A 72,089-nucleotide genomic window follows, 5' to 3' on the forward strand; every position below is an offset into this window, starting at 1 on the left:
TCCTGCATGTGATTCACGGTCATCCCACCTACTTTCCTTCCCGTCTTGCCTTCTCGCCTTCCCAGCGTTCCTTGCCCTATGTACTGACATGTGGATTCGCCATTTTGGATGCCCTGGAGCCTTCACCGCAGTAAATGAAGTTTATTGAAGCGATTCTCGCACTAGAATCGCGGTAATATTCTCATTTGTGAAGAATCAAATATTTCATGAAATTCGTGATGGATTTGGTTTCGTCAACTTCGATTCGCTCATCTTTAGTAATGTGATTTAGTCTTCATCAGTTTATACAGTGAAATCTTATAACGTATTTTTGGATAATATTAAAGGGAATGTAAAACAGAGATTATTTCTTTCAAAAACAGCTCAACGTCCTTCCCCAGGTTGGGTGTGGTATTACAATTTGTCTCCATTCATTTCAATGGAACTGAGCTGTAGAACCACACTCAACCTAGAGACAGACGGAAAGCAGTTTTTGAAAGAAATTAGCTATGTTTTCTATTCCTGAATAACCTCTTTAAATGCAGCAAGTGATAATTTTTTCATCAGGTGAAACACAGAAGAAATATGTACTGCCTCCATTGGAAAGTCCTAATTGACATATATCTGTTATACCAAATTGTTCTATTGCATATAATCCTTGGTACAATAAGCAAACAATGCTCTAAAGTTAAGAAAAAATCTGTGCTTCTGCCTTCTATAAACAAATATAACCTAATAAGATCGTCCCGTGTTAACTTCTTTATTATACATTTAACAACATTTCACCCCTAGAACTATTCTTTGACCTAATGAAATTGTATCTAAGAGATATTCTAGTTCAGGTCTTTGTGTTACTGGTAAATTGTATACTACGGTCACATGTTATGTGTAGGCATACACTGCTGAATCATATACAAGTCAATACCACATTTTACACTTGGATCACATATAAAAGTATCAGTTTGTATTTTATGAAAATATGCTCAGAAGGATCTGCTAATATTGCTAAGTAAGAACTTGATAAGATTACTAAATTAGGTATTAAATCTTAATCCTCTTCTTGTTCAATTTGATTTTGGTATGAATGTAAACTGTGCTACCCTGTGTGATAGCTAAGCTTCCTCCTCCTTGTTAAGCATCTAGAATTTTTTATTAAAAATATGCTAATTGAAAGTCATGCTCAGTTTAACAAACTTTGAATAGGATTCATGAAGGCTGAGGGGATTATATTAATAAAATTCAACATTATTAATTGAGTGTGTTATGATTAATGTTGCTATTAAAGGCCAGACAGGGATTATCTCTAATGTCTTGCTTTAAGTATATGAAACATGTCTCATTTGTACAGAATCTTAAAATAGTTATTCTTTACCTCTAGAGGAAAAAAATAAGCTTGAACAATTTTATTTAAAAGGAAAATTGTCAACATAAAATACAGTAATCATATAAATGCCATCTGAAAAAAAATCCTTTAACCCCTTTCCATTATTGGACATATGCATACATCCTATCTGCGTTACATTCCCCCAATAGGATGTAGGCATATTGATCTCCTGCTCTCTGGAATGCGGCACATGAGATCAGTGGTGGGACCTGCTACATCCAGGGTCCTGCCACAAAGCCGAGACCCCACGGCATTCATAGGATTGACAGGGGAAGGGAGCTCCTCCTGTTTCCCATCAGCGACCCAGCAATGATTTTGGGTTGATTTGTAACTCACTCAAGTCAAGTAGCAGAGAAACTACCAGTCAACTTTCACTCTCATAGCTAGAAATGCTCTGTTTTTTTCTACAACCCAGTAAATACAGGTAGCATGGCACATTTTAATCTATCCGCTAGAAAAACATATATATTTTTTGTGAATCCCAGAATAGAAATACTCTATATTTGTTTAAAGGGGTACTCCGGTGAAAACCTTTTTTCTTTTAAATCAACTGGTGGCAGAAAGTTAAACATATATGTAAATGACTTCTATTAAAAGATCTTAATCCTTCCTGTACTTATTAGCTGCTGAATACTACAGAGGAAATTCTTTTCTTTTTGGAATGCTCTCTGATGACATCACAAGCACAGTTCTCTCTGCTGACATTATTATAATAATCATGCTTTATTTATTGTTGCCCTTAGTGGGATTTGAACCCAAGTCCCCAGCACTGCAAGGCAGCAGTGCTAACCACTGAGCCACCATGCTGCCCTTAGCATACATCTGCTATGCATGGTTGCTAAAATGGACAGAGATGTCATCAGAGAGCACTGTGCTCGTGATGTCATCAGTGTTCCAAAAAGAAAGGAATTTCCTCTATAACATTCAGCAGCTAATAAGTACTGGAAGGATTAAGATTTTTTAATAGAAGTTATTTACAAATATGTTTAACTTTCTGCCACCAGTTGATTTAAAAGAAAAAAGGTTTTCACCGGAGTACCCCTTTAAACCCAGAAAATACAAATAATGAGGCATAAAAGGTCCAGTAAATTTTATGGCTGGATTCACACTACGTAATTTCTGATTGGAATTCCACTTAGGAATTTTTGTCGAAAAATTCTGATGCAGCAGAATCCCATTGTTGTTAATGAGTTTCTGGACATTTGGCCTGTGAAATTCCAACATCAAAGAAATTAACTAGTTAATTCTTCAAACTGAATCAGCTCTGGACACCTTGGCATCTATGGGGACGACCAATGTCAGTGCACGGAATATCCAGCTAGATTCTGTTTGGCTGGAAACTCCAAAGTATAAACCAGGCCTTACTCTCACTGTTACAAATGTGTTTTTCTGTTTTTGTTTTTGTTTTATTAACCCCTTAAGGACTCAGCCCATTTTGGCCTTAAGGACTCAGACAATTTAATTTTTACGTTTTCATTTTTTCCTCCTCGCCTTCTAAAAATCATAACTCTTTTATATTTTCATCCACAGACTAGTATGAGGGCTTGTTTTTTGCGCGACCAGTTGTCCTTTGTAATGAAATAACTCATTATATCATAAAATGTATGGCGCAACCAAAAAACACTATTTTTGTGGGGAAATTAAAACGAAAAACGCAATTTTGCTAATTTTGGAAGGTTTTGTTTTCACGCCGTACAATTTATGGTAAAAGTGACGTGTGTTCTTTATTCTGAGGGTCAATACGATTAAAATGATACCCATTATTATATACTTTTATATTATTGTTGCGCTTAAAAAAATCACAAACTTTTTAACCAAATTAGTACGTTTATAATCCCTTTATTTTGATGACCTCTAACTTTTTTATTTTTCCGTATAAGTGGCGATATGGGGGCTCATTTTTTGCGCCATGATCTGTACTTTTTTTTTATACCACATTTGCATATAAAAAACTTTTAATACATTTTTTATAATTTTTTTTTTAATAAAATGTATTAAAAAAGTAGGAATTTTGGACTTTTTTTAATTTTTTTTCATTCACGCCGTTCACCGTACGGGATCATTAACATTTTATTTTAATAGTTCGGACATTTACGCACGCGGCGATACCAAATATGTCTATAAAAAATGTTTTTTACGCTTTTTGGGGGTAAAATAGGAAAAAACGGACGTTTTACTTTTTTATTGGGGGAGGGGATTTTTCACTTTTTTTTTACTTTTACTTTTACATTTTTTTACATTTTTTTTTACACTTGAATAGTCCCCATAGGGGACTATTCATAGCAATACCATGATTGCTAATACTGATCTGTTCTATGTATAGGACATAGAACAGATCAGTATTATCGGTCATCTCCTGCTCTGGTCTGCTCGATCACAGACCAGAGCAGGAGACGCCGGGAGCCGCACGGAGGAAGGAGAGGGGACCTCCGTGCGGCGTTATGAATGATCGGATCCCCGCAGCAGCGCTGCGAGCGATCCGATCGTTCATTTAAATCGCGAACCGCCGCAGATGCCGGGATCTGTATTGATCCCGGCACCTGAGGGGTTAATGGCGGACGCCCGCGAGATCGCGGGCGTCGGCCATTGCCGGCGGGTCCCTGGCTGCGATTAGCAGCCGGGATCAGCCGCGCATGACACGGGCATCGCTCCGATGCCCGCGGTTATGCACAGGACGTAAATGTACGTCCTGGTGCGTTAAGTACCACCTCACCAGGACGTACATTTACGTCCTGCGTCCTTAAGGGGTTAAACCCAGCTAGAAATGCTCTGTTTAAACTCAGAAAATGCTGACATTGTGGTGTAACAAGCTCCCTGAACTTTCACTGATAGAAATATATATATTTTTTTGTAGAATCTTTTCACACTGTTGTCATGGCTTCCATTTATAATGCAGATAGGATTTATAATGTTGAATAGGATAGATCAATTTACACTGCTCAAAAAATAAAGGGAACACTTAAACAAAACAATTTAACTCCAAGTCAATCACACTTCTGTAAAATCCCACTGTCCACTCAGGAAGCAACACTGATTGACTTTCAATTTCCCATGCTGTTATGCAAATTGAACAGACAACAGGTGGAAACATAGGCAATTAGCAAGACAACCCCCAATAAAGGAGTGGTTCTGCAGGTGGTGACCACAGACCACTTCTCAGTTCCTATGCTTCCTGGCTGATGTTTTGGTCACTTTTGAATGCTGGCGGTGCTTTCACTCTAGTGGTAGCATGAGACGGAGTCAACAACTCACACAAGTGGCTCAGGTAATACAGCTCATCCAGGATGGCACATCAAAGCGAGCTATGGCAAGAAGGTTTTCTGTGTCTGTCAGCGTAGTGTCCAGAGCATGGAGGCGCTACCAGGAGAGAGGCCAGTACATCAGGAGACATGGAGGAGGCCATAGGAGAGCAACAACCCAGCAGCAGGACCTTTACTTCCGCCAATGTTCAAGGAGGAGCAGGAGGAGCACTGCAAGAGCCCTACAAAATTACCTCCAGCAGGCCACAAATGTGCATGTGTCCACTCAAACGGTCAGAAACAGACTCCATGAGGGAGGTATGAGGGCCAGACGTCCACAGGTGAGGGTTGTGCTTACAGCCCAACACCGTGCAGGATGTTTGGCATTTGCCAGAGAACACCAAGATTGGCAAATTCGCCACTAGCACCCTGTGCTCTTCACAGATGAAAGCAGGTTCACACTGAGCACATGTGACAGACATTACAGAGTCTGGAGATGCTGTGAAGAACATTCTGCTGCCTGCAAAATCCTCAAGCATGACCGGTTTGGCGGTGGGTCAGTAATTGTGTGGGGTGGCATTTCTTTGGGCCACACAGTGCCTCCATGTGCTTGCCAGAGGTAGCCTGACTGCCATTAGGTACCGAGATGAGATCCTCACACCCCTTATGCTGGTGCGGTTAGCCCTGGATTCCTCCTAATGCAAGACAAAGCTAGAGATCATGTGGCTAGACTGTGTCAGCAGTTGCTGGAAGGAAGGCACTGATGCTATGGACTGGCCCTCCCGTTCCCCAGACCTGAATCCGATTGAGCACTTCTGGGACATCATGTCTCGCTCCGTCCATCACCACATTGCACCACAGACTGTCCAGGAGTTGGTGGATGCTTTAGTCCAGGTCTGGGAGGAAATCCCTCAGGAGACCATCCGCCACATCAAGAGCATGCCCAGGTGTTATAGGTTCCACCCAGTTTTCATAGGGTTCTAATATTTTGAGTGCAAGACACCCAAATATAACAAATATTGATGTAATGATATTTTACCTTAGGCTAAACAATTATTATGCTTGATGAAGTTGAAAAAATAGAAATAAATTTGGCATATAGACAATAAATGGACATTTTCAATTTTATCAAGTTTATTGTATCAACATATCAAGTTCATTGTATTGCCAGGTGGAGGGTGCAAATGGGGCACCCTCCACCTGGCAACACAAATCACCTTCTTTTTATTCAAATCACCTTATTTTGAAAGAAGTTATATGCTTTGCAACTTAGGGGCATAGTCTCATCAGGAATGGGTCACAGCTGAAGGAGCAGTGTGCCCACTAGTTGTGCAATCTTGCAAACAGAAAAAAGAAAAAAGGGCAAAGAGCAGGTCTCTGTACTCTCTTACAAACACATTCACATTGCCACAGACTCATATGTAGTTTTACTTGCTTCACAGAGGGGAGTATGGCTTCCACTAATCCCCTCTCACCAGTTTAGCCTCAAACCAGTATCCGTCAGTATCTGCGTTGCTAGTAGCGATCCCATCCTTGGTCTCTTAGTTTCAACCATGAGCAGGCACGACCATTAGAGATGAGCAAACTTACAGTAAATTCGATTCGTCAGGAACTTCTCGGCTCGGCAGTTGATGACTTATCCTGCTTAAATTAGTTCAGCCTTCAGGTGCTCCGGTGGGCTGGAAAAGGTGGATACATTCCTAGGAAAGAGTCTCCTAGGACTGTATCCACCTTTTCCAGCCCACGGGAGCACCTGAAAGCTGAACTAATTTATGCAGGAAAAGTTATCAACTGCCGAGCCGAGAAGTTTGTGACAAATCAAATTTACTGTAAGTTCGCTCATCTCTAACGACCATTCAGGTATTTAAATGAAGACTTTTAATATACATAGCATATAGAAATACAATATCCAGCATTTGTTCGCCCCCCCCCCTTCCTCAAGGATATACTACAGATTCTAAAATTCTCAAACATTTATAGATCATAGCTCCACACCAAGGATCTGAACTTGAGTGACCTCTTGTTGCTGAGAGCCCTTTTCAGCATCTCATTTAACCCCTTAGGCACCAATATATCCAATTAAAAAAAAATTCTCTCTTACAAAGCATATTAAAGTGTTGTAAAGCTTGTAGAGATTATAGAAAAAGGATACAAGAATAAAGTATTAAATAAAGAAGAAAAAGAATAACTGGTTATTGGCAATACAGTCATTCCGTATTTTTATTTTTTACCCAAGCTACAGAAGGATCTAATTCGTCCCCCTGAAAGACCCATCATAGCGGGGATGGATTCCCTCTCTAGTCGTCCAGGGGAATATATTGATAACATCTTTCAAAATGATGTTACATCTCTCCCCTCTTATTTGAGAGATTCGCAATATCGGTTATCTTCATTGAAAGAAATACATTGGCAAGAAGACCATTGGCTAATAACAATGGACATAGTCTCTTTGTACTCGAATATACCTCAGGATGTAGGTGTGGGAGTGGTGATAAAAATTCTACAACCTGACATGTTAATGCCAATACACAGAAACAGTTTTTAATGGATATTTTAAATTTAATTTTATCACATAATTATTTTATATTTGAAGATTCATTTTTTATTCAGCACCATGGCACAGCAATGGGCGTGAAATGTGCACCAGAGGAAAGTAGATTTGCACGGCACATATTTTTTTATAAGATATAAATAGACGATCTGGTCATGATCTGGAGAGGAACAAATTAATCTTTTAATTAATTTTTTTAATGTATTAAACAGCAACAGTTGGGGTGTTAATTTTACTGAAAATAATAGCAAAAAAAAAAAAAAAAGTTTTTTTTAAAGATCTGGAATTGTATATAAAAGAAGGGGCAATACACACCAAAACACACTTTAAACCAGTGGACGCGAATGGATACTTGCACTTTAAAAGTGAGCACCCTAGGAACTAGAAAGTGAATATTCCGTTTGGACAAATGAATAGGATAAAAAGAAAATGTTCAGAGAATAAAAATTATGAAGAGCAAGCCGAAATAATAGAAAAAAAATAGTACAAAAAACTATCCTGCTGCAATAATTAAAGGGGCCAGGAAAAGGGTGGATGCCATTGATGGAAACAAACAGATAGAGGAACAAGGAAAAGGAAAAGAAAGATTAAAAAAAGGGAAATTATAAAAAAAAAAATGGCACAGCGTTTGTGACTCCCTATAGTGCAATATCAAAAAAGATAGAAGTAATTCTCAAAAAACACTGGGAGATACTGAATAATGAATGACCCTTTCCTGAAGGAGGAAATGGAAGTAATTAAAAAAAAAAAAATAAGATTTTTCGGAGGGCTAGAACTATAGGAGAGAAAGTAGCACCATCATACCCTTGTTTGAATAAAAAAAAAATCATGAAAAGGGGAGTGTTTAAATGTGGAGTAGAGAAGTGCGGTACGTGCCAATATATACATAATGGAAAAAGAAAAATTAAAAGTAATATAACAGAAGAAAGTATAGAAATTAAAACTGGCATTGACTGTGTAGTTTTGTTATATCTGCCCATGTGGCCTTCAGTATGTAGGCAGAACTACACAAAATTTGAAGGGGTACAGTTTGTTCCAAATGCTGAGCAGCGGAGTACCCCTTTAAGGAAGTGAATTAATTTGCATTGCTTTAATATCAAGCATCAGTATACAAAGCACAGTGTGTCTCAGCATTTTGTTATTCCATGATTCTAATCCGGACCTATTAAAAGTGACCCCAGTCAAGCAAATAAAAGAAGGTTTTAGAAGAGGAGAGAAAGTTTTTTTTATTTTTAAATTGGATACATTGGTGCCTAAGGGGTTAAACAAAATGCTGGAAAGGGTGTAGGCTCTCGGCAACAAGAGGTCACTCAAGTTCAGATCCTTGGGGTGGAGTGGAATTTTAGAATCTGTAGTATATCCCTGAGAAAGGGCGGGGGGCGGACACGCATTGGATATTGTATTTCTATTTGTTATGTATAATAAAAGTCTTCATTTAAATACCTGAATGATCGTGCCTGCTCGTGGTTGAAACTAAGAGACCAAGGAGGGGATCGCTACTAGCAACGCAGATACTGACGGATACTGGTTTGAGGCTAATCTGGTGAGAGGGGATTGGTGGAACCCATTCTCCCCTCTGTGAAGTAAGTAAAACTACATATGAGTCTGTGGCAATGTGAATGTGTTTGTAAGAGAGTACAGAGACCAGTTCTCTGCCCTTTTTTCTTTTTTCTGTTTGCTGTATGAATATAAGGAGGTCAATCACCATACCCGAAGAGGATAGTAGCAGGTCAAGACGATACCTGGGAGATTTACTGTGCAGCTAGTGTTTGAATGTGAGTGGTACATTGTTACCACTCACAAATTGTAAGTAAAAGAACGTAAGCTTAAAGCATACCCGTCAGATCCAACAAAAAAACATTTTTTAAATATATCACTCAGTACCTAATCCTGACCATGTACATCTAATTTTTATGTGTCTAGCACCTTTATTTATTTTTTTATTACACTTTTAATTCAGCTCACTAGTATGAATCTCTCTCAAAGGGAGGGGGCGTGGCCTCACTGTGCAGGTCTCCGCCCCCTCCCTCAGTTTACTGTCTGCTCACATCTCCCCTAGCATTAGCAAAACTACAACTTCCAGCATGTCCTCACTGACAGTAGCGGGACACAAGCTGACAGTGGGAGGATTTTTCCTCCAGCTGTGAGCCCTTCACTCACAGCTGTCAATCAAGGAAGTGTGTCCATGACATAGGTGATGATGCATGGACACAGCAGGACTAGTATGTGTCCAAGCAGGCAGGGGGGCAGTTGTTTGACTGGCTTTTTCAGTATGAAATACTGAAAATTTTCTAATGAAAGCAATTGCAAAACATATTGGTTTTGCCTGCTTTACAACATATCAAAAGTTTTTGTTTCTGAAAGTGTCCATTTAAGTATATTTGTTTGTTACCGCTGCTTAAGAACAGAGAGAGCTGCTCCCAAAATTATTTTTTGTCATTTTGTCTCCTTCATACATAATTCCCCTCTTGGCATTTCTCAGGAAGTTTCCTCCATCCACCTCAGTCACTGTATGCTGGCTCACCGATATTTGCCCATACATCCTTTGGTCCTCATGCAACGAGAACTCTGTAGTCCCTCCCTTTATGTACAAAGCTTAGAGGTATACAGTCCTCTTCAGTACTTCTGTATGCCTTCTGTTTAAAATGGTGGCAGACACAAGCTTTTTTACCTGCATGTAAAGTCATGATATTGAATCATTTAGTTTTAGTTGTGTTTTTTTTTCTATTTGTTACATGCTTTTATTCTAGCAGTTTCCAGGTCCTATAGAGAAGCTTAGGGAAAAAAAACACCATCAATGAAAAAAATAATCCTTAAGGATGCTGCATTAAAAAAAAACACACAAACCCCTGCCCTTGCCAAAACATTAGGCTTAATTTAACATCTGGACACAATTGTTTTTGGAAAAAGTGTCAGGAAAATTGCCACTAGGGATGTCCCAATACCGATACTGGTATCGGTATCGGGGACAATACTAGCAATTTGCATGGTATCGGGGACTGGTTTAATGTCCCCGATACCATGCCCGATACCTGCTGCTGCTCTGCTGCCCCGTTCTCGCGTCCTCTGGTCCGTATCATGTCGTCCTATGGAGGAGCATGTGACACACACATCACTCCGCCTCCTCCCCTGCGCACAGCGTAATGCTACGGAGGAAGCAGAGTGACGTGTATGTCACATGCTCCTCCATAGGATGCCACAATGCGGACCGGAGGATGGGAGAATGGGGCAGTGGAGCGGCAGCACCCGACAGAGGAGGTGAACTGCCTGCAAGGAGGGGGCTGCTACTAATGTTTAAAGGGGGGGGGACTGCTGGTGTTTACCGGGGGGCCCTTCTGCTGCTATCTAAACGGGGGCCCTGCTGCTGTCTAAACGGGGGGCCCTGCTGCTGTCTAAACAGGGGCCCTGCTGCAGTCTAAAGGGCGGGCCCTGCTGCTGTCTAAAGGGGGGGCCCTGCTGCTGTCTAAAGGGGGGGCCCTGCTGCTGTCTAAAGGGGGGGCCCAGCTGCTGTCTAAAGGGGGGCCCTGCTGTTGTCTAAAGGGGGGCCCTGCTGCTGTCTAAAGGGGGGGCCTTGCTGCTGTTTTAAACGGGGGCCCTGCTGCTTTCTAAAGGGGGGCCCTGCTGCTGTCTAAAGGGGGGGCTGCTGCTGTCTAAAGGGGGGCCCTGCTGCTGTCTAGACAGCAGCAGGGCCGCCCCTTTAGGCAGCAGCAGCCCCCCCCCCCTTAGACAGCAGCAGAGTCCCCCCTTTAGACAGCAGCAGGGACCCCTTTAGACAGCAGCAGGCCCCCCCTTTAGACAGCAGCAGGGCCCCCCCTTTAGACAGCAGCAGGGCCCCCATTTAAGACAGCAGCAGCCCCCCCCTTTAGACAGCAGCAGGGCCCCCCCTTTAAGGGGGGGGCCTTGCTGCTGTCTTAAACGGGGGCCCTGCTGCTGTCTAAAGGGGGGGGGGCTGCTGCTGTCTAAAGGGGGGCCCGGCTGCTGTCTAAAGGGAGGGCCTGCTGCTGTTTAAATTGGGGCCCACTGTCTAAAGGGGGGCTGTGGTCTACAGGGGGGCAGCTACTTATGTCTACAAGGGGTGGGATTGCTGTCTACAGGGGGGACTGCTACTAATGACTGCCGGGGGGCTGCTACTAATGTCTGCAAGGGAATACTACCTACTTGAATTTATATGTAGATAGTGCAGGTGAACCGGTTTCTACCGCTGCTCACCATGTGTACATCGGTCTCACCGCCAATGCAAATTCCCTGCTCTGCCCAATGGAGAAGAGAGAAATCTTGGTTCATACTACAGCAGCCGCCTCCATTGTACACAACAAGGAACCCACATATCATACGGTAAACAGCGCCAGAAACCGCGTCACCCTGGGGTCAGATTCCCTTTAAAATATAAGTACTCGTACTTGGTATCGGCGAGTACTACAATTAAAGTATCAGTACTCGTACTCGGTCTTAAAAAAATTGTATCGGGACATCCCTAATTGCCACAGAGCTGCCAGTGCATAGGCATAGAACTGATGAGTGTTATCTTAAATCTATGTCTATGGTCTGCAGGAAGGCAGAAAATAGACAAGGACTGCCAGAGGAGCTGTGGAGCGATTAAGTGAAGCCCCAACTGCCATCTTGACTCATCTGACTCCTGCTATCATGCCAGGTGTAGTCGAAGGAGTCTCTGTATGCCCTCTTATACTTTAGATGCCGTGATCAGTATTGATCAGGGCATCTGAAGGGTTAATGTTGGCCATCAGCATGATTGCTTATATCCAACATTACAGGTTGGTTGCTGGCTACTAGAAATGAGCGAATTTTAGAAAAATTTGATTCAGCAGATTCGCCGAATTTCCCGAAAAATTATGGTTTGGTCCGAATTTATTTGGGGCACATTTGTATTAAAAATGGCTATTTCTGGCCTACAGAGAGCCTCAATAGGGGTGTAGAAAAATTTGTCTTGCTGTAACACGGATAGGGCATGTGCTGGGTTAGTGAAATAATACTGTTATTCAGTATGACATGCAGATTAGAGGCGTCACTATTAGAATCACTGTCGCAGAGCCGCACAATGACAGAGCCTGGAGTTAGCATCAGTATAAGGAGACCATATAGTGGCTGAATGACATAGCGTGGAGGGGGCGGCAGCATGAGGAGACTATGTAGTTGCTGAATGACACAGCGTGGAGGTGGCGGCAGCAAGAGCATACCATATAGTGGCTGAATGACACAGCCTGGAGTTGGTGGCAGCATGAGTAGACCATATAGTGTTTGAATGACACAGCGTGGAGTTGGCGGCAGCATGAGGAGACAATATAGTGGCTGAATGACACAGCCTGGAGTTGGCAAAAGCATGAGAAGACCATAAAGTGGCTGAATGACAGCCTGGAATTGGCGACAGCATGAGGAGATCATACAGTGGGTGAATGACAAAGCCTGGAGTTGGTGGCAGCATGAGGCGACCATATAGTGGCTGAATGACACAGCCTGGAGTTGGCGGAAGCATGATGAGACCATACAGTGGCTGAATGACAGCCTGGAGTTGGCGGCAGCATGAGTAGACCATATAGTGGCTGAATGACACAGCGTGGAATTGGCGGCAGCATGAGGAGACAATATAGTGGCTGAATGACACAGCATGGAGTTGGCTGCAGCAAGTGCAGACCATATAAAGGCTGAATGACACAGCCTGGAGTTGGCAAAAGCATGAGGAGATCATATAGTGTCTGAATGGCACAGCGTGGAGTTGGCAGCAGCATGAGGAGAACATATAGTGGCTGAATGACAGCCTGGAGTTGGTGGCAGCATGAGGAGACCATAAAGTGGCTGAATGACACAGTCTGGAGTTGGCGGCAGAATGATGAGACCATACAGTGGCTGAATGACACAATCTGGAGTTGGCGGCAGCACGAGGAGACCATATAGTGGCTGAATGACACAGCCTGGAGGTGGCGGAAGCATGAGGAGACCATATAGTTGTGGAATGAGACAGCCTAGAGGTGGCAGCAGCATGAAGAGAATATATGGTGGCAGAATGAGACAGCCTGGAGGTGGCATCAGCAACATCAGGAGTCCTGGTGACATAGTGGGGCAGTGGGTGGCAATACCAGTACCCGTTGAGAAAGATGGGTGAAAAACTGAGAACTTGGTATCAAATGTGTGGCATAAGGCGGGTGGCAGGGTCAGAATAGTAGCTGAGGCAGTTAGGCAGAAGAAAACAGTCTTTTTTCTAAAAATGTTAGTGTGCACAAGTAATATTGAGGATATGCAGCACATAAAACTTAACTTTTAATAATTTTCTTATGATGAAATATATATACCCAAAATTTTTGTGAAATCAAACAAAAGGGAACACCATCTGCAACCTACACCACTAAGTATTGATGTGATGCAAAGACCTCTAAAAGGTGGAAGGGAACAACATATGGTTCATTGTAACCGGTGGGGGTAAAAACTTTCCCTGTAAGGCCCTACTCTCGCATTATTAATTCCCTTCTTGGAAACTGTTCCTCACCCTAAAAAGAGAGGCCCCACAAAGGAACCTCTCCCTATTTCCACCTGCAAACACTGCCATTTCCCAGGGTTTTTAGGTGGAAACAGGGAAAGGTTCCTGTGTGGGGCCGCCCCTTTTAGGGCAAGTAACACTTGTCAAGAAGGGAAATATTAATGCGAGAGTAAGGCCTTACAGGCAAAGTTTTTACCCCCCACAGGTTACAATGGACCATACGTTGTTCCCTTCCACCTTTTAGAGGTCTTTGCATCACATCAATACTTGGTGGTGTAGGTGTCACATTGTGTTTTTTAAACACCATTCCTCTTGTTTAATTTAAAAATAATTTGGGTTACATATATTTTATCCTAAGAAAAGTTAAGTTTTAGCTAATGCATATCCTCAATACTTACTTGTGATCTGATGCCGAAAAATTTCTTTAACTGGGGAGCAGCAAATTAACCCCTTAACCTCTTCAGGACATAGGGCGTATGGATACGCCCTGCATCCCGAGTCCTTAAGGACCGAGGGCGTATCCATACGCCCGTGGGAATTCCGGCCCCCACCGCTAGCCGGTTGGGGACCGGAGCCGGATGCCTGCTGAAATCGTTCAGCAGGCATCCCGGCATATCGCCCAGGGGGGTCATTATGTCCCCCCATGTCGGCGATCGCCGCAGATCGCTGGACAATTCAGTCCAGCGATCTGCGGCGATTCCGGGTCAATCGGGTCTCCAGTGACCCGGTGACCCGGAATTACTGGCTGTTCAGGGCCGTCTCTGACGGCCCCGAACAGCCAGAGCCTGCAGGGGTGAGGTGGCACTGGTGCCACCTCACGATCGCCCTGATTCGTCGGCCGGATTACCGGCCGACCAATCAGGGCGCCTGCTGCGGGTGTCACTCCCGCACCCGCTCCGCCCCTCTTCTGGAGGACGTGAGCGGGTGCGGGACGTGCACCCCGGGTGCTGGGGACCCCGATCCCCGGCGCCCCTGTTGGGATCGGGGCCCCAGGAGCGGCGGCGGAGACGACGAGGGACTGACCTGTGCGGCTGGATCGTTGGAGGTGAGTGACAGCCTCCTGCTGTTGCTTAGCAACAGCTCCCAGCATGCAAAAAGGGCATGCTGGGAGCTGTAGTTATGCAACAGCAGGAGGCAGACCACCACAACTCCCAGCATTCCCTTATGGGCATGCTGGGACTTATGGTTTTGCAACAGCTGGAGGCACATTCTTTCTATGGAAAAGTGTACCTTCAGCTGTTGTATAACTATAACTACAACTCCCAGCTTGCACAAACAGCTAAAGTGCATGCTGGGAGTTGTAGTTGTGCATCTGCTGGTTGCATAACTACAACTCCCAGCATGCCTGTTGGCTGTCGGTGACTGCTGAGAGTTGTAGTTTTGCAACAGCTGAAGGCACACTGGTTGTGAAACTCATTTTATTTTTTTACCTAACTCAGTGTTTCACGACCGGTGTGCCTCCAGCTGTTGCAAACTACAACTCTCAGCAGTCACCGTACACCATGCACCGTACATGCTGGGAGTTGTAGTTTTGCAACAGCTGGAGGCACACTGGTTGTGAAACACTGAGTTAGGTCACAAACTCAGTGATACATAACCAGTGTGCCTACAGCTGTTGCAAAACTGCAACTCTCATCAGTCACCGACAGCCAACGGGCATGCTGGGAGTTGTAGTTATGCAACAGCTGGATGTCCCCCCCAATGTGAATGTACAGGGTACACTCACATGGGCGGAGGATTACAGTAAGTATCTGGCTGCAAGTTTGAGCTGCCGCAAACTTTCTGCTGCAGCTCAAATTGCCAGCGAGAAACTACTGTGAACCCCCGCCCATGCGACTGGACCCTAAAAACACTACACTAACACAAAAAATAAAATAAAAAGTAAAAAAACACTACGTATACACATACCCCTACACAGCCCCCCTCCCCTCCCCAATAAAAATGAAAAACGTCTGGTACGCCACTGTTTCCAGAACGGAGCCTCCAGCTGTTGCAAAACAACTCCCAGTATTGTCGGACAGCCGTTGACTGTCCAGGCATGCTGGGAGTTTTGCAACAGCTGGAGGCACCCTGTTTGGGAATCACTGGCGTAGAATACCCCTATGTCCACCCCTATGCAATCCCTAATTTAGGCCTCAAATGCGCATGGCGCTCTCACTTTGGAGCCCTGTCGTATTTCAAGGCAACAGTTTAGGGCCACATATGGGGTATCGCCGTACTCGGGAGAAATAGTGTTACAAATTTTGGGGGGTATTTTCTGCTTTTACCCTTTTTAAAAATGTTAAATTTTTTGGGAAAACAAGCATTTTAGGTAAAAAAAAAATTTTTTTTTTTTACATATGCAAAAGTCGTGAAACACCTGTGGGGTATAAAGGTTCACTTAACCCCTTGTTACGTTCCCCGAGGGGTCTAGTTTCCAAAATGGTATGCCATGTGGGTTTTTTTTTTGCTGTCCTGGCACCATAGGGGCTTCCTAAATGCGGCATGCCCCCAGAGAAAAATTTGCGTTCAAAAAGCCAAATGTGACTCCTTCTCTTCCGAGACCTGTAGTGCGCCAGCAGAGCACTTTTCACCCCCATATGGGGTGTTTTCTGAATCGGGAGAAATTGGGCTTCAAATTTTTAGGGGTATTTTCTGCTATTACCCTTTTTAAAAATAAAAATTTTTTGGGAAAACAAGCATTTTAGGTAAAACATTTTTTTTTTTTTACATTTGCAAAAGTCGTGAAACACCTGTGGGGTATTAAGGTTCACTTTATCCCATGTTACATTCCACGAGGGGTCTAGTTTCCAAAATGGTATGCCATGTGTTTTTTTTTTGCTGTTCTGGCACCATAAGGGCTTCCTAAAGGTAACATGCCCCCCAAAAACCATTTCAGAAAAACATACTCTCCAAAATCCCCTTGTCGCTCCTTCCCTTCTGAGCCCTCTACTGCGCCCGCCGAACACTTTACATACACATATGAGGTATGTCCTTACTCGAGAGAAATTGGGCTACAAATACAAGTAAAAATTTTGTCCTTTTACCCTTTGTAAAAATTCAAAAATTGGGTCTGCAAGAACATGTGAGTGTAAAAAATGAAGATTGTGAATTTTCTCCTTCACTTTGCTTCTATTCCTGTGAAACACCTAAAGGGTTAAAACGCTGACTGAATGTCATTTTGAATACTTTTGGGGGTGTAGTTTTTATAATGGGGTCATTTATGGGGTATTTCTAATATGAAGACCCTTCAAATCCACTTCAAACCTGAACTGGTCCCAGAAAAATATTGAGTTAGAAAATTTTGCAAAAAATTGGAAAATTGCTGCTGACCGTTGAAGCCCTCTGGTGCCTTCCAAAAGTAAAAGCACGTCAATTTTATGATGCAAACATAAATTAGACATATTGTATATGTGAACCAAAAAAAAATGTATTCGTAATATCCATTTTCCTTACAAGCAGAGAGCTTCAAAGTTAGAAAAATGCAAAATTTTCAAATTTTTCATCAAATTTACGGATTTTTCACCAAGAAATGATGCAAGTATCGACAAAAATTTACCACTATGTTAAAGTAGAATATGTCACGAAAAAACAATCTCGGAATCAGAATGATAACTAAAAGCATTCCAGAGTTATTAATGTTTAAAGTGACAGTGGTCAGATGTGCAAAAAACGCTCCGGTCCTTAAGGCCAAAATGGGCTCCGTCCTGAAGGGGTTAAGGACCCGGGCTTTTTCCGTTTTTTCATTTTCAATTTTTCCTCCTTAACTTTAAAAAATCATAACTCTAAAAAATTTTCACCTAAAATTATATATAATGGCTTAATTTTTGTGTCACTAATTCTACTTTGTAATGACATTAGTCATTTTACCCAAAAATCTACGGTGAAACGGGAAAAAAAATCAATGTGCGACAAAATTGATGAAAAAACACTATTTTGTATGTTTTGGGGGCTTCTGTTTCTACGCAGTACATTTTTTGTCAAAAATGATACCTTATCTTTATTCTGTAGGTCCATACGGTTAAAATGATACCCTACTTGTATAGGTTTGAATTTGTATCACTTCCGAAAAAAATCATGAATACATGCAGGAAAATTTATACGTTTAAAATGGTGATCTTTTGACCCCTATAACTTTTTTATTTTTCTGTGTTCAGGGCGCTTTGAGGACTCATTTTTGTTCTGATCAGGCTTTTTGATCACTTTTTATTCACTTTTTTGTGGTATAAAAAGTGATCAAAAATGCGCTATTTTGGACTTTGGAATTTTTTTGCGCGTACGCCATTGAACAAGCGGTTTAAAAAGCGATATATTTTTATAATTCGGACATTTACGCACGCGGCGATACCACATATGTTTATTTTTATTATTATTTACATAATGTTTTTTTTATTCTTGGAAATGCCGGGTGATTCAAACTTTTATTAGGGGAAGGGATAATTGAAAGGGTTAATGATTTTTTCACACTTTTATTATGCAATATTATAGCTCCTATAGGGGGCTATAACATTGCATGTACTGATCTTTTACACTGATTGATCCATCTCCATAGGAATGGATCAATCAGTGTTTTCGGCGATTGAATGCTCAAGCCTGGATCTCAGGCTTGAAGCATTCATTCGGCGATCGGACAGCACAGGAGAAGGTAAGAAGACCTCCTCCTGTGCTACAGCTGTTCGGGATGCCGCGATTATACCGCGGCGATCCCGAACAGCTCCCTGAGCTAACCGGCACATTTTACTTTTGTTTTTAGCAGCGCGGCTCAGCTTTGAGCGCGCGGCTAAAGGGTTAATAGCGCGCGGCACAGCGATCAGTGCCGCGCGCTATTAGAGGCGGGTCCCGGCTTCACTATGATGCCAGGCCCGCCGCGATATGATGCGGGGTCACCGTGTGACCCCGCGTTATATCGCAGGACCGGGACTCATGACGTACGCATACGTCATGGGTCCTTAAGAGGTTAAATATGTTTTGCACTATCCATATTTGCGAGGCGTTGTTGGGTGGAAATCCTGGCTGATCCATGCCCGATTCATCTTCACAAACGTCAGTCTCTCCACATTTTTCCTAAACAGACGAGTTCTCCTTGGGGTTACTACGGACCCCGCCGCACTAAACACCCGCTCTGATGGCACACTATCGGGCAGGACAGCTTTTCCAGGGCAAACTCTGCTAGTTGCGGCCACAAATCAAGTTTGATGTTCAGCGGATCTTCAAGGTGTGTTGGCATGGGCATGTCAAGGTATGCAACCACCTGCTGGTTCAGGTCCTGCTCCAGGTCTACCTGCTGATGATGAGTTGCTTCACTATGTGAGTGAATAAAGCTACTCATCAGCGACAGTTGATTCAGGCTTCTGCTGATGGAGTTGGTAATGCTCCTGCCACCCCACGGCTCTCCAGCAGCCATGGCAGTGGAAGTTGAGCGCAGAGGACCCTCAGAGCAAGAGGTCATGGTGACACCGAATGGTGACAATGCGGCGGTCACTACGCAAGCAAGTGAACATGCATTGTGCCATTTGTGCAAGTGACTCGGATGGACTCCCTGCATCCATCTCCACTGCACATTGCCATCCGGTGTCTGGGTCCTCTGTCTCGCCTTCCTCATAACCATCTAGCTCATCTAGCTGTTCCTGCTCCTCCTCTCCTGTCAGATGAGTAGAAAAACCACCCATCTGGCAAAACCTAAACCATGCACCACTGTGCCCCTCCCCTCCTCCTCCTCCAGTTCAGCCCTCACAGGGCTCATGTGGCCGTGAGATGTAGGATAAAGATACTCCCCTGTCTCCAGTGCCCCGACCAGCCATCGTTTCCAACACGTGTTGTAGTAAACGAAGCAGTGGAATGATGTAATTCATCCCATAATCCTGGCGACTGACTAATAATGTGTTTTTCTCAAAGGGCCTGAGCAAACGGCAGGTGTCACGTATGAGTTGCCACTGGTTGACATTGAAGTAACACAGGGGAGTACCCCTATCCGCTTGGATCATCAAGAAATCGGTGATGGCTTTTCTCTGCTCATATAGTTGGTCCAACATATGGAGGGTGGAATTCTAATGTGTGGAAACGTCGCAAATCAGACTATGTTGAGAGATACCGCTGCAGCTTAAGGAGGGTGTGCTTTGCGGTGTATAAGTGGCTGAAGTGCATGCAAAATTTCCTTCCCAATGTTAGGATGTCTTGCAGATGGGAGGAACACTTCAGGAACCACTAGATAACCAGACTGAACATGTGTGCCATGCAGTGCGCAAGTCTCAGGCTTCCTTGTTGCAGCACAGACAAAATGTTCTTCCCGTTGTCAGTCACCATGGTGCCCATTTTTAGTGTTCGTGGAGTAAGCCATTATTCGATTTCTTGATGAATTACTTTTAGCAGTTCCTCCCCTGTTTTGACTCAGTGCGCCAAGGCAAACCACAGTGTGAAACCGCCGTGCCCTGCACACATGGTATGCTGGAGGGGCACTGAGACTTGTCAGTGCAGTGGAGGCTGAGGACACGGTGGAGGATGAGGAGGCAAAGTCACACACTGTCACAGGACCACCGGACTGAGAGCGTGGAAGCAGAAATGAACGGCCGGAGAGCGCAGAGGGGGAAACAACGTGACCTGTCCAAGTTGCTGTTGTAGCTATGCAGGAATCACATTTACCCAGTGGGCCGTAAAGGACATGTATTGTCCCTGACTATAGTTATAGCTCCAGACATCGATGCTGCCATGCACTTTGGTACACACCGACAGGCTCAAGAACTGGCCCACCTTCTGTTCCACAAAATTGTGTAGGGCTGGTACTGCCTTCTTCGCAAATAAATGACGGCTTGGGATTCTCAACCTCGGCACAAGTCATCAGTTCTCTGAAAGGTGCAGAGTCCACCACTTGAAAAGAGAGGGACTGCAGCAACAGCAACTTGAACAGGAGCACATTCAGCTTCTGCACCATTGGATGAGTGGGCGCATACTGTTGTCTCTTGGACATGGCTTTAACAATGGATTGCTGGCAGAATGACTGACTCGAAGTAAGAGACGCAGGAGCACCTGGAGCTACAGAAGATGGGTATGACACAAAGCTTCCTTCTGCTGAGGTGGTGGAGCCTTGGCTGGCTGCAACAGGGAGCGGCGTGCCACTGAGTGATGCAGCAAGCTGGACCAATACATCAGAGCCACGGTTCTCCCAGGCCACTTTATGATGACGCTGCATATGTTGACGCAGGACCGTGGTGCCAACATTGGGACCCTGGCCACGCTTCACCTTCTGCAGACAAATGTTGCATGTGGCCAGGTTAATGTCCTCCGGATGCTTGATGAAAAAACACACCACAGAGTTGCTGATTTTCCCTCCAACAGTCCGCACTGATTGACTGCTAATGCCGCCAACTCCAGGAACCCCTGTTCCACTACCTCCTGGGAAGGTAGGCTGCCGCAAAGCAGGGGGGTCTACCCCGGGCACATTTGGCTCCAGACTTTTCACCTCTGCCACCAAGCTGACTGCCAACCATGCTACCACCTGGCTAGCTCAGCTGCTGCCTCACTGGCAACCTGAAACCCTCTTTTTACCTGATGATGATGAAGCCCCTTCTGCACCCGGCTACTAAGTGCGATCGGCTTCATCATCATCGAGTTGTGTCTGCACGACACTGATGTCCTCCTCGGGTTCTTAAACAGTGTCTGCTTCAGGAGCCTGAACGCTCGCAACACCACCTCTCAAGCCACTTTCCTCATCGATACTTGCCCGTGGAGGAAGCGGCGGATGTCTCCTCTACTTCTTGGCTAGGCAGTAGCTGCTGACTGCCCTCTAGTATATCGTCCTCACTAAATAGTGGAGCTGAACTTCTGTCGGGAAAAGAACAGCATGAGACAGAGGCAATGGAAGGACAGGGACTGCTCCCGAGGGATGCCAACTGAGGGTTGTGTCTGAGGAACCCACTGACTGTTGACTGGGGGTGTCAGATGTCACTTGTGATGAAGTGGATGACCGTGTTAACCAATCGATGATGGCAGATGGGTTGCTGGTCGAGACACGACCGCTAGCTGATACCGGGAGCTCAGGCCTCTCACTGCGACTCCTGCTGCCACTCGCCCCTAGTCTGCTGCAACCTCTGCCTGATGAATTGAGGCCTCTGCCACTCCTCTGTGCACATCCTGACACTTCTCTGCCTGACATATTTAGTGTGTACATGAGGGGAGTACAATACGCTCCAGTACGCTTAAAACAGCATTTGTCTACAGCACCAGCAGGTGTGTACTTTTGCTTCACCTTTCGCATTATTAAGGCCCTTAAGACTTTAACAGGAACAAAATGGTACTCCACTTGATGTACGTATGTGATATGCACTTATGAGGGGAGGACAATGCGATCCAGTAAGCTCAAAACAGTATTTGTCTACAACACTAGCAGGTATATACTTTTGCCTGGCCTTTCACTTAAGACTTTAACAGGAACAAAATGTACGCATAGGTTACACTTAATAGAGGACAATACACTTTTAGTGCTCTGCTCACCCTAACTGGCTGGCTACTATTAGCTTTTCAGTTGGTCTCACCAGTGCTGCAGCACACAGTCACTGTGTACTACACCCAAATTTGCACTTTCTCTCTCAATCTCACTCCCATCCATATCAGTGCTATTAGGCTGGATTTGGGCTTATGGTGAATCGCTGCTGTAAAAAAGCTTTTCTGTGCAGCACACCGCTCTCTCTGTCCCTCTCTGCAATAGAACGCTGTTGTGACTGGGAGGTAAATCGCTGCTGGAAAAATGCTTTTCTGTGCAACACACACTGCTGTCTGTCCCTCTCTCTCTGTAATAGAATGCTGATGTGACTGGCCGCAAGAAGGCTGCCAATTATATAGGGCTGTGACATCACAGGGGTAGCTGGCTGCTGATAGGCTGCATGTTGCATGTGATTCAGCATCATCCCGCCAACCCTTGTTCGCACCTTCCCAGGATTACTTGCCCCATGTTCTCACATGTGGATCCGCCATTTTAGATGCCCTGGAGCCTGGACTGCCTTAAATTTAGTTTAATGAAGCAATTTGCACGAATCAATTATTTTCAGAAATTCGTAACGAATTTGGATTCATCAGATTCGATTCACTCATCCCTACTGGCTACTATCAGCTCCTGCACTTGCTTCATAGTCCAGACGGGACTCAGGACTTACTTGTACATCTTGGTGTGCCAAGTTTCAGGCAGCCAGGGCATACAGGCACATCCTAGGGGGTTAAAACAAAATAATCAGAAATCAGTGCCATCATTGGTAATGACCACTTGAATATGATACTGTGTTTTACAGAATGTTATGATTTTATTTTCCAATCCATTGACTGTGCTATATCTACTCTTTTACTATTTCAAATTATATTCAGATAAATGAAAGTTACATAAAAACTCTTTTTACTCGCCCGATCTTTCCCTTTGCATACAATGTTATAAGCATTCTGAGTACATTTCAAATAAATGCGGGCAAGGACCTTAGCCATCTATCACTAGCAGAAAATCTCCTTTCTTGGGCTCACAATTCGCCAACGACCTGCTAACCAGGCAACAGCTAGGCATTTGTTTGAGCCCACAGTTAACCATCTACCAACATCATTAGATCTCTTCCTCCCGGCATCTTCTAACCTCGGCATCTTCTGAGCCTTCATGATAACTGTTAGAGTGCCGCAGGACCATCTGCCAACAGGAGTGATGAGAAGTGCATAGTGCTAAAATTTCCTTTCCACAAGAGCTGATTAATTTATTCCACAAAAATGTACTGTATTTTCCTATGAGGAGATAAGAGAAGGAACCTTCATAGAGGGCCCAATCGCTTTATATTCATTTTCATCATCTAGAGACTGTGATTTATACTACTACAGTGGACAGAAAACAAGATCAAATATATATTCAAGGGCCTGCAGCTGCAAGGGCCTGCAGCTGACTCCATACATTTTTTTATATATTTATTTTATACAATTCTTTTATCAATATAATAAATTGATTAACTTTTAAATATTTCATTTTGTGACTGGATACATTTATGCACAAAGGACCTCATTTACTAAGAGTGTTGGGTTGTTACTACTGTGAAATGTTGTTTCCAACTTTCAGGTTTTCTCTCTTTTTACTATGAGGACTCACTGATTAACAAGTTGGAAACATTTTCTGACCAGCTTTTTCTAAGAGGAAATTTCCAGCCATTTATTCAAAGGATTTTTTGTGAATTTAATAGTAAATAGGTTGGGTTGTGAAACAACCCTTTTTGGGTCCACCCCAAACCCCCCCCCCCTTGTGACAGACCATGTCCCCTTTTTGAATTTTCATAAAAGCAATGTCTGGGTTTTTCGGATTTTCCTGGCACACACTGGCGCAGACATGTTGCAGACACTATGTGCCAAAATGACCCAACAAAAATTAGTTGGCTTTAGCTTAGTAAATGAGGGCCAATATCTTCAAATTATTTCTATACAAATAACATTGGTAATAATTCTAACATAACTATATATGCTACTTTTTGTATACAGCAGAATAATTTATTTAAACAATACCAGACTAGAGTACAGTGCATATCCTTTACATTTTCTATAAGTAATTAGGTATAGAATACACCATTACTTGTCTGGTACTACCCTTATATATTTCTTTTCTCATTCTTATTGAGCTACCTATCTCCCCATTTTCTAGACAGATAGATAGAGAGTAGGACAGTGACGGGATTGGTCTATCTTTCCTCAAGATACCTGGCTATATGTGGATACCAGGTTTCAGGAAGTGCATTTCTCATCCAAATCTCTGGCGAGACTTAGCTTGCAAGGGTATTTAGTAAGCCCTGTTATTGACTTGAATTTGTATGGAATGAAAGGCAGGTTTAGTAGTCGGGTCTTTCATTCCCCTTCCTGGGCCAGTCCAGATTTTAAGTTTAGCCCTAAGTCAACAAAGGTGCTCAAGCCAAATGATATGGGCTTACCAATGATCTTACCAAATCTGCACTGAGATGCTATAAGGAACCTTTGATGGTCTGAGGTAGGCAGCCTCAAAAAGAGAACATTTACCTTGTGTAACACATTATTGTTGACTGTTTTGTTGGATGGCTGGTAGTAAGCCACCTATGCAGAAAGGGAAGATTTTATATGGTTAGTTCTGTAAAAGCAGGATTTCTTTTGTATTTATTTGTTTTGTGTACAAAAAATTTTTTTGTTTTGTTACTGAAAAATAAAACAGGAGAAGCCTGGTTTAAACATTACTTCCATGTCCATGTCTCTCCTATCTTGCCACTATTTCACTAGTATAGAGCTAATCTCCCACTATACATATATAACAAGATATGCACATATGACATGCATCTGTATCTGCTGCATTTTTTAATTAACTGTCCACCAGTTACATAAGAGGTTAACATTTTAGCTCATTTTATCTAGTATTATGAAGTGGTAGCATGCACAAAAAGACTTGTCTTTATTCATGTGGTTTTTAAGATCCTGATCCCGAAATCAGCAGAATGAATAAACATTAAGCACCACAGGTAACTAATCTCCTTTCTGCCAGTTGTGATAACAGTTTGTGATTTTTTTTTAGTTTGTAAAAGAAATCCCATATAAAATACATGGATTTTGTAAATTAAAATGAATTTACCTTAGCACAGAATTTGCAAAGCTGCATTATCCATTTGGAAATTGCTGAAAAAATATTTCATGCTTCCACAAGGTCATCTAACAGTCAAAGTCATTGGAGTTTACATACAGGAGACACTAAGCAGCGAACACTTTCTTGATGGCAGTTTCTCGGTTTGTGGCCTACTTTTTATTATAGAAAAAGTGTTTGATATTCAGAAACCGTTTATGCAAAACAGAATCTATGTAACTTTGTAACTTAGAAGAAAAAATGTTTATTCTAAAGCATTATACTTCACAATGCAGATCTTTATAATTCATAACTACAGAATAAAAATTAAGGGGAATATACATAAATTTGCATCATTGTACAAATCAAACTTTATAGCAAATGTGTGAAATGAAACTATTCTAGAGAGCACTTAGACAACATCCTCCATGTATTATTTGCTTCTGTTAGCACATTTTAGCACATCCTTGTATCTGTTTTGCTGTGGACTATGCAACCAGATATTACAAGCTACTAAAATGGACCTTATCTGTGTAAAGTAGTGAACACAAATCGGGACGGTACACTGTCACAAATATATCTAAATAAATTTGGATGTTTAGGCTGTGAAGTGGTAGATAAGGTTTAACACTAAAAAATGTAATACTCATGGGAAGAGAAAATGTTGTGCCAAAATAAATGTTACACGGGCTATTAATATAGTTTCAGCAGTCCAACATGGATGGAGTGGGTAGGGCGGCATGAAAGGTCTCCTCCGCAGCCTAAAACCAAGAAATCGATTATAAGATTTCAGTTCTATTAAAAAGGACTACCTGTTTCATGTCCTGAGAGGCATGGGATATAGGGGATTTGTTTGTGTCTGCAATTTACTCCTTCTATTAATTCCCAATAGTAAAGCTTTGGATTTACGCCAATGAGTCTGATACAATCTATAGTATGTGCAGTAAAAGGTAGGTTACCCCTTGTTGTCCCTGCTTTTTGTCATTGCTATTGAACCCCTTGCAGTGCATCTAAAACAATTTTTTTCTAAAATATTGGTAAATAACAACATGATGTTTGTCTTACAAGACTGGTTAGAATGCTTTGAGAAAATGTGAAAACAGTTTATTTAACCATGTGGTTAAGGAATCTTAACTCACTGTTAATGTGGGCTAAGCAAGGAAATTTAGTTCCTGGGGGGTTGATTCATATTCTAACCTGGTTTGGTCTTGGCGTAATATGAAAGAGTAAGTCGGCACTGCAGGTAGGTCCGGTGCCTGTGGACAAGTAAATATAATATTGAAGAAGAAAATCCCAGCACTCGTTTGTTTCCATGAAGATGCTTTTTACTTCTCAAAGTGCATGAATAACATCAGAGGCTCACAATTATGATGTCATTGATTGCCCTGGCAACATAACAACAAAAAATGACAAAACAAGCAAAATATAATACATGGAAACAGGTTACTTGGATCACTTGAATGAACGTTGTGGATCACTGTTAACAGATCCCATCCACTCAAGTACTCAAGTGTGTCTCTGTGGATGATAATCATAATAAATGTAAGCATTAGAGTAAATATAATCTTATAGAAAGTGAGCTAAATCATACTCTCGGTTCATTCCCCTCGGTTCCAATGTACCCAATCTATGAATCCAGAATGCCTCTTTTTTAAGTAATAATTTCTTCATGTCTCCCCCTCTCCTTGGTGGGAGTACCTCATCAATCTCCTGGTACTTGAGTTTGGCTATATTATTCCCCTTTTCCTTAAAATGGTAAGGAATGAGGAACATCAGATTGCCACATCTAATGCTAGATTTAGATCTATTGATGCAGTCCCCTACACGCTGGGTGGTCTCCCCAACGTATAGGAGACCCCAAGGACATTTAATTAAATAGACTACATTCTTAGATTGACATGTATAATAACCTTTTATTTAAAACTTTTTTCCAGAATGAGGATGTTCGATTTTATCGCCTCTAATCACATTACTGCGTTGAGCGCAGTTGGAAACGGCATGGAAACATACCACATTTCCTTGCGCTAAGAAATGTTTGTTTGGATTTTTTCATGGAACCTACATCATCCCGTATCAGCTTTTCCTTCAAGTTTGGGGACCGTTTATTACATATCAGTGGGGAATGTTGAAATTCACTGACTGTAGGGTATGTTTTATTGAGGAGAGACCACTTTGTCTATTTTATAGATTAAAGGATGGTAAGTCTTTACAAAGGGAAATTTTTTTTTTCATTTAGTTTTTCCCTCCTTTCTCTCTCTTCAGGAATTGCATCAATAATCCTATCTGGGTAACCCCTCCTGTTAAATTAATTTTTTAGTTCCCCAAGTCTCTCTTGTTGTTTCTCTGGGTCTGTGACCTTTGTTTTTGTGAGAAAGGTATAGATTTTTTAATACTGAGTGGGTGAGCACTTGTATAGTGTAGGATGCTATTCCTATCTGTAGTTTTTCTATAGAGATCAGTGTATAGTCCACCCTAACCGTCTTTTGGGACTGTGGTGTCCAAAAAGTTGATTTGTTTGTCATCAACAGTCATTGTGAATTTCAACTCATCTCATATGCCGTTTATGTATGTAAAAAAAACTTCTAGGGTCGAGCGTGGCCCCTCCCATATGCATATATCATCTATGAAGCGTCTACACTTCTTAACATGTCTCAAAAATAGATGATGATTATACATGTATATTTAGCATATAAGGGGGCCACATTTGCCCCCATCAAAGATCCCCTGCGCTGCATATAAAAACTATCTTCAAATAGAAAATAGTTTTCTCTCAAAACAATATTAAGTATGTCCATGAAAAAAAAAATTCAGTGGTATATTTGTTCTGCTGTAATAGCCAATCTACTGCTTCAATGCCTTTATCATGTACAATAGACGTGTAGAGGCTAACTACACTGACCAATAATGTTTCATCTGTAATTGTGGTGATAGTGGAAATAGTATGTAAGAAATCTGATGTGTCCAATAGAAACGCTGGTGTCTTTTTAACCAATGGTGTCAGTGTCTTCTCCAGGACAATTGAGAGGGGGGAAAGTACTGAATCTACTGATGCCACTATTGGGCGACCAGGTGGGTTGTTAAAACTCTTATATACTCTTATATATCTTGTCAAGCTCCTGTTCAGTGTGGTGAAGTCGTCAGTGTGCAAGACATCTCTCAGCTGTTGCTCTGTGGTGCTGATTTCTTGCTTTAACTCTGTGATGGCTTTTTGTAATTGCTCAACTATGAGTACATTAATGTCCATAAAACACTTATTTAGTGTGTGTTCAAAATGTTTGCAAAATTCTTCATCATCCACGAATAATGTGGGTTGTTAATTAACCCTTAGAACCCACGGGATCCTGTTGGTTCTATGGTACTCAGCTAGTTTCACGCTATGAAGTTCATATGAGAGTATCTGGCAGGAACATGCAGGAAAATGTATACGTTTAAAAATGTCCTCTTCTGACCCCTATAACTTTTTTTGTTTTTCCATGTACAGGGCGGTATGAGGACTCATTTTTTTGCACAGTGATCTGAAGTTTTTATTGGTACCATTTTTGTTTTGATCAGACTTTTTGATCACTTCTTATTCATTTTTTAATGGTATAAAAAGTGACCAAAATACGCTTTTTTGGACTTTGGAATTTTTTTACGTGTACGCCATTGACCGTGTGGTTTAATTAATGATATATTTTTAAAATTCGGACATTTACGCACGCGGCGATACCACATATGTTTATTTTTATTTTTATTTACACAGTTTTATTTTTTTTTTATGGGAAAAGGGGGGTGATTCAAACTTTTATTAGGGGAGGGGTTAAATTACCTTTATTAACACTTTTTTTTTAAACTTTTTTTTCGCAGTGTTATAGGTCCCATAGGGACCTATAACTCTGCACACACTGATCTCTCATGCTGATCACTGGCGTGTATTAACACGCCTGTGATCAGTGTTATCGCCGCTTGACTACTCCTGCCTGGATCTCAGGCACGGAGCAGTCATTCGTCGATCGGACACCGAGGAGGCAGGTAAGGGCCCTCCCGGTGTCCTGTAAGCTGTTCGGGACACTGCGATTTCACCGCTGCAGTCCCGAACAGCCTGACAGAGCAGCCGGGTCACTTTCACTTCAGATGCAGCGGTCAGCTTTGATCGCCGCGTCTGAAGGGTTAATACAGGGCATCACCGCGATCGGTGATGTCCTGTATTAGCAGTGGGTCCCGGCCGTTGATAGCCGATGGGACCGAGCCGATATGCCGCGGGGACACCGCGTGACCCCGCGGCATATCGCGGGAGCCGGCGGAGGACGTAAATATATGTCCTTTGACGTTAAGGGTTAAAAAGACACCAACGTTTCTATTGGACACATCAGATTTCTTACATAATATTTCCACTATCACCACAATTACAGATGAAACATTATTGGTCACAATAGACATAGTTAGCCTCTACACGTCTATTGTACATGATAAAGGCATTGAAGCAGTAGATTGGCTATTACAGCAGAGCGAATATACCACTGAAAAAACGAATTTATTTATGGACCTACTTAATATTGTTTTGAGAGAAAACTATTTTCTATTCGAAGATAGTTTTTACATGCAGCGCAGGAGATCTGCGATGGGGGCGAATGTGGCCCCCTTATCTGCTAATGCGTATATGTCACTGTTTGAAGAAAGATACATCTATAAACATCATCTATTTTTGAGACATGTTAAGAAGTGGAGACACTTCATAGATGATATCATATGCATATGGGAGGGGCCATGCTCGACCGTGGAAGTCTTTTTTACATACATAAATGGCATATGGGATGAGTTGAAATTCACAATGACTGTTCATGACAAACAAATCAACTTTTTGTTCACCACAGTCCTAAAGGACGGTTAGGGTGGACTATACACTGATCTCTATAAAAAAAAAAACTACAGATAGGAACAGCATCCTACACCATACAAGTGCTCACCCACTCAGTATTAAAAAATCTATACCCTTCTCACAAAAACAAAGGATCAAGAGAATAGTCACAGACCCAGAGAAACTTGAGACTTGGGGAACTAAAAAATACATTTAAAAGGAGGGGTTACCCAGATAGGATTATTGATGCAATTCCTGAAGAGAGAGAAAGAAGGGAAAACTAAATAAAAAAAAAAAACATTCCCTTTGTAAGGACTTACCATCCTTTAACCTATAAAATAGACAAAGTGGTACGCACCCATTGGTCCATCCTCAATAAAGCATACGCCACAGTCAGTGAATTTCAACATCCTCCAATGATATGTAATAAATGGTCCCCAAACTTGAGGGACAAACTGATACGGGCTGATGTAGTTTCCATGAAAAAATCCAAACAAACATTTCTTAGCACAAGGAAATGTGGTATGTTTCCATGCCTCAAATGCTCTCAATGCAGTAATGTGATTAGAGGAGATAAAATCGAACATCCTCATTCTGGAAAAAAGTTTAAAATAAAAGGTTATTATACATGTCAATCTAAGAATGTAGTCTATTTAATTAAATGTCCTTGGGGTCACCTCTACGTTGGGGAGACCACCCAGCGTGTAAGGGACAGCATCAATAGACATAAATCTAGCATAAGATGTGGCAATCTGATGTTCCTCATTTCTTACCATTTTAAGGAAAAGGGGCACAATATAGCCAAACTCAAGTACCAGGTGATTTATGAGGTACTCCCACCAAGGAGGGGGGGAGACATAAAGAAATTCTTACTTAAAAAAGAGGCATTCTGGATTCATAAATTGGGTACATTGGAACCGAGGGGAATGAACCGAAAATATGATTTAGCTCACTTATAGAGATGAGCGAATCGAAGCAGATGAACCTGAATTCATTACAAATTTCAGGATTTATTCAATTTGCAACGAATGCGAATATCGCCGCGATTCTATAGCGCAAATCGTTTCATTAAACCCAATTTTTCAGCATTCCAGGTTCCAGGACACCTAAAATGGCAAGGAAGGCAAGGGAGGTAGGTGGGATGACCCTGAATCACATGCAGGATGCAGCCTATCAGCATTCATTCACCCTTGTGATGTCACAGCCCTATATAATCATCAGCCATTTTGCGGCTGCTCATTTAAGGCCTTACAATGCAGAGAGTGGACAACTGCGTGTCTCTGTGTGTTACACAGACACGCTAAATTGATCATACTGCAGCGTTCCACTTCCAGCTGCTAGTCACATTAGCGTTGTGGACAGAGAGCAGTGCAGTGCTTTGCTTGTTCTCACTGAGAAGGATTTTTAACCCCTTAAGGACACAGCCCATTTTCACCTCTAGGACGCAGCCCTTTTTTGCACATCTGACCACTGTCACTTTAAACATTAATAACTCTGGAATGCTTTTACTTATCAATCTGATTCCGAGATTGCTTTTTCGTGACATATTCTACTTTAACATAGTGGTAAATTTTTGTGGTAACTTGCATCCTTTCTTGGTGAAAAATCCCCAAATTTGATGAAAAAAATTGAAAATTTTGCATTTTTCTAACATTGAAGCTCTCTGCTTGTAAGGAAAATGGATATTCCATATACATTTTTTTTTTATTCACATATACAATATGTCTACTTTAACATGTTTTTACTTTTGGAAGACATCAGAGGGCTTCAAAGTTCAGCAGCAATTTTACAATTTTTCACAAAATTTTCAAACTCGCTATTTTTCATGGACCAGTTCAGGTTTGAAGTGGATTTGAAGGGTCTTCATATTAGAAATACCCCATAAATGACCCCATTATAAAAACTGCACCCCCAAAGTATTCAAAATGACATCCAGTAAGTGTTTTAACCCTTCAGGTGTTTCCCAGGAAAAGCAGCAAAGTGAAGGAGAAAATTTAAAATCTTAATTTTTTACACTTGCATGTTCTTGTAGACCCAATTTTTGAATTTTTACAAGGGGTAAAAGGATAAAATATATACTTTAATTTGTAGCCCAATTTCTCTCGTGTAAACACATACCTCATATGTCTATGTATATTGTTCGGCGGGCGCAGTACAGGGCTCAGAAGCGAAGGAGAGACAAGGGGATTTTGGAGAGTACGTTTTTCTGAAATGGCTTTTGGGGGGCGTGTAGCATTTAGGAAGCCCCTATGGTGCCAAAACAGCAAAAATAAATAAAAAAAAACACATGGCATACTCTTTTGGATACTAGACCCCTTGAGGAACGTAACAAGGAATTAAGTGAGCCTTAATACCCCACAGGTGTTTCACGACTTTTGTATATGTAAAAAAAAATTTTTTTCACTAAAATGTGTTTCCCCCCAAATTTCAAGGGTTAATAGCAGAAAATACCCCCCCAAAATGTGCAACCCCATCTCTTCTGCATATGGAGGTACCCCATAAGTTGACCTGTCCGGAAATGCTGGGAGTTTTTGTTTTGCAACAGTTGGAGGCTCCGTTTTGGAAACACTGCTGTAGGATACGTTTTTCATTTTTATTGGGGGGGAGGGGGGTGGTGGGGGCAGTGTACGTGTGTATATGTAGTGTTTTACTCTTTATTTTGTGTTAGCGTAGTGTAGTGTTTTTAGGTTACATTCACACTGATGGCGGATTACACTGAGTCTCCCGCTAGGAGTTTGAGCTGCGGCGGAAAATTTGCTGTAGCTCAAACTTGAAGCGGGGGACTCACTGTAATACGCCGCCAGTGTGAATGTAACCTGTTGATTCACATGGGAGGGGGGGGCAAAACTGAGTTAGGTAATAGACTCCCGGACACTCCGCCGCCAAACTTACCTCCACCGCCGCCATGATCACAGCCGCTACTACACGGTTCCCCCCGCTGTGCCCAGACACCAATGGGTTGGCATAGCAGGGGGAACAGAACTTTAACCCCCCGCCCCCAGTCTGCTATTGGTCAGTCGCTCCGCCGATCAATAGCAGGGATAGGAGGGGTTGGCACCCCTGCCACCTCACTCCTATCTCTTCAGGGGGATCGAGGGTGTTTTGGACACCCTCGATCCCCCTTATTTTATCGCAGCGCCGCCGTTGGTGGGCAGGGGGAGAGCGCTCCCCCTGCAAACACCATAGATGCCATGAGCAGAACTGATCACGGCATCTATGGGGTTAATGCTGCCGGGACGGGTGCGATCGCGGCCCCGGCAGCTGCGGTGGGACTCCGGCTGTGATTGACAGCTGAGTCCCGCCGGCGATCTCCTGCGCTGCCCGCGGCAGAGCAGGAGATCGATTGGATGTATGCATACGTCCATTTGCGCGAACGTGTAGTTCGCCTGGACGTATGCATACGTCCAATAGCGGGAAGGGGTTAAGCCAGCCATTAACCTCCCATTCACTTTGTTCAGCATTTTATCAGAGAGAGGCAGATAGCTTTTCGTTGCCTCATACATATCAACAAGCTTTAAGTCTTAACTTCATGAACCGTATCACAGGAGGCAGGAATGATTTTTCAGCACAATACTGTGTATTTTTTCCACAAGAAATCATCTGCTGCTGATACTAGTCTATAGACTGTATATTTACCAGCAGTTAACACCATTCTTACTACTCTGTGACAGAGTGCAATTTTGTTTTTTGTCTTTTTAGTGGTGCTGCACTGTTGCGTCCTGCTGCTGTGCAAAAATAGTTTTTTTTCAGCAGACTGTAGTGCATTTTTCTGCCCTCATACGTGCATACCACATACCTACTTCTAAGTAGTGCACTTTTTTGTACCTGTTAATCTGTAACAAGCCTACATACAGTGAAAGCCCAGGTAAAACGTATCACTGACTGTTGTTTCATGAAAATACGTTTTCCAAGTATACAGTAGCGCATTTTTTTTGCCCTCATAAGTGCAAACCACATACCTACATCTAAGTAGTGCACTTTTTTTGTACCTGTTAATCTGTAACAAGCCTACATACAATGAAAAGCCAGGGAAAAGTAATCACTCGGTGTTGTTTTATGAAAATATGTTTTCCAAGTGTACTGTAGCGCATTTTTTTGCTCTCATACGTGCATACCACATACCTACATCTACGTAGTGTACTATATTGTACCTGATAATCTGTCAAGGGCCTACATACTGTGAAAGTCCAAGCAATAGTACTCACCGGCTGGTGTTTTACAAAAATAAGTTTTCCAATTGTACAGTAGCACATTTTTTTGCCCTCATACGTGCATACCACATACCTACATCTAAGTAGAGCACTTTTTTGTACCTGTTAATCTGTAACAAGCCTACATACAGTGAAAGGCCAGGGAAAAGTAATCACTGGCTGTTGTTTTATGAAAATATGTTTTCCAAGTGTACTGTAGCTAATTTTTTTGCCCTCATATGTGCAAACCACATACCTACATCCAAGTAGTGTACCATATTGTACCTGTTAATCTGTCAAGGGCCTACATACTGTGAAAGTCCAAGAAATAGTACTCACCGGCTGGTGTGTTACAAAAATACAGAGTTTTTAATGCTGATGCTGCCACCTCCAGGCTCTATAATTGTGCTGCTCTATGGTCTCCTCATGCTGATGCTACCACCTCCAGGCACTCTCATTGTGCTGCCATGGATACTGCAAAACATAATTAAGGTGCTGGTCCCAAGTTTCAGAAATTCCTTGCATTAGGGTCACTTTCATGACTCCTGATGCAACCTCCAGGCTGTGCCATTCAGCCACTATATGGTATCCTCATGCTTCAGCCACCTCCAATACCCATTATCATCTAATGAAGGATACTTTTCTTCAGAGAACGTATCTATCATTTTATTATTTTGAATGTCAGGTGGTATTCTGACAATTTTTGTGAAGATCTGGGGTCTCCTCATGCTTCAGCCAACTCAAGGCTGTGCCATTCAGATACTATATGATCTCCTCCTACTGATGCCACCTCCAGACTCTGTCATTGTTCTGACATGTGACACGGGACTCCTTGTTAGATTAGGTCCTTTGTATCCACATGCCGGGGCAAGGGACACTAAAACTAGGGAGTTAAAAGCTCCGTTTCAAAATCCTCAATTTCAATTTCAAAATCTTAGATTTCTATTTAAAATTCTTGTATTTCAATGGTCTCCTCATGCTTCAGCCTCCTTCAGGCTGTACCATTCAGAAACTAAATGGGCTCCTTATGCTTTCCCCACCTCCAGGCTGTGTAATTCAGCCAATATATCGTTTTCTGATGCTACTGGGACTGGGATATTAACTCCAAATATGTTCTGGTAGCACTAGCTAACATAAATGCTTAATTGAGATTACTGGTGTACTGCTGATGCGTGCTCCTGACTGTGTGTTTCAGGAATTACTTGGCTTATTGATGCTTCTGGGCTTGGGTCTTAAATTTTGTGATGTTTAGAACAAGCTAAATACATGCTTAATAGAAGTTTCAACATTGATCTTTCAATGTAAGTGGTTATGAAAACCTCAGGTGTACTACTGATGCCTTATCCTGACTGCTCCTGTGTCTTTAAGGATTTACTTGGCTTACTGATGCTTCTAGGCTTGGGCCTTAAATGTTTGGATGTTTAGCACTAGCTAAATACATGCTTAATAGGAATTTCAACATTGATCATTCAATGTAAAGGGGTTATGAAACCCTCGGGTGTACTGCGGACTGCTTCTGTGTCTTTCAGGAACTACTTGGCTTACTCATGCTTCTGGGCTTGGGCCTTAAATTTTTGGATGTTTAGCACAAGCTAAATACATGCTTAATAGAAATTTCAACATTGATCTTTCAGTGTAAGGGGTTATGAAACCCTCTTGGGTAGTGATGTCGCAAACATAAAATTTTCAATTCGCAAATGTTCTCGAACCGGCGAACCAGGCAAACCACCATTGACTTCAATGGGCAGGCAAATTTTAAAACCCACAGGGACTTTTTCTGGCCACAATAGTGATTTAAAAGTTGTTTCAAGGGGACTAATACCTGGACTGTGGCGTGCTGTGGGGATCCATGGCAAAACTACCATGGAAAATTACATAATTGATGCAGAGTCTGGTTTTAATCCATAAAGGGCATAAATCACCTATTATTCCTAAATTCTTTGGAATAATATGCTTTAGCCCCCTTTAGGCATCACATAGTCAGATCCCCCCTTTAGGCAGCACATAGATTCCCCCATATTAGGCAGCACATAGTGGGATTTGAACCCAAGGCCCCAGCGCTGCAAGTCAGCAGTGCTAACCTCTGAGCCACCATGCTACCCTTATCATACATCTAATATGCACGGTTGCTAAAATGGACAGAGATGTCAGCAGAGAGTACAAGAAAAATTAGGCATGTACACATGGCTCAAAAATTTGGTATTGTTGCAGCCGCAGCTGTAGCAGCACCCAGAAAAATTGCGGCAGCATAAAAAGTGCAGCACCAGAGGCCAGAAAAATTAGGCATGTACACATGGCTGAAAAATAAGAACAAGCGCATATCCAAGAGTCCAGAAGACTCTATAATGCAGGATGGAGAAACACACAAATAAATTATTTTCTAAATACAATTTTTCATCAAATAAAGAAACAGAGTTCATGCCTCTCTGTATTTTATTTTTGAAAATTTAAGTTTAAAAATCACATGCAACAAGCGTTCCTTGGTGTAATGGTTAGTAATCTGGAAAATTCAAGTTTAAATTATCAGAAAGTCCAGAAGACTCTATGATGCAGGACGGTGAAAATCACAGAGAAATCATTTTCAAAATGAAATTTTTCATCAAATCAAGATGAAAGCAGCGGCCAGAAAAATTGCAGCAGCAGTAAAAGTGCAGCACCAGAGGCCAGAAAAATTAGGCATGTACACATGGCTGAAATATAAGAACAAGCGCATATCCAAGAGTCCAGAAGACTCTATAATGCAGGACGGAGAAACAGACAAAGAAATTATTTTCAAAAACATTTTTTTCATCAAATAAAGAAACAGAGTTCTTCCCTCTCTGTATTTTACTTTTGAAAATTTAAGTTTAAAAATCACACGCAACAAGTGTTCCTTTGTGTAATGGTTAGCACTCATGAAAATTCAAGTTTAAATTATCATAAAGTCTAGAAGACTCTATAATGCAGGATGGTGAAAAACACAAAGAAATCGTTTTCAAAATAAAAGGGTCCCTCAACAGGCACGACAGCATGAAAGACCCCATTTGCACAAGATTGGATGCTGAGCTACTCATGTCCCGTTCCTCGTCCTCAGTGATGTCAGGGAAGGTATAATCTTCTTCCCCCCAGCCACGTACAACACCACAGGAACCAGATAGGTGACAAGGAGCACCCTGGGATGCCTGCTGTGGTTGGTCTTCCACATTCCTCCTCTGACTCCTCTTCCTCACAATCTTCTTCCAGCGTTGCCGCAGGTTCAGCAAGCGATGCTGATAAGGCTGTTTCTGGTGGTGATGGTGTCCACAAGTCTTCCTCTTCAGGCACATATACTGCCTGATCCAGCACTCTTCGCAGGGCACGCTCCAGGTAGAAAACAAATGGTATGATGTCGCTGATGGTGCCTTCGGTGCGACTGACCAGGTTTGTCACCTCCTCAAAAGGACGCATGAGCCTACAGGCATTGCGCATGAGCCTCAAGTAACGTGGCAAAAAAATTCCTAGCTCCGCAGATGATGTCCTAGCACCCCGGTCATACAAATATTCGTTGACGGCTTTTTCTTGTTGGAGCAGGCGGTGGAACAGGCGGTCGAGTGTTGAATTCCAATGTATCGGGCTGTCGCAAATCAAGCGCCTCACTGGCATGTTGTTTCGCCGATGGATATCTAACAAGTGCGCCATGGCCGTGTAGGAACGCCTGAAATGGCCACACACCTTCCTGGACTGCTACAGGACATCCTGTAAGCCTGGGTACTTGAGCACAAAGCGTTGTACAATCAGATTACATACATGTGCCATGCACGGCAAATGTGTCAACTTGCCCAACCTCAATGCCGCCAACAAATTTGTTCCATTGTCACAAACCACCTTGCTGATCTCCAGTTGGTGCAGAGTCAGCTACTGGTCCACCTGTGCGTTCAGGGCCGACAGGAGCGCTGGTGCGGTGTGACTCTCCGCTTTGAGGCAAATCAACCCAAGATGGCGTGACACTGCCATATCCGGGATGTGGAATAGCACCTGGGGAGCTGGGGGGGTGCCGGTGATGTGGAGCAAGATGCAGCAGTGGAAGAGGACTCGGCCGAGGAGGTTATGGAAGAGGATGGAGTAGGAGGAGTAGAAGAGGTGGCAGCAGGCCTGCCTGCAAGTCGTGGCGGTGTCACCAACTCCTCTGCAGAGCCACGCATTCCATGCTTGGCAGCCGTCACCAGGTTTACCCAATGTGCAGTGTAGGTGATATACCTGCCCTGACCATGCTTTGCAGATCAGGTATCAGTGGTCAGATGGACCCTTGCCCCTACACTGTGTGCCAGACATGCCATAATTTCCTTTTGCGCAATGGAGTAAAGGTTAAGGATTGCCTTTTGTGCAAAAAAATTTCGGCCAGGTACCTTCCACTGCGGTGTCCCAATGGCTACAAATGTTTTAAAGTCCTCAGACTCCACCAGCTTGTATGGTAAAAGCTGGTGGGCTAGCAGTTCCGACAAGCCAGCTGTCAGACGCCGGGCTAGGGGGTGACTTTGAGACATTGGCTTCTTGTGCTCAAACATCTCCTTGACAGACACCTGACTGTGGCGAGAGACGGAGAGGCGGATGGTTGAGAGGGGAGGGGGCAAGGAGGGCAGCAGTGGTTGACCTGGCTGAAGATTCTGGACCAGGAGGAGGATGGCGGCTTTGACTTTGTGTGCTGCTTGTACTGACGTGTTGATCCCATAGGCGCTTGTGATGTGACATCATGTGCCTTCACAAAGCAGTTGTGCCTAGGTGGGTGTTGGACTTCCCACGACTGAGTTTCTTCTGGCACAGGTTGCACATTGCCTCGCTGTTGTCAGAGGCAGACACACAAAAAAAAAATGCCACACTGCTGAGATCTGCGATGACGGCATTCTGGTGGTGGCAACAGCATGCATTGATTGGCGTCCTGTCTGGCTGGCCCCGGGTGCCGATGCATGCTGTCTGACTGTGCCACTAGCTCCTTGCGACGACCTCCCCCTGCTTCCATCTCGTCTCCTCCTCCTCTCTGTCTCCCCATCTGAACTCTTTCCGCCTCTTCTTCTCTTCTAGCGGGCACCCACGTGGCATCCACGGACACATCGTCATCATCAACACCTTCACTGCTATCTGACACCTCAAGAAAGGAAGCAGCAGTGGGTACAACATCATCATCACACCGTACGTCCATGTGTGTAATGCTGCCTGACTGAGATATAACCCTGTTAACTACATCCTCTGGCAATAATGATTACGCATCACTCATGTCTTCAAACTGATGTGTAAATAACTCCTCTGACAGATCAAGTAAAGCTGCTGTGGTGCAAGTGTTGGTGGTGGCGGCAGGCGGGCAAGTGGTAGTATGAGAGGTGCCCGAAGCTAAGCTAGAGGAGGAGAAGGATGGTGCGTCAAGGTTCCGAGCGGAAGCTGTAGTAGATTGGGTGTCTTGTGATAGCCAGTCAATTAAGTCCTCAGAACTTTGGGGGTTCAGGGGACGTGGCCTCTGAACACTGGCCATTCTAGGGCCAAAGGGAATCCTGAGGGGTGGCCTTCCTCTGCCTGTCCATTTTTTTGGATAAATTTGTACAATACTGTAGTAGTTAGTTGCTTTAAAGAAAAAAAGCTTGCCAGCGGAGTTCCCCTTTTAAGCAGTGGTCCCCAACCAGGGTGCCTCCAGCTGTTGCAAAACACACAGACTGATATCTTTCAGCCCTTTAAATACTGTAGTGGATAGTTGCTTGAAGGAACTTAAGTTTTATACTGGAGTACCCCCTTTAAACCAGCGGTTCCCTCCCAACCAGGGTGCCTCCAGCTGTTGCAAGACACACGGACTGATATCTTTCAGCCCTTTGAATACTGTAATAGTTAGTTGCTTGAAGGAACTTAAGTTTTATTCTAGAGTACCCCTTTTAACCAGTGGTTCCCTCCCAACCAGGGTGCCTCCAGCTGTTGCAAGACACACGGACTGATATTGGAGCCCTAAAAAGGGCTTTTTTGGGTGCTGTCCTTAAAGCAGATGTTACACTAGTGCTTTAGGAGTAAACTGGACCCTGAATACACCACCTAGCAGCAACCTAGCTATCACTTTCCCTATACAGCAGGAGCAGCTTCTCTGACCCTCCACTTCCTAAGCCTGCAGCATACCGAATGAGGGTAAAATGGTGTCCGTGCAAGAGGTAGGAGGGTCTGGAAGGGAGGGACTGCTGCTGATTGGCTGTAATGTGTCTGCTGTCTCTGAATCACAGGGTCAAAGTTTACCGCAATGTTAAAGTATAGGGGGCGGATCGAACTTCACATATGATCGCCCGGTGAGGCGAACGCGAACATGCTAAATTCGCCGGGAACTGTTCGCCGGCGAACAATTCGCCACATCTCTACTCTTGGGTACTGCTGATGCCTGCTCCTGACTGTGTGTTTCAGGAACTACTTGGCTTATTGATGCTTCTGGGCTTGGGCCTTACATTTTTGGATGTTTAGCACTAGCTAAAGACATGCTTAATAGAAATTTCAACATTGATCTTTCAATCTTAGGGGTTATGAAATCCTCTTTTGTACTGCTGATGCCTTTTCCTGACTGTGTCTTTTTGGGATGGTAGCACTACCTAACATTCATCTTCAATAGAGATTTCAACATTCACATAAAAATTTTAGGGGTTGTGAACCTCTCTTGTGTGCTCATAATGCTTCCTGCTCCACTCTGTCAGCCCGTTGGTCCTGTGACAGTGTGCGACTTCGCCTCCTCATCCTCCACCGTGTCCTTAGCCTCCACTGCCCGGACAAGTTTCAGTGGCCCTTCAGCATACCATGTGTGCAGGGCACGGCGGTGTCATGCTGTTTTTTACATGGTTTGCCTTGGCGAAAAGAGTTGGAAACAATGGCTGGTCAGGGCAATGAAGACGTTGCGCCTACATCTCACGGCCACATGAGCCCTGTGGGGGCTTGTTAGATTTGGCCCTTTGTACCCACACGCCGGGGTCCGGGACACTAAAACTTAAAAGTTAAAAGTTCAATTTCAAAATCATTAACTTAAATTTCAAAATCTTAAATTTAAATAAAAAAAAAAATCTTACATTTCAATGGTCTCCTCATACTTCAGGCAACTCCAGGCTGTGTCATTCAGGCAATATATGGTTTACTGATACTGCTGTTGGGCCTGGGTCTGGGAATAAAAATTTTGTTATGGTAGGTAGCACTAGTTATCCAAAATCCTCATTTGAAATTTCAAAAATTCTTGTTTTTTTTTTTCTTGGGGATTGTGAAGCCCTGGGGTCTCCTCATGCTTCAGCCAACTCCAGGCTGTGTCATTCAGGCAATATATGGTTTACTGATGCTGCTGCTGGGCCTGGTTCTGAGAATAAAAATGTTGTTATGGTAGGTAGCACTAGCTATCCAAAATCTTCATTTTAAATTTAAAAAATGTTTGTTTGTTTTCTTGGGGATTGTGAAGCCCTGGGTTCTCCTCAAGCTTCAGCCAACTCCAGGCTGTGTCATTCAGGCAATATATGGTTTACTGATACTGTTGCTGGGCCTGGATCCGAGAATAAAAATTTTGTTATGGTAGGTAGCACTAGCTATCCAAAATCTTCGGTTTAAATTTCTGAATTCATCTTTTAATCTTAGGGATTGTGAAGACCTAGTGTCTACTCATGCTGCTGCCCACTCCTGGCTGTGCCATTCAGCCACTATATGGTCTCCTCATGCTGCCAACACCTCCACACTGTGTCATTCAATCACTATATGGTCTCCTCATGCTGCCAAAACCTTCACGCTGTGTCATTCAGCCACTATATGGTCTCCTCATACTCATGCCACCTCCAGGCTCTGTGATTGTGCCGCTCTGCGGCAGTGATTTTAAAAGTGAAGCCGGTAATTTGCATGTTATTCTGAATAACAGTATTATTTCACTACCCCAGCACACTCTATATGCATGTTAGAACACAGCAAAGTGTTCTATACCCCTATTAAGGCTCTCTGTTGGCCTGAAATAGCCTTTTTTAATATAGATTTGCTGCAAATAAATTTGGATCAAAACAAATTTGGATTCAAAAGTTCGCTCATCTCTACACACTCACTATAAGATTATATTTACTCTAATGCTTACATTTATTATGATTCTCATCCACAGAGACACACCAGAGTGTATGGGATCTGTGAACAGTGATCCACAACATTCATTCAAGTGATTGCAGTTACCTGTTTCCATGTATTATATTTTGCCTGTTTTGTAATTTTTTGTTGTTATGTTGCCAGGGCAATCAATGACATCATAATTGTGAGCCTTTGACGCCTTTAAATTGTATCACTATTCAGACCAGCACATGCAGTTGAGAAAGGCTTCAGAACCGAAATGCACGCTGCGTCCTTTACATACTGTAATTCATGCACTTTGAGAATCAAAAAGCATCTTTATTGAAACAAACGATTGCCGGGATTTTCTTCTTCACTTTCATTGGCCTATACTGGAATAACAAAGTTGTAACTTCCACTATTCCCCCATTCCCTTTTCGCTCCTGTATGTCACCTTAATTCTTTAGTACATCACAGGATTCATTGATTTGGCATGAGAGACATGCCTACATTTCTGAATCTTTAACCCCTCCAGGATGAAGGGTGTATGGGTATGCCCTTGCATCCTGGTACTTAAGGACCAGGGGTGTACTTGTAGTAATATATATATTTATATATATATTTTATATGTACATATAAAAATGGACATTTTCTACGCCACATAGTTAGTGCCATCTTTTGTTATCATAAGGAGGTATACCATTGGCTTTAGTGGATTGAGTACCACTGGCTTGTGGCAGTAAACACTGGGCAGAGGACTTTGTGGACGCAATACACATGCAGGATATGTGATGTAGCAGTGCCACTGGACACGTTCTTTATTGCTCATTTTATTCAAAAATCCAACAGAACAAACATGATGCAGAACATTACAGAGGGCAGATGCCCGGAAGATGGATGGAGTGACAGCTGTTTCACGCTTCATGTTTCATCAGATTTGGGAGATTGGCCTACCTTGCTCTGTTTCTAATTATGGACATTTGCTGCCCATGCAGACCTGTTAACCTGTCTTTTCATCTATTCAGACTTTGGCTCATACAGTCTTCTCCTGCCCAACCCCTTGCTTTCTCATTGGCACCAAGGCCAGTCTATGAGGGCCACTCCTGGAGGTATGCCAGGTTAAAGGGTGAAAACCAGGGAACCACCTAGACTAGTCCACATCTGCTGGTTGTTGTAAGGCTGAACTGAAAGGATTTATGTGTTTTTCAGTCTTACAAACTATGAAGTATATTTCTGTATATTTTGTTTATATGGGTATGTAAAGGTATATGGATTTCAAAGACTGGTTACAATGCACACACCATGCAGCTTAAAGCAGTGAAATGACAAACACACATCTCTAAAATCTCTTATGGATCAATTAATTAGGTGAAAGTAATTACCCTTTGTTGTGTTACTCTTTGTTTATTATACATTCATTGTTAAGTGTCCTTGGAAAGTAAATCCCAGAAGAAGCAGCTGATGAGGTATATGGTTCATTAAGCTATGTTTATTGTAATTAAATAACAATAAAATGGTAAAAAGGGGTGACTTGATATGGGTATGTTTACCCTCTGAACAGGTAGGATATCCTTGCTGTAACTAACATAAATTACTTCATATCATGATAAAAATATATATTTTTTAAATTTAGCAGTCTTCCTGTTAGTCCGAATCTCATGGAAATTACTTGATATCTCATTTAAGAGCCTAAGTTATACTAATAAAAGATTTAACAATAACTGGTCATTAGGGATTAAGTGAATCTTTAAACATTTTATTTGCAATTTTTCTAAATGGAAATGACTACGATTCACAGAGAATATCAAGACTGCTTGAGCAATTCTTCTTTGCATAGTGGGTAACCCATAAGACAATGTTATTTTTATTTTATCATAGTAAATGCACTAGTAATGAACCATATGCTTCATCAGCTGCTTCCTCCTGGATTTTTAAGAGGATTATCCCTTAAAGGGCACTTATAATGAATGTATATTAAACAAAGGACATTACCTACATATTAATGCTTTTTAAAGAAGCCAAAACACAACAAAGAAAAATATAAAATGTAAGCTGAAAATAAAGATATTGCATAAGTAAATTTAGAAATTGTGTTGGAATCTACACTACTGAATATCAAAGAACAAATACAAGTAGCTAACTATTACTGCTTCTGTAATGTACATCTATGTTATTACCTATATATTTGCACATTATTGTTATTCATTTTCATATATGTTTAATGCAACCTCAATATCTGGGTTATCACATTGAGATCCAGCAATAATTCTTATAACACTAGTCCCACATTTTCATAATACTCCTTCTATATTCCGTTATATATATATATTTCTGCTTTCATCCCAAACTGAATTCTAACCTACATATATTTGCCTAATAGCCCTCAATAGGGCTGTAATGAAAGTGCAACTAAAAGAGCTATTCTACTCTTCTCTGCCCCCCCTCCTAACCTCATGCCGGCTGCTTATAGCACTCCAGCACCTCTTCGGCATCCCATTCAATATTATTTGTAATCTGTCCTGCCTCTTTTGAGCTCTGCTCTAGTCCCTGATATCGCTTAATAGGGCTATGCCAACAGCACAATCACAGGAGCTGCCCGGCTTTCCCCGCCCTCTCTCAACCCCGTGCCGGCTGCTTATAGTGCTCCGACATTTTTTCAGTACTCCACTTACCAGCTCCTGTCAGTAGTCCCTGGGATCATCCCCGCCCCTATTACACTACAGTACAGCTGATTATAGTGCCCCAAGAGACTGGATGTCTCTCAGAGCCAGTACAATCTCCTGAGTTTCAAGAGGAGTTGCGCTAGTTCTCACTACATTATGAATGTTGTAATTACCATATTTACAGTTCTCATACATTGGGGACCTAATATCCTTTTAAGTTGGTCATATACTGTACTTATACATTAAACAATTTTGTAGCCATATAGCCCTTTGTAAGTCCCTTATCTTTTAGTGCGTACTATGTCAGAGCATTAAGTACTGTCTGAGAATACCATTATTAACTTAACCTTTGTGATGTTTTGTAACCTGCTTGATACTTATGTGTATATATACTAGATGTGTCTCCATTGTATGTTATGATGCACCTTGTCCTGAAGAAGGGCCCAATCCAGGCCAGAAACACATAGATTTGTGCCTTAAATAGTTTACAGTTATAAACTGTTCTGTGTCATAAATTAACAATTCCTGGATCCAGTGATGTACCAAGTTCCAATTTTTTGCTGCTCACTTTTATGCTTCTGTAATGTGACAGGGTGGGCCTCCGCCTTAGTTGCAGTTGACCAGTCAGTGCAGATAGAAAAATTAGAGATCATTTTGATAAAAAAAAAAAAAAAATAGACTAAACTTGCTCATTCACTTATTCCTGTAAGGTAAGGTCCTGCTTCCATTGAATCTTTTGATAGCTCCCACCTATATGTTACCATTTAATAGCAATCGGTAAAGCCAATATCAGACAATGATTACACACACTGAAACCTGCTTAGAAGACCACCTCTTCAAGAGAACCACTTCCTCTTAAGATCACATTCTGTAAAGTATACAGTGAAACTATATTATAGTCTAAGTACTGTGACATGTACATGGGACATCATACAGAACATAGTCAGAGCTAAGCCATGCAAAATTAAAGGGTACCTTTCATCAAAAAAATGTTATGCGCTCCGGCCATACACGCTGCCCGTGACTGCATGTTCCCGTTACCTGCTGCTGCTGGTGGGGCTGGGATTCGCATCACGGGATGCGCCCGCATGCGAATTCCAGTCCGTCACTCACCTGGTGCTTCTCCTGCCCCCGTCTCTGCATCTCTACTCCGGCGCGCGTGCACGCCAGAGCTTTTAGATTGAAAAGGCCAGTGCGCCCATTAGTGTAGTACATCTGTGGCTCATTGATAAATTCCTCCGCCTCCCACACTTCCCTGCTGGATCTTTGTTGCCTTGTGCCTGAGAGAAAGCATTCCTGAGAGTTACCTTGCCATGTATCTGATCCTTTGCTCTGTGACCTGACCTTTCTCCTCTGCCGCCTGCCTACTGACCTCCTGCTACATCCTGACTTCGCTACTGTGCCGCCTGCCCTGACCTCCTGCTATCCTGACTACGAGCTGCCTTATCCCTCCTGTGCTTCACATCTCCTCAGCCGCCTGTGTGGTCGAGCCGTGCCAGGGGTAGCCACCTTGGTGCTGCCTACCACAGCAAGTCCATCCCGCTTTGCGGTGGGCTCTGGTGAAAACCAGCAGCACCTTAGACTCCACTCCCTTGTACGGTCCGAGTCATCTGCCACACAGGTCCAGCGGATCCACATCCACCGGAGTTCCTGTCTTCTGAAAAGTGAGTGTTACAGTAAGATCCAGCCATGAATCCTGCTGAGGTACCCCTGCCTGAAGTCATGGATCTTCCCTCCGTTGTGGTATGTCAGTCTCAGCAATTGTCTGCTATGTAACAACAGCTATTGGCCTTGCAGCAACAACAGCAGAAAGTACCGCAACCTGGCCCACTCCCACCACCAGTTCCTGCATAGTCTTCTGGCTCCCAGCTACATCTGCCTTTACCTTCTAAGTATGATGGGGATTTCAAGTTTTGCAGAGGCTTCGTTACACAGTGCTCCATGCACTTGGAGCTCATGTCTTAACAGTTTCCGATGGAACGTGTGAAGGTGGCATTTGTCATTAGTCTACTGTCCAGAAAAGCCCTGGCTTGGGCTACACTCCTTTGGGATCAAGGTAATCCGGTATCCTCCAATTTGTCGGCTTTCTTGTCAGAATTTCTCAGTGTCTTTGAGGAACCCGCACATGCCTCTTCTGCTGAGATGGCTTTGCTGAACCTCTGTCAAGGGAATTCTTCCGTTGGGGACTATGCAGTTCAATTCCGCACTATAGCCTCTGAATTTGCATGGAACGATGAGACTTTGTGTGCCACATTCAAAAAAGGACTGTCAAGCAGGATTAAAGATGTTCTCGCAGCACGTGATCCTCCATCTTCTTTGACTGAACTTATCCACTTGGATGGAACTGGAGGAACTGTGCTTAGAGAGGGAACCTGCCTGAACTCGGAGATATCCTTACCTGGTACCCCTGTTTCAATGTCCACTTCTTCAGTTTCCTGCACCTCTTGCCAAAGAGGCTATGCAAGTGGATCGTTCTCTGCTTACGCAACAGGAGTGGTCACGATGATGCAGTGAGAATTTGTGCTTGTAGTGTGCTAACCCAGAGCACTTCCTCAAGGACTGTACAGCTTGCCCACAGCGTACGGGAAAACGTTTGCACCTAGGGTTCGTGGGAGAGGCGTCCCTGGGTGTGAATACTGCCTCTCCACGCTTAACTATTTGTGTACAAGTCTTCGCTTCAGCAAGTCTTCCTTCAGTGCTACGGCATTTTTGGATTCTGGATCAGCAGGTGACTTTATTGATGCTTCTTTGGTCCACAAGTATCATCTTCCTCTTACTCGGCTTGCCAAGACCTTGTTCATCTCCTCCTCCTGTTAATGGACAAAATCTGGACTGTATGGTTCACTTCCATACAGAATGGATGTCATGCATGTGGGAGTATTGCATAAAGAAAAGATTGAATTCTATGTTCTGCCACACTGTACTTCAGAGAATCTTCTTAGGCTTCCTTGGCTGCAACACCATTCCCCACAACTGGATTGGAGAACTGGAGAAATAATTTTCTGGGGACAATCCTGTCAAAATCTTTGCCTCCAACCAGTTCAGTCTAAAGTTGTTTCTCGTCCTCCTCCTTTACCTGGTCTGCCACCACCTTACCAAGATTTCTCTGATGTATTCTGCAAGAAGCAGGCTGAGTCTCTGCCTCCACATTGTTCTAACGACTGCCCTATAGATCTTCGGCCTGGCACCATTCCTTCTTGTGGAAGGATATACCCTCTATCGGTTCCTGAGACCAAAGATATGGTTGAGTATATCCAGGAGAATCTCCAAAAGGGAAAGGGTGAAAACCATCGGCACTTTAGACTCGGCTCCATTGTACGGTCCGAGTCATCTGCCACACAGGTCCAGCGGATCCACATCCATCAGTGTTTCTGTCTTCTGAAACGTGAGTGTTACAAAACTTTTGATATATTATAGATTAATGTATGCAGAATAACTTTCCAATAGCATGTTTTTAAAAAATATGCTTCTTTCTATTTAATTTTCCACTTTGAAAAAATTACCACTAGGGGACTCCCTACCAGTCCTGGCCGCAGACTCATGTCCTGGCCGCAGATGTCAGACTCATGCTGGAGTCCGAAATCTCAGGCTGCAGTCAGGACACAGATCCGATATTCTGCATACATTCATCTATAATATATCAAAAGTTTTTTTATTTTATTTTTTTATGAATGGTACCCTTTAAAGATATCTAAGATATTGAGCAATTCATTTCTCAGAGCCCAGACTCAGATAAAGGCAATATGAAGCTTGAAATGCATGAATGGCTCTTATTTCAACCTGGGGTTTTGCACTATAAAAATATAATTAACTAATTGGCTCATATCAGCTTTCAATTGTCACTTTTACTATACAGGAACATATTTACATCTTATTCTACCAAAAGCATAGAGAAAAGTTATATTCCAAACAGAAGAACTTGTCTGGCACTGCTACACTGACATTGCAACACCTAAATAGCAATTCATGCTTCCTTTGGCCTTCTAGCTGATGTCAGCATCCATAGGTGTATAAATTGACAAGTCAGCTAACCACTCCCTGTGGAACCCACCCGCCCACATAGTAAAAGCCACAAGGAGAGAGCAGGATATAAACTAGAAATATAGATCACTTGATATCCAAATTCATTTCATGCAGAAGTACATCTTCTATTTAAAAAACATTTTGATACAAATAATATTGGCAAAAAGAACAATGACCACATGAAAAATGTGCTTATAGTTATTTTTAGGTATTATTTTACCTTATCCTTTTTCTTTTTAATGACATCTCCTATTATTGTGTTACGCCGGTATGTGACTAGCGCTTTTCTCAAGGCTACTGCTTTTAACTCTGGGTCAGATTCCTACATATACCAGAAATGTCTGATGGCATTTTAGGAAGTATTTTTGAAATAAAAAGTGAAATCTTTATCTCTGAAAAACATTAATAAAACCCGCAATGGAAATTTCTCAGGTATGACAGTCCTGAGAGTGTTTAAGCCCTGAGAACAGAATATCAGCATCCTCTGTGTATAATGGGACTCAATACAGTGGGACCATTAGGTATGAATTAAAGGAACAATCTAAGCTCATTTTTATGATATTTTGTATTTGTTTTAGTATGTTTATTCTGTTTTTTTGATTTATTAACACTTTAATGAATGTGTTCCAAAGGTAGTGGTTAGCTGACCTGTCCATTTGAAAATCTGTGGATGCTGACATCTGCAGGAGGCCAGAAGAAGTGTGTTTTAACAACAAAAGGCTGTCACCTTTGCCTGTGCACTCCAGGTCATTCTGTAACCTGTCCCCCATTATTTAAGTGTATACACTGGATAAAGCACATAATCTCAAAGGTGAGTCCCTCTTTTCTCTTTTTTTATTCATGCTACACAGAGGAAAGTTTACTGACTGGTCTGTGAAGAGTGTGGGGGGGATGGACTATCATTGGGACTGAACAGGGTAATAGCTAATTAGCTATGCCACCATTCTACAATATTAACCCCTTCCCGACCAATGACATATATGTACGTCATGGGTCGGGTGAGCAGACATGACGCCGGCCCATGGGTCAGCTCCGCGTCATAACCAGGAGATGCCCGCTGCTATCAGCAGTTGACATTTGCCGGTAATGCCAGACATCGGAGATAATTCTGATGTCGGTCATTTAACTGAATAAATACCATGATCTGTAATTTCACTATTCCCTGGTGCCTAGTAGTGATGAGCGGCATAGGCCATATTCAAATTTGCCATATTTTGCGAATATATGGACGAATATTCGTCATATATTAGCGAAATTCGCATATTCGTTATATTGAATATATGCGCATATTCGCGAATATTGAGCCCTCCCTTCTTTAACCCCTTAAGGACCCAGCCATTTTACACCTCAGGACCCGGCCATTTTTTGCAATTCTGACCACTGTCACTTTAAACATTAATAACTCTGGAATACTTTTAGTTATCATTCTGATTCCGAGATTGTTTTTTCGTGACATATTCTATTTTAACATAGTGGTAAAATTTTGTGGTATCTTGCATCCTTTCTTGGTGAAAAATCCCAAAATGTTATGAAAAATTTGAAAATTTTGCATTTTTCGAACTTTGAAGCTCTCTGCTTGTAAGGAAAATGGATATTCCAAATAATTTTTTTTTTATTCACATATAAAATATGTCTATTTTATGTTTGCATCATAAAATTTACATGTTTTTACTTTTGGAAGACACCAGAGGGCTTCAAAGTTCAGCAGAATTTTTCCAATTTTTCACAAAATTTCCAAACTCACAATTTTTCATGGACCAGTTCAGGTTTGAAGTGGATTTGAAGGGTCTTCATATTAGAAATACCCCACAAATGACCCCATTATAAAAATTGCACCCCCCAAAGTATTCAAAATGACATTCAATCCGCGTTTTAACCCTTTAGGTGTTTCACAGGAATAACAGCAAAGTGAAGGAGAAAATTCACAATCTCCATTTTTTACACTCGCATGTTCTTGTAGACCCAATTTTTGAATTTTTACAAGGGGAAAAAGGAGAAAATGTATACTTATATTTGTAGCCCAATTTCTCTCGAGTAAGCACATACCTCATATGTCTATGTAAAGTGTTCGGCGGGCGCAGTAGAGGGCTCAGAAGCGAAGGAGCGACAAGGGGATTTTGGAGAGTACGTTTTTTTTAAATGGTTTTTGGGGGGCATGTTGCATTTAGGAAGCCCCTATGGTGCCAGAACAGCAAAAATCCCCCACATGGCATACCATTTTGGAAACTAGACCCCTTGAGGTACGTAACAAGGAATAAAGTGAGCCTTAATACCCCACAGGGGTTTCACGACTTTTGCATATGTAAAAAAATAAAAATAAAATTTCACTAAAATGTGTGTTTCCCCCCAAATTTCACATTTTTGCAAGGGTTAATAGCAGAAAATACCCCCCAAACATTGTAACCCCATCTCTTCTGAGTATGAGGGTACCCCATAAGTTGACCTGAGGTGTACTATGGGTGAACTACAATGCTCAGAAGAGAAGGAATCATATTTGGCTTTTTGAGAGCAAATTTTGCTCGGGGGCATGTCGCATTTAGGAAGCCCATATGATGCCAGGACAGCAAAAAAAAAAAAAAAACACATGGCATACCATTTTGGAAACTAGACCCCTTGTGGAACATAACCAGAAATAAAGTGAGCCTTAATACCCCACAGGGGTTTCACGACTTTTGCATACGTAAAAAATAAAAAAAAATCACTAAAAGGTGTGTTTCCCCCCCAAATTTCACATTTTTGCAAGGGTTAATAGCAGAAAATACCCCCCAAAATTTGTAACCACATCTCTTCTGAGTATGGAGGTACCCCATAAGTTGACCTGAAGTGCACTACGGGCGAACTACAATGCTCAGAAGAGAAGGAGTTATATTTGGCTTTTTGAGAGCAAATTTTGCTCGGGGGGCATGTCGCATTTAGGAAGCCCATATGGTGCCAGGACAGCAAAATAACCCCCACATGGCATACCATTTTGGAAACTAGACCCCTTGAGGAACGTAACAAGGCGTAAAGTGAGCATTTACCCCCCACTGGTGTCTGTCATATCTTTGGAACAGTGGGCTGTACAACACCCACTCTTCCAAAGATCTGTCAGACACCTGTGGGGTGTAAATTCTCACTGCACCCCTCATTACATTCCGTGAGGGGTGTAGTTTCCGAAATGGGGTCACATGTGTTTTTTTTTTTTTTTTTTTGCGTTTGTCAAAACCGCTGTAACAATCAGCCAACCCTGTGCAAATCACCTCAAATGTACATGGCGCACTCTCCCTTCTGGGCCTTGTTGTGCGCCCCCAGAACACTTTACGCCCACATATGTGGTATCTCCGTACTCGGGAGAAGTTGCGTTACAAATTTTGTGGGGCTTTTTTCCCCTTTACCTCTTGTCAAAATGAAAAGTATAGGGCAACACCAGCATGTCAGTGTAAAAAGTTTATTTTTTTACACTAACATGCTGGTGTAGACCCCAACTTCACCTTTTCATAAGGGGTGAAAGGAGAAAAAGACCCCCAAAATATGTAAGGCAATTTCTCCCGAGTACGGCGATACCCCATATGTGACCCTAAACTGTTGCCTTGAAATACGACAGGGCTCCAAAGTGAGAGCGCCATGTGCATTTGAGGCCTGAATTAGGGATTTGCATAGGGGTGGACATAGGGGTATTCTACGCCAGTGATTCCCAAACAGGGTGCCTCCAGCTGTTGCAAAACTCCCAGCATGCCTGGACAGTCAATGGCTGTCTGGCAATACTGGGAGTTGTTGTTCTGCAACAGCTGGAGGCTCCATTTTGGAAAGAGTGGCGTACCAGACGTTTTTCATTTTTATTGGGGAGGGAGGGGGGCTGTGTAGGGGTATGTGTATATGTAGTGTTTTTTACTTTTTATTTTATTTTCTGTTAGTGTAGTGTAGTGTTTTTAGGGTACAGTCACATGGGCGGGGGATTACAGCGAGTTTGAGCTGCCGCGCAAAATTTGCTGCATTGCAAACTTGCAGCCCGATACTCACTGTAAGCCCCCTGCCCATGTGAATGTACCCTGTACATTCACGGGGGGGGGACCTCCAGCTGTTGCAAAACTACTACTCCCAGCATGCCTGAGAATGTTTGGGAGTTGTGGTTTTGCAACAGCTGGAGGCACACGGGTTGGGAAACACTGAGTTAGGAAACAATGTTTCCCAACCAGTGTGCCTCCAGCTGTTGCAAAACCACAACTCCCAAACATTCTCAGGCATGCTGGGAGTAGTAGTTCGGCAACATCTTTAGAGCCAGATGTTGCCGAACTACAACTCCCAGCATGCTTGGAGTTGTAGTTTTGCAACATCTGGAGGACTACAGTTTACAGACCACTAATACAGTGGTTCCCAATCTGTGCCATTCCAGATGTTGCAAAACTAGAACTCCCAGTATGCCCTTACTGTCCAGGCATGCTGGGAGTTTTAGTTCTGCAACATCTGAAGGGCCAGATGTTACAGAACTACAACTCCCAGCATGCCTGGACAGTAAGGGCATGCTGAGAATGTGTAGTTTTGCAACATCTGGAAGGGCACAGTGGTCCCAAAACTGTGGACCTCCAGATGTTGCAAAACTGCAACTCCCAGCATGCCCAGACGCCAAGGGCTGTCTGGGCATGCTGGGAGTTGTAGTTTACAGGGTCCTATTACAGCAATGCATGTCGCTTTACGGCGACGTGCATTGCTGTAAAGGGCCCGACCGCGGCTGAAGATCTACTCACCTGTCGCCGCCGCCGCCATCTTCATCGTCTGGATCCGGATCTTCAGGGACGAGGTAAGTACCGGGTCCGGTCCCGAGCACTCCCCCGTCCCCCGCCAGTTCCTCCGGTCTTCCTCCCGTCCTCTCCGGACTTCCAGGGGCCGGGCAGGACGGGAGGAAGTAACGCCCCCCCCCCCCCTCCTGCGATTGGTCGGTTAACTAACCGACGGATCGCAGGGAATGGGAGGAGGTGGCAGGCTTGCCACCTCGCTCCTATTCTTTAGCATGGTCCTGGCTGTCTGTGACAGCCGGGATCATGCGAAATTACCGGGTGGTCGGGTCCCAGAGACCCGATCAGCCCGGTATCGCCGCAGATCGCAAGGGCAATTTCCCTTGCGATTTGCGGCGATCGCCGACATGGGGGGCCTACATGGCCCCCCTCGGCGTTTGCCCTGGATGCCTGCTGAAGGATTTCAGCAGGCATCCGGTTCCGATCTCTGCCCGGCGAGCGGCAGAGACCGGAAAACGCCATGAAGTATGCATACGTCATGGGTCCTTAAGACCCAGGGTGTGATGACGTATGCATACGTCATGGGTCCTGAAGAGGATAATGGTATAGGGAACTGTGACTAGTGCATTAACTCTGTGATTTTTTGCCCATTGAAACCAATAGGCCCATTGTGGTCTATGGGGCTCTCACGGCATGTAAAACAGTAAGATAAGCAGGACCGTCTCAGCCCTTTTGCAACAGCTGTAGGGCTACAGTTTGAGACCACTATACAGTGGTCTCTAAACTATATCCCTCCAGATCTTGCAAAACTACAACTCCCAGCATGCTCTCATAGCTGTTTGCTGTCTGGGCATGCTGGGATTTGTAGTTTTGCAACATCTGGAGGTCCACAGAGATCACTGTGCAGTGGTCTATAAACTGTAGCCCTCCAGATGTTGCAAAACTGCAAATCCCAGCATGCCCAGACAGCAAACAGCTATGTAAGCATGCTAGGAGTTGTAGTTTTGCAAGATCTGGAGAGATATAGTTAAGAGACTACTGTATAGTGGTCTCAAACTGCAGCCCTCCAGCTGTTGCAAAACTACATATTCCAGCATGCCCAAACAGCTGTCTGGGCATGCTGGGAGTTGTAGTTTTGCAACATCTGGAGGGCTAGAGTTTAGAGACCACTGTACAGTGGTTTCAAACTGTAGATCTCCAGATCAACTTACCGGCTTCCGAAGGATCCAGGCAGCCGTCCTCCTCTGCCAGCATGCCCTTCAGTGATCAGTACATGCTGGGAATGTAGTTTTGCAACAGCTGGAGGCACACTGGTTTGAAAATACTGAGTTAGGTAACAGAACCTAACTGAAGGTTTTCCAACCAGTGTGCCTCCAGCTGTTGCAAAAGTAAAACTCCCAGCATTACACGGTCTGTCAGTAATGCTGGGAGTTGTGAATTTACAGGGTACAGGGTACATTCACACGGGCAGGTTTACAGTAAATTTCCTGCTTCAAGTTTGGGCTGCAGCTAATTTTTCGCTGCAGCGCAAGCTCCTAGCGGGAAACTTACCGTAACCAGCCAGTGCGAATGTACCCTAAAAACACTACACTACACTAACACATGATAAAGGGTAAACACTACATAAACACCCCCTTACACTGTCCCCCCCAATAAAAATGAAAAACGTCTTGCATAGCAGTGTTCCCTAAACGGAGCCTCTAGCTGTTGCAAAACAACAACTCCCAACATTTCTGGACAGCCACTGACTGTCCAGGCATGCTGGGAATTTAGCAACAGCTAAAACCCTGTTTGGGAATCACTGGTGTAGAATACCCCTATGTCCAACCCTATGCAATCTCTAATTTAGTACTCAAATGCGCATGGCGCTCTCTCACTTCGGAGCTCTGTCATATTTCAAGGAAACAGTTTAGGGCCACATATGGGGTATTACCGTACTCGGGAGAAATTGCACTACAAATTTTGGGGGTCTTTTTCTCCTTTTACCCCTTATGAAAAGGAAAAGTTGGGGGCTTCACTAACATGCTGGTGTTGCCCCATACTTTTTATTTTGACAAGCGTTAAAAGGAAAAAAAGAGACACCAAAAATTTGTAACACAAATATGTGGGCGTAAAATGCTCTGCGGACGCACAACAAGGCTCAGGAGTGAGAGGCCTAAATTGGGGATTTGCACAGGGGTGGCTGATTTTACAGCTGTTCTGACATAAACGCAAAAAAATAAATACCCACATGCGACCCCATTTTGGAAACTGCACCCTTCACGGAACGTGACAAGGGGTATAGTGAGCCTTAACACCCCACAGGTGTTTGACGAATTTTCATTAAAGTTGGATAGTTGGATGGGAAAATGAAAAAAAATAAGCATTTCACTAAAATGCTGGTGTTACCCTAAATATTTCATTTTCACAAGGGAAAATAGGAAAAAAGCCCCCAAAATTTGTAACCCCATTTCTTCTGAGTAAGAACATACCCCATATGTGGATGTAAAGTGCTCTTCTGGCGCACTACAATGCTCAGAACAGAAGGAGCGCCATTGGGATTTTGAAGAGAAAATTTTTCCGGAATTGAAGGCCACGTGTGTTTACAAAGCCCCCATGGTGTCAAAACAATGGACCCCCCCACATGTGACCCCATTTTGGAAACTACACCCCTCATGTAATGTAATAAGGGGTACAGTGAGCATTTACGCCCCACAGGTGTCTGACTGATTTTTGGAACAGTGGTCCGTGAAAACGAAAAATTTAATTTTTCATTTGCACAGCCCACTGTTCCAAAGATCTGTCAAACGCCAGTGGGGTGTAAATATTCACTGCAGCCCTTATTAAATTCTATGAGGGAGGTAGTTTCCAAAATGTGCGGGGGTCTACTGTTTTGGCACCACGGGGGGCTTTGCAAACGCACATGGCCCCTGACTACCATTCCAAACAAATTATCTTCCCAAAAGCTCAATGGCGCTCCTCCTCTTCTGAGCATTGTAGTTCGCCAGCAGAGCATTGTAGTTCTCCCATTACCCTTTGTAAAAATGGTAAATTTGGGGAAAAATGCACTTTAGTGAAAAATAAATTCCATTTACACATCCGATTTTAACGAAAAGTTGTCAAACACCTGTGGGGTGTTAAGGCTAACGGGACCCCTTGTACGTGCTTTGAGGGGTTTAGTTTCCAAAATGGTATGCCATGGGGGGTCTTCTGCTGTTCTGGTACCATAGAGGCTTTCTAAATGTGACATGCCCCCCAAAAACCATTTCAGCAAAATTCACTCTCCAAAATCCCTGTTACGCCGAGCGCTCCGGGTCCCCGCTCCTCCCCGGAGCGCTCGCTTCACTCTCCCCGCGGCAGCGCTCCGGTCACGTCCTCTGACCCGGGGCGCTGCGATTCCGCTGCCAGCCGGGATGCGATTCGCGATGCGGGTAACGCCCGCTCGCGATGCGCACCCTCGGCTCCCCTACCTGACTCGCTCTCCGTCTGTTCTGTCCCGGCGCGCGCGGCCCCGCTCCCTAGGGCGCGCGCGCGCCGGGTCTCTGCGATTTAAAGGGCCACTGCGCCGCTGATTGGCGCAGTGGTTCCAATTATTGTATTCACCTGTGCACTTCCCTATATCACCTCACTTCCCCTGCACTCCCTTGCCGGATCTTGTTGCCTTAGTGCCAGTGAAAGCGTTCCTTGTGTGTTCCTTGCCTGTGTTTCCAGACCTTCTGCCGTTGCCCCTGACTACGATCCTTGCTGCCTGCCCCGACCTTCTGCTACGTCCGACCTTGCTTTTGCCTTCTCCCTTGTACCGCGCCTATCTTCAGCAGCCAGAGAGGTGAGCCGTTGCTAGTGGATACGACCTGGTCACTACCGCCGCAGCAAGACCATCCCGCTTTGCGGCGGGCTCTGGTGAAAACCAGTAGTGGCTTAGAACCGGTCCACTAGCACGGTCCACGCCAATCCCTCTCTGGCACAGAGGATCCACTACCTGCCAGCCGGCATCGTGACAGTAGATCCGGCCATGGATCCCGCTGAAGTTCCTCTGCCAGTTGTCGCTGACCTCACCACGGTGGTCGCCCAGCAGTCACAACAGATAGCGCAACAAGGCCAACAGCTGTCTCAACTGACCGTTATGCTACAACAGTTACTACCACAGCTTCAGCAATCATCTCCTCCGCCAGCTCCTGCACCTCCTCCGCAGCGAGTGGCCGCTCCTGGGATACGCTTATCCTTGCCGGATAAATTTCATGGGGACTCTAAGTTTTGCCGTGGCTTTCTTTCCCAATGTTCCCTGCATCTGGAGATGATGTCGGACCTGTTTCCCACTGAAAGGTCTAAGGTGGCTTTCGTAGTCAGCCTTCTGTCCGGAAAAGCCCTGTCATGGGCCACACCGCTCTGGGACCGCAATGACCCCGTCACTGCCTCTGTACACTCCTTCTTCTCGGAAATCCGAAGTGTCTTTGAGGAACCTGCCCGAGCCTCTTCTGCTGAGACTGCCCTGTTGAACCTGGTCCAGGGTAATTCTTCCGTTGGCGAGTATGCCGTACAATTCCGTACTCTTGCTTCAGAATTGTCCTGGAATAATGAGGCCCTCTGCGCGACCTTCAAAAAAGGCCTATCCAGCAACATTAAAGATGTTCTGGCCGCACGAGAAATTCCTGCTAATCTACATGAACTTATTCACCTAGCCACTCGCATTGACATGCGTTTTTCCGAAAGGCGTCAGGAACTCCGCCAAGATATGGACTCTGTTCGCACGAGGCGTTTCTCCTCCTCGGCTCCTCTCTCCTCTGGTCCCCTGCAATCTGTTCCTGTGCCTCCCGCCGTGGAGGCTATGCAGGTCGACCGGTCTCGCCTGACACCTCAAGAGAGGACACGACGCCGTATGGAGAACCTCTGCCTGTACTGTGCTAGTACCGAACACTTCCTGAGAGATTGTCCTATCCGTCCTCCCCGCCTGGAAAGACGTACGCTGACTCCGCACAAAGGTGAGACAGTCCTTGATGTCTACTCTGCTTCTCCACGTCTTACTGTGCCTGTGCGGATGTCTGCCTCTGCCTTCTCCTTCTCTACAGTGGCCTTCTTGGACTCTGGATCTGCAGGAAATTTTATTTTGGCCTCTCTCGTCAAAAGGTTCAACATCCCGGTGACCAGTCTCGCCAGACCCCTCTACATCAATTGTGTAAATAATGAAAGATTGGACTGTACCATACGTTTCCGCACGGAGCCCCTTCTTATGAGCATCGGATCTCATCATGAGAGGATTGAACTTTTGGTCCTCCCCAATTGCACCTCGGAAATTCTCCTTGGACTTCCCTGGCTTCAACTTCATTCCCCTACCCTGGATTGGTCCACTGGGGAGATCAAGAGTTGGGGGTCCTCTTGTTCCAAGAACTGTCTAAAACCGGTTCCCAGTAACCCTTGCCGTAACTCTGTGGTTCCTCCAGTAACCGGTCTCCCTAAGGCCTATATGGACTTCGCGGATGTTTTCTGCAAAAAACAAGCTGAGACTCTACCTCCTCACAGGCCTTATGATTGCCCTATCGACCTCCTCCCGGGCACTACTCCACCCCGGGGCAGAATTTATCCTCTCTCTGCCCCAGAGACTCTTGCCATGTCCGAATACGTCCAGGAGAATCTAAAAAAGGGCTTTATCCGTAAATCCTCCTCTCCTGCCGGAGCCGGATTTTTCTTTGTGTCCAAAAAAGATGGCTCCCTACGTCCTTGCATTGACTACCGCGGTCTTAATAAAATCACGGTTAAGAACCGCTACCCCTTACCCCTCATCTCTGAACTCTTTGATCGCCTCCAAGGTGCCCACATCTTCACTAAATTGGACTTAAGAGGCGCCTATAACCTCATCCGCATCAGAGAGGGGGACGAGTGGAAAACGGCATTTAACACCAGAGATGGACACTTTGAGTATCTGGTCATGCCCTTTGGACTGTGCAACGCCCCTGCCGTCTTCCAAGACTTTGTCAATGAAATTTTTCGTGATCTGTTATACTCCTGTGTTGTTGTATATCTGGACGATATCCTAATTTTTTCTGCCAATCTAGAAGAACACCGCCAGCATGTCCGCATGGTTCTTCAGAGACTTCGTGACAACCAACTCTATGCCAAAATTGAGAAATGTCTGTTTGAATGCCAATCTCTTCCTTTTCTAGGATATTTGGTCTCTGGCCAGGGACTACAGATGGATCCAGACAAACTCTCTGCCGTCTTAGATTGGCCACGCCCCTCCGGACTCCGTGCTATCCAACGCTTTTTGGGGTTCGCCAATTATTACAGGCAATTTATTCCTCATTTTTCTACCATTGTGGCTCCTATCGTGGCTTTAACCAAAAAAAATGCTGATCCCAAGTCCTGGCCTCCTCAAGCAGAAGACGCCTTTAAACGACTCAAGTCTGCCTTTTCTTCGGCTCCCGTCCTCTCCAGACCTGACCCTTCCAAACCCTTCCTATTGGAGGTTGATGCCTCCTCAGTGGGAGCTGGAGCTGTTCTTCTACAAAAAAATTCTTCCGGGCATGCTGTCACTTGTGGTTTTTTCTCTAGGACCTTCTCTCCAGCGGAGAGGAACTACTCCATCGGGGATCGAGAGCTTCTAGCCATTAAATTAGCACTTGAGGAATGGAGGCATCTGCTGGAGGGATCAAGTTCTCCTGTTATTATCTACACCGACCACAAGAACCTCTCCTACCTCCAGTCTGCCCAACGGCTGAATCCTCGCCAGGCCCGGTGGTCTCTGTTCTTTGCCCGATTTAATTTTGAGATTCACTTTCGTCCTGCCGATAAGAACATTAGGGCCGATGCTCTCTCTCGTTCCTCGGATGCCTCAGAAGTTGAACTCTCTCCGCAACACATCATTCCACCTGACTGCCTGATCTCCACTTCTCCTGCCTCCATCAGGCAGACTCCTCCAGGAAAGACCTTTGTTTCTCCTCGCCAACGCCTCGGAATCCTCAAATGGGGTCACTCCTCCCATCTCGCAGGTCATGCGGGTATCAAGAAATCTGTGCAACTCATCTCCCGCTTCTATTGGTGGCCGACTCTGGAGACGGATGTTGGGGACTTTGTGCGAGCCTGCACTATCTGTGCCCGGGATAAGACTCCTCGCCAGAAGCCCGCTGGTTTTCTTCATCCTCTGCCTGTCCCCGAACAGCCTTGGTCTCTGATTGGTATGGATTTTATTACTGATTTACCCCCTTCCCGTGGCAACACTGTTATTTGGGTGGTCGTTGATCGATTCTCCAAAATGGCACATTTCATCCCTCTTCCTGGTCTTCCTTCTGCGCCTCAGTTGGCTAAACAATTTTTTGTACACATTTTTCGTCTTCACGGGTTGCCTACGCAGATTGTCTCGGATAGAGGCGTCCAATTCGTGTCTAAATTCTGGAGGGCTCTCTGTAAACAACTCAAGATTAAATTAAATTTTTCTTCTGCATATCATCCCCAGTCCAATGGACAAGTAGAAAGGATTAACCAGATCTTGGGTGATTATTTGCGACATTTTGTTTCCTCCCGCCAGGATGACTGGGCAGATCTCCTCCCATGGGCCGAATTCTCGTATAACTTCAGGGTCTCTGAGTCTTCCTCCAAATCCCCATTTTTCGTGGTGTACGGCCGTCACCCTCTTCCCCCCCTCCCTACTCCCTTGCCCTCTGGTCTGCCCGCTGTGGATGAAATTTCTCGTGACCTTTCCATCATATGGAGAGAGACCCAAAATTCTCTCTTACAGGCTTCATCACGCATGAAGAAGTTCGCGGATAAGAAAAGAAGAGCTCCCCCCGTTTTTTCCCCTGGAGACAAGGTATGGCTCTCCGCTAAATATGTCCGCTTCCGTGTCCCTAGCTACAAGTTGGGACCACGCTTTCTTGGTCCTTTCAAAATTTTGTGTCAAATTAATCCTGTCTCTTATAAACTTCTTCTTCCTCCCTCTCTTCGTATCCCTAATGCCTTTCACGTCTCTCTTCTCAAACCACTCATCCTCAACCGTTTTTCTCCCAAATCTGTTCCTCCCACTCCTGTTTCCGGCTCCTCGGACATCTTCTCGGTCAAAGAAATTTTAGCTGCCAAAAAGGTCAGAGGGAAAAATTTTTTTTTAGTGGACTGGGAGGGTTGTGGCCCTGAAGAGAGATCCTGGGAACCTGAGGACAACATCCTAGACAAAAGTCTGCTCCTCAGGTTCTCAGGCTCTAAGAAGAGGGGGAGACCCAAGGGGGGGGGTACTGTTACGCCGAGCGCTCCGGGTCCCCGCTCCTCCCCGGAGCGCTCGCTTCACTCTCCCCGCGGCAGCGCTCCGGTCACGTCCTCTGACCCGGGGCGCTGCGATTCCGCTGCCAGCCGGGATGCGATTCGCGATGCGGGTAACGCCCGCTCGCGATGCGCACCCCGGCTCCCCTACCTGACTCGCTCTCCGTCTGTTCTGTCCCGGCGCGCGCGGCCCCGCTCCCTAGGGCGCGCGCGCGCCGGGTCTCTGCGATTTAAAGGGCCACTGCGCCGCTGATTGGCGCAGTGGTTCCAATTATTGTATTCACCTGTGCACTTCCCTATATCACCTCACTTCCCCTGCACTCCCTTGCCGGATCTTGTTGCCTTAGTGCCAGTGAAAGCGTTCCTTGTGTGTTCCTTGCCTGTGTTTCCAGACCTTCTGCCGTTGCCCCTGACTACGATCCTTGCTGCCTGCCCCGACCTTCTGCTACGTCCGACCTTGCTTTTGCCTTCTCCCTTGTACCGCGCCTATCTTCAGCAGCCAGAGAGGTGAGCCGTTGCTAGTGGATATGACCTGGTCACTACCGCCGCAGCAAGACCATCCCGCTTTGCGGCGGGCTCTGGTGAAAACCAGTAGTGGCTTAGAACCGGTCCACTAGCACGGTCCACGCCAATCCCTCTCTGGCACAGAGGATCCACTACCTGCCAGCCGGCATCGTGACAATCCCATTGTTGCTCCTTCCCTTCTGAGCCCTTTACTGCGCCTGCCGAACACTTGACATACACATATGAGGTATTTCCTTACTCGAGAGAAATTGGGTTACAAATTTTAGGAAGATTTTTCTCCTTTTACCTCTTGTAAAAATTCAAAATTTTTGGATACTTTGAGGGGTGCAGTTTTTATAATTGGGTCATTTGTGGGGTATTTCCAATAATAAGGCCCTTTAAATCCACTTCAAACTGAACTGGTCCCTGAAAAATTCTGATTTTAAAAATGTTATGGAAATTTGCTGCTGAACTTTGAAGCCCACTGATGTCTTCCAAAAGTAAAAACATTGGTGAACAGGGCGGGCTGCTAGTTCAGGAATTCATCGGCGCTGACCGGGAAAAGGACATCAGACAGGTAGGATACCTTGACAGAGGATTTTATTGTGGATTCACATTATCCACAATAAAATCCTCTGTCAAGGTATCCTACCTGTCTGATGTCCTTTTCCCGGTCAGTGCCAATGAATTCCTGAACTAGAAGCCCGCCCTGTTCACCATTGTCTCATATCAGGAAGGCTGCAGACCCGGATCATTTTCTACGCGATCACCATTGTTGTGTATGGGCTACACAACTATGTCTGGTGAGCGGAGATTTTTCCCCCTACCCTCCTCCTACATTATAGTGATTTTACTCCACAAGGAGCGCCTCCGTCTTTTCTCTTTCCTCTACAAAAGTAAAAACATGTCAACTTGATGATGCAAACATAAAGTAGACATACTGTGTATGTGAATCAATGTATAATTTATTTAGAACATCCATTTTCCTTATAAGCAGAGAGCTTCAAAGTAAAAAATAATGCAAAATTTTCAATTTTTTCATCAAATTTTGGAATTTTTCACCAAGAAATGATACAAGTATCGACAAAATGATACAAGTATCGACAAAATTACCACTTTTGTGGGCTTTTTTTCTGTATAAACTGATGTCATGCAATGTTGTTCAACCATTGGATCTGAGGAAGAGGGGGTCCCGCCCCTTGAAAGACGTAGTCCAATATTCAATACCTAATAAATCACTATTTGATTTTATTATTTTACTTGTCCGCATCGGTTACTTTTTACCTTGTTAATCCCTGCACACAAGACAAGAGGATTTCGGGTGAGTGCCGCTAAGAGGATTCTTTCTTACCTGCCTTCGCAGACGACTACCAAGCTTTGCTCCACCATCCAGAGGCTCCCTCCGGCACAGAACATCTCCAGGCAGTTCCCTGGCTATCTACCCTTGGATTTGGGTTCCATGCGCTATAAAATGTTGTGCTCTGAGTACAACATCCCTAGGTCAGCATAACCACATAATTTGTTCTGTATTACATGTCCACCAGAGTAATGACACATAGTTGTGCATTCTGTCGCTCCCTCCCTTTTTTATTTATTTTTTACATACTTCTATTGATCTATGTAAGCCATCTAACGATGGCTTAAGATAGGCCCCTAGGGGAGACAAAAATTAGCAAAAAAAAAAGAAAAAGAGTAAAAAATTATTTTAAGAATAAAAAAAATAAACTATTGAAGTTTTTTTTGTTTTTCAAGTTTTCAAGTTTTTTTTCACCAAAAAAACGAAACATAAATGATAAAAGTTTGGTATTGGAATCCTACCGACTAGGGATGAGCAAATTGAATCTGAGGAATCCAAATTCGTTACGAATTTCAGGAAAAATTTTAATTGCAAGGAATACGAATATCACCGTGATTCGATCGTGCAAATCGCTTCATTAAACTACATTTAGTGCTCCAGGTGCTGTCCACGCTCCAGGACATCTAAAATGACCGATCCACATGTGATGACATGGGGCAAGGAATCCTGGGAAGGCAGGATCAAGGGTAGGCTGGATGACCCTGAATCACATGCAGCATGAGGAATATCAGCAGCCAGCCACCCCTGTGATGTCACAGCCCTATGAAATCGCCAGCCATCTTGTGGCCAGTCACTTCAGCCTTTTATTGCATAGAGATAGAGAGGGACAGACAGCGCTGTGTGTTGCACAGAAAAGCATTTTTCCTGCAGCAATTCAACTCTCAGTCACATCAGCGTTCTGTTACGCAGAAAGAGGGACAGAGAGCAGTGTGTGTTGCACAGAAAATATTTTCTACAGCAGCAATTTACCTCAACCCCAAATCAAGCCTAGAAGCACTGATAGGGAAGGGAATAAGATTATGAGAGAAAGTGCAATTTTGGGTGTATTACACAGCGACTGTGTGCTGCAGCACTGGTGTGTACTGCTGGTGTTGTACACAAATACTGTTTTAAGCATACTGGAGCGCACTGTCCTCCCCTCACTGTCCTTCTCATGTACTGCCATTTCCAGGCTGCGTCATTCAGCCACTATATGTTCTCCTCAAGCTGCCGCCACCTCCGCGCTGTGTCCTTCAGCCACTATATGGTCTCCTCATGCTGCTGCCACCTCCATTTTGTGTCATTCAGCCACTTTATGGTCTCCTCATTCTTCCACCACCTCCAGGCTGTGTCATTCAGCCACTATATGATGCTGCCAACTCCAGGCTGTGTCATTCAGCAACTATATGGTCTCCTCATGCTGCTGCCAACACCAGGCTGTGTCATTCGGCCACTATATGGTCTCCTCATGCTGCTGCCACCTGCATTCTGTGTCATTCAGCCACTATATGTTCTCCTCATACTGATGCCACCTCCAGGCTCTATCATTGTGCCGCTCTGCGAAAGTGATTCTAATATCGAAGCCTCTAATCTGCATGTCATACTGAATAACAATACTATTTAACTTACTCAGCACACACCCTATGCGTGTTAGAGCAAGGCAAAGTGTTCCACACCCCTATTGAGGCTCTCTGTAATCCAGAAATAGCCGTTTTTAATAGCGATTTACCACCAATAAATTCGGATGAAAACTATTTGTTGGGGAAAAATTCAGCGAATCGGTCGAATCAAATTTTTCAGTTTTACCATATTCCATATTTTATTCAGTTTCAATTTTAAACTTTTTCTTGCTTTGTAATAAATTGTATGATAAAAAAAGTACCAATAGAATGTGCAACTTATCCTGAAAAATATAAGCCTTAACACTACTTTGGCAGTGGAAAAATAAAAAAGTTATGGATCTTCGAAGGTAAGGAGAAAAAAACAACACGCAGCAGAAATTTAAATTTACTGGGTAATGAAGGGGTTAAAGGAAATCTGTCATAAGCACCCACTTTAACCTATTGGTATATACTTTTGGCGTTGGTGAGGACAATGGTACTTACCATTCCTAGTTCCATGCCTCCATTTGGACAATATTCCTCATTTTGATGATATGCTAATACAATAGCTTAGTGCACATAGGATATTTACTAGCAACAGATGCACAGTGCCGTCCCACTTGAATCTTCAGAGGAAATGCCTATTTTTGATATTATGCATCTTTTTATAATAGACGTGTCCACATACTTTGGACCATAGAGTGTATATGTGTTTATGCACAAAACCATATTCCAGACCTTTACAACACTTCTAATTTATACACACAACAGCAGATGTTATAGCATATGGCTTGTAAAATCATATTAATATAAATGCTATGCAAATGGGAAGTTAATAAGATTCCATTAGTATATTCTCTATTGTTTTACATGTATATTTTTGTGTTTGTTTCAAATCCAGCTGAGTTTGATGAGAAAAACGAGACCGATTTTACAATAGCATTCATTAACATCAATGAACATTATACCAAACACAAATTCTAAGCAATGCACTAAATTGTTTAACTATTACAACTACCATATATTATCAATACCAATTATAGATGGCATATATTATCTTTTATGAAAAATTATTGTAGGAAATTTAAGGTTTTATTTAAAGAGATATGCAGTGTTAATTGTTTGTTAGAGATGAGCGAACTTCTAAAAAATATTCTTCTGCCGCTTCACCAAATTTTTCGAAAAAATTTAGTTTGATCCAAATTTATTTACGGCAAATCTATATTAAAAACGGCTATTTATGGCCTACAGAGAGCCTCAATAGGTGTGTAGAACACTTTGCTTTGTTCTATCACGCATATGGAGTGTGCTGGGGTAGTGAAATAATACTGTTATTCAGTATGACATGCAGATTACAGGCATCGGTTTTAGAATAACTGCTGCAGAGTAGCACAATGACAGAGCCTAGGGGAGGCATCAGTATGAGGAGACCATATAGTGGCTGAATGACAAAGTGTGGAGGTTTTGGCAGCATGAGGAGACCATATAGTGGCTAAATGAAAAAGCTTGGAGTTGGCTGAAGCATATGGAGACCATATAGTGGATGAATGACACAGTGTGGAGGTGTTGACAGCATGAGGACACTATATAGTTGCTGAATTACACAGCTTGGAGCTGGCAGCAGCATGAATAGACACTAGGGCTTCTCAATCCCAAAGATTAAAAGATGACTTTTGAAATTTAAATTGAAGATTTATGGTAGCTAGTGCTACGATAAAAATTTTTAGGCTAAGGCCCAGCAGCATTGGTGAACCATATATTGGCTGAATGACACAGCTTGGAGTTGGCTGAAGCATGAGGAGACCATATAGTGGATGAATGATTCAGCCTGGAGTTGGCAGTAGGATGAGTAGAAACTAGGGATTCACAATCCGTAAGGTTAAAAGATGAATTTTGAAATTTAAATGTAATATTTATGGTAGCTAGTGCTACCATAAACATATTTAGGCCCAGGCCCAGCAGCATCAGGAAACCATATATTGGCTGAGTGACACAGTCTGGAGGTGGTTGAATCATGAGGAGACCCTATAGTGGCTGAATGGCACAGCCTAGAGGTGGTTGAAGCATGAAAAGACCAGATAGTGGCTGAATGGCACCGCCTGGAGGTAGGTGAAGCATGAGGAGACCAAACAGTGGCTGAATAGCACAGCCTGGAGTTTGTGGCAGCATGAAAATACCATCTAGTGGCTGAATGGCACAGCCTGGAGGTGGCTGAAGCATGAGTAGACCACATAGTTGCTGAATGGCATAGCCTGGAGTTGGCTGAAGCATGAGGAAACCATATAGTGTCTGAATGACACAGCCTGGAGGTAGCTGAAGCATGAAAATACCATCTAGTGGCTGAATGGCACAGCCTGGAGGTGTGCTGAAGCATGAGTAGACCACATAGTGGCTGAATGGCATAGCCTGGAGTTGGCTGAAGCATGATGAAACCATAAAGTGTCTGAATGGCACAGCCTGGAGGTAGCTGAAGCATGAGGAGACCATATTGTGTCTGAATGGCACAGCCTGGAGGTGGCTGAAGCATGAGGAGACCATATAGTGGCTGAATGGCACAGTCTGGAGTTGGCTGAAGCATGAGAAGAGACCATATAGTGTCTGAATAAGACAGCCTGGAGGTGGCAGCAGCATCAGGAGTCCTGAAAGTGACCCAGTGACAGAGTGGTGCGGTGGGTGGCAATACCAGTACCCAGTGACGAAGGTGGGAGAAAAAAGGTCTGATGCGGAGGAATATTTGAAACTGGGGAGCAGAAAAGTTAAGTTTTAGCTAATGCAGTTAATGCAGTGACGAAGGTGGGTGAAAAAAGGTCTGATGACAAGGAATGTCTGTAACTGGGGAGCAGCACCTTAAATATGTTTTGCACTATCCATATTTGTGAAGTGTTGGTGTGGCATCATGGAAATCCTCACTGATCTATGCCTGATTCATCTTCACCAAGGTCAGTCTCTCCACATTTTTCATGGACAGACAAGTTCCTCTTGGGTTGACTATAGCCCCCGCCGCACTAAACACCCATTCTGGCTGGGCAGGACAGGTTTTCCAGGGCAAACTCTGCTAGTTGCAGCCACAAATCATGTTTGGCTGCCCAGAAATCCAGCAGATCTTCAAGGTGTGTTAGCATGGTCATGTCAAGGTATGCCACCACCTGCTGGTTCAAGTGCTGTTCCAGGTGTACCTGCTGCTGATGAGTTGCTTCACTATGTGGGTGAAGAAAGCTACTCATCGGCCAACTGACTACATTGGATGCCTCTGTAGTAGGTCACTTTGTCCTCCCTCTCAGTGGGTGTAAAAAAGGCCCAGATTTTGTGACGGTCGCAAGGGTCCAATAGGGTGGAAATCCAGAAGTCATCCCGTTGCTGAATGGTGACAATTCGGCTGTCACTACGAAAGCAAGTGAGCATGCATCGTGCCATTTGTGCAAGTTACTCAGAGGGACTCCCTGCCTCCATCTGGACTGCATACTGCCACGGTGTGTCTGGGTCCTCTGTCTCGCCTTCCTCAAAACCCTCTAGCTCCTTTGGCTGCTCCTGCTCCTCCTCTCCTGTCTGATTACTAGAAACACCACCCGTTTGGTGCAAACTAAACTGTGATCCACTGTGTCCCTCCCCTCCTCCAGTTCAGCCCTTACAGGGCTCATGTGGCCGTAAGATGTAGGCGCCACTAGTGTTGAGCGGCATAGGCCATATTCGAATTCGCGAATATTCGCGAATATATGGACGAATATTCGTCATATATTCGTGAATATTCGCATATTCGTTATATTCTCGTTTTATTTTCGCATATACGAAAATATGCATATGCGAAAATTAACATATGTGAATATTAGCATATACAAAATTAGCATATGCGAAAATTCGCGTATGCGAAAATTAGCATATGCGAATTTTCGCACATGCGAATTTTCGCACATGCGAATTTTCGCACGCCAGTCTCACACAGTAGTATTACAGCCTTCTTTACACCACACAAGCTGGAAGCAGAGAGGGGTGATCACTGTGATGTGTACTGTGAAAAAAAAAAAAAACGAATATTCGTAATTACGAATATATAGCGCTATATTCGCGAAATTCGCGAATTCGCGAATATGCGATATTCGCGAATAATATTCGAATTGCGAATATTCGTGAGCAACACTAGGCGCCACGTCTCCAGTGCTCACACCAGCCATCGTTTCCAACACGTGTTGTAAGAAATGAAGCAGTGGAATGACATTGTTTATCCCATAATCCTGGCAACTTACTAATAATGTGGCTTCTTCAAAGGGCCTGAGCAAATGGCAGGTGTCACGTATGAGCTGCCACTGGTTCACATTGAATACAATACAGGAATATGGGTGCACTACTGTGGTAGATGTATACAATGACATTGGCTATCCCTCAACACTGATGTTAAAATTGAGACATTCGCCAGTGTATCCTTATATGAAGGACACACCAGAGCCCGCACACCAATGCCAAGGTTTCTCAAGATGGTGCGAGACCTACGCTAATCCTACCTGTGCTTGATAAGCAAAACAGGGGCCAGTGGGCAATTACGGCAGCATTCGGTCGACTGGCCACTGGCCCCTGGTTTTTGCTTTTCACGAACAGGTAGGTTAGCGTTAGGTCCCGTGCCATTTGAGAAACCTTGGTGTTGGTGTGCGGGCTCTGGTGTGTCCTTCATATAAGGATACACTGGCGAATGTCTCAATTTTAACATCAGTGTTGAGGGATAGCCAATGTCATTGTATACATCTACCACAGTAGTGCACCCATATTCCTGTATTGTATTCTAATTGTTACACATCCACACCGTTTATCTGGTGTAGGATTCTATTGTGGCACTTGTAGTCCGCTGCAGGCATCCTCCATTGTATGCATTTTTATGCTGGGGATCGCCCTTAGCAACGGACTACAAGGGCAGGATCTGCTCCCCCAGTATAAATGCACAACCGCATTTGGGGTTGAGCACCTCCAGCCATTTGAGACCACGTTTTTTGTTGTTTGGTTCACATTGATGTTGCACAGGGGAGTACCCCTATCCACTTGGATCATCAAGAAATCGGTGATGGCTTTTCTCTGTTCGTACAGTCGGTCCAACATATGGAGGGTGGAATTCCAATGTTTGGCAACCTCACAAATCAGACTATGTTGGGGGATACCATTCTGACCATGCAGGTCAAGGAGGGTGTGCTTTGCGGTGTACGAGTGGCTGAAGTGCATGCAAATTTTCCTTCCCATTGTTGGGATGTCTTGCAAATGGGGGGAACACTTCAGGAACTGCTTCACAACCAGATTGAATACATGTGCCATGCAGGGCGCATTGCTCAGCCCTCCCAGTTGCAGCGCATGCAAAATGTTCTTCCCGTTGTCAGTCACCATGGTTCCCATTTCCAGTTTTCATCGAATAAGCCATGCTCTGATTTCTTTACGAATGACTTTTAGCAGTTCCTCCTCTGTGTTACTCCGTTTGCCAAGGCAAACCATGTAAAGAGCAGCGTGACACCGCCGTGACTTGCACACATGGTAGGCTGAATGGCAGTGGAGACTGAGGACACAGTGGAGGATGAGGAGGCAGAGTCGCACACTGTCACAGGACCAACGGTCTGAGAGGATGAAGGAGGAAGGGCGTGACCTGTCCAAGTTGGTGTTGTGGCTGTGCAGGAACCACATTCACCCAGTGAACCGTAAAGGACATGTATTGTCCCTGACCATAGTTACAGCTCCAGGCGTTGGTGCTGCTCTGCACTTTGGTACACACCAACAGGCTAAAGGACTGGCCCACCTTCTCTTCCACAAAATTGTGCAGGGCTTATACCCTCTTCGCAAAGAAATTACGGCTTGGGTCTCTCCACCTCGGCTCGGCACAAGCTATCAGTTCTCTGAAAGGAGCAGAGCCCACCACTTGAAAAGGGATGGACTGCAGCACCAGCAACTTGGACCGGAGCACTTTCAGCTTCTGCGCCAATGGATGAGTGCGCACATACTGTCGTCTCTTGGACATGGCTTCGCCGATGGATTGTTGGTGGAATGGCTGACTAAAAGTAGGAGGAGCAGGAGCATCTGGAGCAACAGAAGAAGGGTATGACACTCAGCTTCTTTCGGCTTAGGTGGTGGAGCCTTGGCTGGCTGAAAGAGGGAGCGGCGTGCCACTGGGTGATGCAGCAGGTTGGACCACTACATCGGAGCCACATTTCTCCCAGGCCGTTTTATGGTGGCAAAGCATATGTTGACACACGGGTCGGTCCACGCTATTTGGCGCCAAATTTGCAAGCTAAGTACCTCATAAGTTCATAGTTTCATATCTTCATTTATTGCATTACAGCTGTATAGCTTTTCATGCTCTATCTATATACTCATGTTTTATATATATACTCATGTTTCATCTATATCTTTGTGCTAGCAGTGTGCTGCTGTATTCTCCTGTTGCTATATGTTGACACAGGGCTATGGTGCCAACATTGAGACCCTGGCCACGCTTCACCTTCTGCCAATATATTTTGCATGTTGCCAAGCTAACCTCCTCTGGATGCTTGATGAAAAACTGCCATACCAACGGGTAGCTGATTTTCCCACCAACACTAATTGACTGCTACTGCCGCCATCCCGGGAAGGTAAGCTGCCACGAAGCAGGTGGTCTCCCCCAGGCATGTTTAGCTCCAGAATTTCCACTTCTGCCACCATGCTGACATCCAACCATGCTACCACCTTGCTGGCTCAACTGCTGCCTCACGGGCAACCTGCCACTCTCTTCTCCTGATGATGATGAAGCCCCTTCTGCACC

The 72,089-nt window shown here is 44.0% G+C and overlaps 1 long non-coding RNA gene across 1 annotated transcript; it reads right to left on the minus strand.

Annotated features, from left to right (window-relative positions):
* Positions 1–25,278: 25,278 nt before the first annotated feature.
* On the minus strand, positions 25,279–53,792 carry LOC130367527 (uncharacterized). The gene is made up of 3 exons (XR_008892096.1): positions 53,675–53,792; positions 26,404–26,462; positions 25,279–25,382 (listed from the first exon to the last, which is right to left on the minus strand). It is a non-coding gene; the product is annotated as an uncharacterized LOC130367527 (long non-coding RNA).
* Positions 53,793–72,089: the final 18,297 nt, after the last annotated feature.

The sequence above is a fragment of the Hyla sarda genome, chromosome 4 (assembly GCF_029499605.1).
Source record: "Hyla sarda isolate aHylSar1 chromosome 4, aHylSar1.hap1, whole genome shotgun sequence".
Lineage (NCBI taxonomy): Eukaryota > Metazoa > Chordata > Amphibia > Anura > Hylidae > Hyla > Hyla sarda.